The 72,089-nt window shown below is 35.5% G+C and overlaps 2 protein-coding genes across 4 annotated transcripts; one reads left to right on the top strand and one right to left on the bottom strand.

The window, feature by feature from the left end:
- The first annotated feature begins 18,585 nt into the window (after nucleotides 1-18,585).
- Nucleotides 18,586-21,232, top strand: LOC105045278 (uncharacterized). Its single transcript, XM_073257808.1, has 2 exons — nucleotides 18,586-20,899; nucleotides 21,031-21,232. The coding sequence occupies exon 1, from the start codon at nucleotides 18,657-18,659 to the stop codon at nucleotides 20,454-20,456; it is 1,800 nt and encodes a 599-aa protein (XP_073113909.1). The 5' UTR covers nucleotides 18,586-18,656; the 3' UTR covers nucleotides 20,457-20,899; nucleotides 21,031-21,232.
- A 5,375-nt stretch (nucleotides 21,233-26,607) lies between these two features.
- On the bottom strand, nucleotides 26,608-42,934 carry LOC105045277 (uncharacterized). 3 transcript variants are annotated; one of them, XM_010923506.2, is made up of 7 exons: nucleotides 42,723-42,934; nucleotides 42,509-42,541; nucleotides 42,328-42,381; nucleotides 42,190-42,243; nucleotides 28,035-28,088; nucleotides 27,872-27,943; nucleotides 26,608-27,056 (listed from the first exon to the last, which is right to left on the bottom strand). In XM_010923506.2, the coding sequence occupies exons 1-7, from the start codon at nucleotides 42,786-42,788 to the stop codon at nucleotides 26,952-26,954; spliced, it is 438 nt and encodes a 145-aa protein (XP_010921808.1). In that variant the 5' UTR covers nucleotides 42,789-42,934; the 3' UTR covers nucleotides 26,608-26,951. The 3 variants fall into 3 exon arrangements, with proteins under 3 accessions (XP_010921808.1, XP_010921807.1, XP_019705970.1); XM_010923505.3 differs by having other exon boundaries at nucleotides 42,509-42,544; nucleotides 42,723-42,931; XM_019850411.3 differs by lacking the exon at nucleotides 42,509-42,541 and having other exon boundaries at nucleotides 42,723-42,933.
- Between the last annotated feature and the right edge of the window lie 29,155 nt (nucleotides 42,935-72,089).

Consider the following 72,089-nt stretch of genomic DNA (forward strand, 5'->3'; position numbering starts at 1 on the left):
GTTTCAATGATATTTTGATAGAGATCAAAATATATTTCACTACTAGACAGAATAGAATCTATGGAGACACACACAAAAAAAGATCCTGACTGATCGAGTTGTTGAATAGCAATTTTGAATCACAAAAAGATCCAATTATCAATGTAATTGATGATTAGACTAACATGCAAAAGTTACATGAAGGACTTGCTAAGAGTTAGTAAGTTATAGGAGGACTAATTTATAAATATTGTTAATTATTTGATTTGATCAAATATAGGTTAAATTAAATCAGATCTAATATAATTAGATTTGATTTAATTTGGGTTTCCTAGTCTAAATAGGATTTAGACTTAATTGCTAATTGGGTTTGACTCAATTTAGATTCGAATTGGATTCGAATCACAGTAGAATTAAGATAGAAAACTAGAGTCCCATTAGACTGGGACTCTCTTCCCTTATCCACCTCTATATGGGACACCCAATCTATTTTTTACCATGGAGAAAAGAGGCATTAAAAGGGTTGGTGCACAAAATAACTGAGGCGGCACCAAGAGTCCTTCTCTTGGTGGACTCCTAACTAACTCCTAACCTAACCCTAATTGTTAGGGATAAAAGGGGGCACCTCTTATGAGATTGCACGGTGAGAAAAGAGAGTCTTTGGGATGTGTAAAGAAGAGAAAAAAATGGGGACGGCATGCAAGGTGGTGTGGCGCACAAAAGAAGGATGAAAGGATGGGGTGCTAAGGCAGCTAGGGGCCTCCTCCTTTCTTTCTTACAACTAAAGGTTGGTTGTTAAGATCTCATCTTCTCTCTCCCTTTTGTCCAAAAGTTGGACATGGCTTTCTTTCTCCTTCTCCATAAATATTCGAGAGTTAGATATGATTTTTCGTCCATGATCAGTCTAAGAGTTGGATGGAAAAAAAAAGAAAAGAGATGGGATCTTTTATTCTTCTTTTCTTTAGATCTTCTTCTTTCTCTTGAGAAGAGAAAGAGAAAAGAAATCATATTAGATCTGATTTCTTGATCCTCCTATGGATCTCTTTGATTCTCTTGAGAAGAGAATCAAAAGAGATCAAAGATTCAACAATCCAAGGAGTGATCTCTGTAAGGGAGCTAGCATCACGATGAGATCGAAATCTCCTGATCAGATCAACTTCGTATGGATATCTGTAGAAGTCGGACACTTGTGCAGCTTCATAAGAATCTTGAAGATATCCATAGATCATCAGATCGTGGATTTAATGGACCATGAAGATATTCATGGATCATCGAATTACGGTGAAGATCTATCCGCATAAAGGTAAAAATCAGATTTTTATTTTGTCTTGTATCTTAATCTTGTACATATGATGATGTCTGGATTATGTTGAGATATGATCTTTATATGCATGCTTGATTAGGTTAGATTTAATTACAGATTTATTTTAACATTGTTCTGACATAAGCTTGTCTTGACATAATGACAGTCGTTATGTTATATGGTTGTCCTAGAATGATATTGAAAATTTTTTGAAATTTTCTTTCACCGCGTGTTTAAAATTTTTGAAATCTCTACATGCATATTGGATCATCATGTAATAATGTTTTCTAACAGTTATAGATGCCTTATCTGGCATACCACAATCGAACGGGTATAATTGCCTTTCCGAACCTGCGGACTATCTTGGGTTGGCCTCCTCTTCATCTTTTTGACGAGGAGATCATATCAACCTCAAGCAACCTCAAAGATTTTTGTCCTCGGTCAAGACCAAGGTGATGCAGCCATATCATCAACCCAATACGTCTCCCTCCCAAATCAAGATTTTAATAGCTCTGTCATTTTATTATATTGACACCTAGAGTTATCATAACTCACTATAACATATATAGAATAATTTTGAATCTAGCTTTTGAGCAGATTTTGCAACTTAATACAGCGATCTATATTTATCATTATTAACAGTTATAATTAATGGACAATATTGTAATAAAGGTTTTATTTGGAAAATCATTTTTATGTTGATTGTTTTTTATATTTTATATTCATTAATATGTTAATATAATAAATAATTGATGTTGCTTTCCTTCTGTATTTTAGCTATTAGAGTAAAGTAACAATTAAATATGATATGTTTAATCCCTCAAACATTACAGGAAGTCCCAAATTGCTTGCTCGTTTATCTCAGCTGGTTGGCATTGCTTTTCCCTGGGACAGTACCTTATCTCTTAAAAAAAAGAAAAAAAGGCAAAAACACTAATTATTGTAAAACCTCTAAAAAATGCAACAGATCTCCTTGCTACACCTATGTAATGTGTATTATCTTTTATTTTTCTAATTTTGCGGTCAACTCCACTTTTTTTTTTTCTTTTTCCAAATCAACCTTTTCTTGGAGGCAGATAAATAATTGCACTACGTCACGACTCGAGGAGAGAACAAACCATGCATCTCTTCTTCTTTTTTTCCCCCCCAAATAATAAAGTCTTCTATGGTTGGCCTTGCTCTTCTGGTCAAGCTCTACTTTTGCAGCTGGACTTTTTTCTCAAGTTAATGTGAGAATATGGTTATATCCTCACTAAAATAAAAAACTAATTTCCACTGGTTAAAGTTTTGGTATATATCTGTGTAAAGTAGGTAAATTGGACTTGGCCCTGTAATTCTGAAGCTTTAAACCTTCCGAATATAATGAGGCTTATATGTCTCTTACAGCTCAAATTTTGCTTATAAAGCCGCAATAAAAGCATACTATCTGGTGCACCAAATTCTGATCATCCAATGTAAATTAAAGTATCTTGTATACTAGCAAGTAACCCATACTATACAGCGGACTCTACTTAAATGATAATAAAAAATAATTAATAAAATATAATAATAAAAAATAATATATTTTTTTAAAAAAAATTATCTTAATTTTATTTCTCCTCTCTAAAAACATACTTATTCTATACAAAGTAGTTGGAACTTAACAATTGTATAATAAACAGCAAGTATAAGATCCGGAGTATCATCCTTATATAGAACTTTATTTTTGGTTTTGAAATTTATTTTTTCTGCAAACTCAAAACTATAAAAATTGTAACATAAAACATAATAAAAAGTTAATAATTAAAAAATAATAATAAAATTCACAGTCTTACTTGCTGAGTGTGATCGATGACTTCACTATGAGATAGCTTATGTCCATCTTGGCTTGCAATACGGAACACTATAAATAATATTATAGAAGAATTTTTTGAAAAAAAAAATTTAGCTTAGCCATGAATACCAGAAAATCAATAATAAATATGCCTACATAAGAAAACTTCTATGAGTTTGTTAAATAAAATATTAGAGAACTAAGCTTGCTATATTTATTGAATTATTCATTTATTTTTTTCAAAAAATCTGTAATTATAAATTGTAATGATGAAAATCTTTGAATGGCATTGAATTAGAGGAAGAACAAGCGAACTGAAATAAGTAATGCCTTAGCTAGTAATTAATATATCTCTAATAAAGAATGGAGCTACGACAGTGGTTCTAAACTGTTGCCGTATTCCAAAAAGTCACTGTCATAGCTTACGACAGTGGTTCCACAATCGCTATCACTGTGATCGTCGCCATAGGTCTATGACAGCAGTTATTGCAGCGGTTGTTACAACCGCTAACATATGTAAAGTATAGCAGTCGTTATTCAACCGCTGCTATAGAAACTATAGCAGTAGTTTTTCAATCGCTGCAATAGATCGGCCACAGTAGTGATTGGAGCTATAGCAACAGTTCTCCAATCGCTGCTATAGTTGATCTATAGCAGCGGTTCTCCAACCATTGCTATATCATCTATTGCAGTGGTTAGGAAACTACTGCCATATGTCAAATTACGACAGCGATTATACAGCTGCTGTCGCTGCTATATCATCTATAGCAGCGATTAGGAAATCGCTGCCATATGTCAAACTGCGACCGCAGTTGTACAATCGTTGCTATAGATGTACGGCAGCGGTTTATCAACCGTTACCATAGATTATGGTAGTGCTTGGCACAGAATTATGGTAGCGATTATACAACCGTTGTCATAGCCTGTTGACCAGTAACTGACTAACCAATAACGTATATTTATCATTTTTTATCTGATAGACGTAATTCAATATATAATTACTCAAACTAAAACTTGTAAGAATCAAAAATTTTACATAAAACTCAATAATAAGTATAATATTTCTCAAATACTCAAATTATATTATAATATATCTCAAATATATATCAAAAATCAGTCAAATTAAAATCCTCCTCTTCAAGCATCTCATCATCATCGGGAGGAGCTGAAGTAGGACTGGAAGGGGCTGTAGCAGGATCAGGAGGGGTTGTAGCAGGAGCTGGAGGGGCTGGAGCTAAATAGCTTGCCAACATATCCTGAAATCTCAAAAAATCAGCTCCAAAAGTAGCGGAGAGCTATGTCACCATAGCGGATATGATACTCTATAGCTGGTCTGCACGCTTCTGAGTCTGATATGCATGCTCTTCAGCTTGAGATGTGCGCTCCTAAGCCTGAGCTGCTTGCATCAAGACCTCGTCAAGCTGCTCTCAGCTGACGACCCTGAAAGCGTGTGAGGAGATGCTCACATCAGACCAGTAACTAGTCGACATATGTCCGGGCCTACAACAAAACCTCCCAGAGTGCTTAGGTCTCAGGACTTGAGATAGATAGTCATAGGGGCCAAACCACTCCGGACCCTCGCTCCTAAGCACATTTAACTACTCCTGCAATTGCAAATTCAAATAAAATCTCAGAAAATCACATATATTGTTAAAGTGAAATGAGTGCATCATAAAAAATGCTATAACATGCAGTTATTACTTACAAAAATCCTTCCGACCGCGGTGTTCATTGGCTTGCCCTTCTTGTCTATACGGCTCGAATGGAAGATGGCACTATGGCTGGGCATCACCCCCTCTCTCGTCAGCTACAACAGTCAATCATGCAACTTGTTAGAAACACACAAAAACCACAATTCAATAACTTATAAGCTAAAAGGTCATAATTCATTACCTGTCTATGCATATGACTAGCCATAGATTCACGGCCAAGAGTATGCGTGTACTCCTGAGCACCCCGATTCTCATGGTTCTGACGAGATACAGCCTAAAAGGTATTTAAATCATATAAGTTAAAATCAAATACAATTATCACTGTAATGAAAAAATGCACATGTTATAAATTAAATCTAAAACACCTAGCTCCTCCAATGCCTGACCATCCCCTTCCACATGCTCAGGGGACAGTCCTGGATCTAAGAAACAAGGTCCTCCTCTGTGTCCCTATAGTGATCTAGCACCTTTAGTGGAGATTGATCTTGTAGTTTCGGTACAACTCTCCAATCTTCTGCAGTTGAACATCTCGAGCCCTCTTATAATCTGGGAGATCATGCCTCCTCTGCATAAAGTTATCAAAAGTCAGTTATAAAATTATTCTAATCAAATATAGTGTAAACATATCACATGCATATATATAAGATATATTTATCCAAACCTCCTCCCACATCCGATGCTTGACACCAACATCCATCAATCGTCAGTCTATGGGTAGTACGAAAATGATGTCGGACCATCTCACAAGCACATCGAAAAAAAAATGCATCTCCTGCGTGGTCTCCCCTACTGGCCTCCCCTCCGCATCGTACTCCACTATAATCTGATTCTGGCGGTTCCACACATGTGGCATGCATGTGGGACTGTGAAAGATCCTACTAGATGATATACCTATAATGAAAATACATTATGAATATATAAGAGTGTATAATAACTATATAAAAAATAAATAATTAAATAATTAACATAATAAAAATCTATTCTCACTGGGATCATGTGATATGGATGCCGATGGAGCCTCATCGATGGGTGGAGTATGTACCGGAGACGTAGATGCCAGTGGAGGCTCAGATGTGCTGGTGGGAGAAGTATTTGCCTGAGAAGATGAAGCAGAAGCTGATGCAGAGGTGGATGGAGTATGCTCAGGCAGCAGCTCAGATGTGGAGCTCCACGTAGCCTGCCAGGGGACGTGGATGAAAGCTAGATGATGTTTTGGTGCCATTGTGACCTGCAATATTAATGAACATTAACAAATATAATATGTTGTTGAATAATAGAATTAGTAGAGCACCAATAAATAAACATCAATATGTATACAAGGATGTTGAACTCATTGCCTACTGGCATCTATAATATGGACATCATCATCGCTCCTGACAAATGTATCTGGGATCTCGACAATATCAAGTAAGTTTTGTCCTAGAGAAATACTTTGTATGTATGATCCAACATCGTCATCAACCCCGGTATTATCAAAGATATGCCTAGACACCATCCTCACAACAACACCCCATTGAGGCTCTAAGGGATCACTAACGTAGAAGACTTGACTAGCTTGGGAGGCAAGTATATACGGTTCTTCAGTGCGGAGATGGCGTTGCATGTTGATAAAAGTAAAACCATACTCATCAACCTTCATCCTTGATTGAGATAAGATGTCAAACCAATTGCATTTGACCAACACAACCCTTCTTTTAGAATAGTAGTCCAAGATGACTATCTTCTTCACAATTCCATAATAGTTTAGATCCTCCGTACGAGACTGTGAATTCTTTGAGCTAGCATAACACCAAGTGGTGGAGCTCAACATCACGCCACTATTTTGTGTTATCATGTTTACATCTCGACTGTAAATATTGAACCTGTAGCTGTTAATGACGAGCTATTTGTACTCATATACGGTACGATTAGATTCCATTAAAAGAGCACGTACTTCATGACTCACATCACCGAGTGGTAATCTCCACACCTTAAAAGATGACATCTAGTTAGTAAACATGTTTAAATAGGGTGTACAAGATAGGAATATGTACTCGCTTACATGATCTTTGAATCACTCAGAAATTTTTTGCTATGTATTTTTTCTTTTTTTCGCATACTTAGAGCACTGTATTTTACTCTTATGATCTCTTTGTGTTTGCTACATAAGGAATAAATTTAGGTGTAATGAGGTATTTTCTTCTAAGAAATGAGAAATAAATAAAGCTAAGTGACTCACCTTATGTACGGCTCAATGACATCATAATTGAAAAATACATAGCGATGCATCTTATCCCTTTCCTCAAGACTTAAATCAGTAAGGCGACGTGAAGTGAAAAGTCCATCTGACTGTGGAATAGACTCAAATATAGGCTCAATTGGCTCATATTGATCATCGTGATTCCTTATTGGTCGATTACGACGTCTCTCGAGCTTGTTTAAGTATATGGTATAAAAATCCATATACTCTTAACCCAAATAATCTTCTGCTATGGATTCTTCCAGATGATTCATATTCCTTATATAAGATTTTAGCATTTGAATATTTCTTTCAGTGGGATACATCCATCGATAGAACACTAGGCCTCCAAGTGCAACTTTCCTACAAGATGCACGGTGAGATGCATCATAACTGTGAAAAATAATGGTGAAAATATCTTCTCCAAATCACATAATATAGTCACCATCCTTGTCTTCATTTTCTTTACGTCTTTCTTAAGTAATTTCTTCACACAAATATCTCTATAAAAATTATAAAGACGAATAATAGCCATTCTCACATTTTTTGACAACACATGGCAAATAACTATTAGGATCAACTCCTGTATCAATACATGGTAATCATGAGTCTTCAATCCACCAAGTCTCACATCTTTACTCTTCACATATTTTGATATGTTGCTTGAGTACCCATCTGGGACCTTTATGTTCTCCAACATATGAAGAAATGTAGACCGTTTGGAGGTATTCATAACATAGCATGCATGAAGGAGCCTCCACTGTTCTCCCGTTACCGACTTTGGGTGGAGTGATTTTCTAGTACCCCATTCTTTCAAGTCAAGCCAAAAATTTAAGTCATCCTCAGTTTTATCCTTGATGTTCAAGATCATTGCGAATAGGAGCTTGCATACGTTCTTTTCAATGTGCATGATATCTAAGTAGTGATGCAATAAGTTTGTCTCCCCATGTGGCAAGTTATGACATCTAAGCAGTGGCGCAATAAGTTTGTCTCTCAATATCTCAAGTCAAAGAATATGCTTTTTTACTTCCAATTAAAGTGTATGTCATCTGCCTTTGATCAATGCTTCTTCTTCTTACCACCAATCGAATCATCTTTTCTAAATCAATACTGAGACCATCCAACTCTCTCAACATCTCACTCCCAGACATCCGACTAGGTGCCTCACCTTCTTCAACAGTGCCATCGAAGGAGCGTGCATCCCTTCTGTATGGATGGTTTCAATAAAAAAAGCATCAATGCCCCATAAAGTTAAAGCTCCTTTGATATATCAACCTTTAAGATTGGATGTGTTTTTCACAAATCGGGCACGCTAGCTCACCGTTCATGCTCCAATCCGATATTAGGGCATAAGCTAGAAAGTTATTTATTGTCCATATAAGCGCTGTGTATATGAGAATAACTTATTCATCAAAGCATCAAAAGTTGGAACATCTTGAATGCTTCACAACTATTTCAGCTCAGTAATAAGAAGTCGCAAATGGACATCAATATCATTCTCTACCTCCATCGATCCAAGATGAGCATTGTCATGAAAGCGAAGGATTTTTTCATACACATCCATAGTGGGAGGTTGTAAACATGAGTAAACATTGGCCATACACTGTGGTTGGTATTTATGTGCTTGAACGGGTTGAAATCATTGCATGATAAGTTCAACCTCATATCACATATCTCTTGTGTGAAGTCGGGATGTATTTAATTAAACTTTTATCATGCCTCTTTATTGGCTGGATACCTCAATGCATCATCTTTTATTCGCTTCTCTTTATGCCATCTCATGTCTTTCGATGTCCTTGCCGACATAAATAACTTTTGTAGTCTCTATCAAAAAAAAGTGCCACATCAACTTTTGAGGAATATGGGTCGATGTGCTATCTTTATTCTATTTTTATCTTGATACATTATACCTCATGCACTCATTTTGGTTGGCATCCCCCTCTCAATAAAGCATGTAATCATTAGGGCATGTATGTATCTTGTTGTAAGTAAAGTCTAAATGTTTAATAATCTTCGATGCCTCATAATTATTTTTCAAAATTTATGCATTATCCAAAACAATATTTTCTAAAAACTCTAGTATATAGTTCACTTCATTATTACTGAACCCATTGGAGCATTTCGCATGATACAATCGGATTAAGAACTCAAGCTTCACTATCTTTCACACTCGAGATACAATGGAATGTTAGCATCCTCCATTAACTTGCGGACCTCCTCCACATCCTCATATTTGTCATTACACCAACCATGGGATCAAATATGGACGTAGATGCATCGTTATTATAGCCAATAAATGGAAAGATATCATGAACCATTTGTTTCACTCTCCCATCATGTTGATCATCTCCTTGCGGCCTACACTCATCATGTTGATCTCAACAAATTTCATAGCCGGATTTAAAGTTATAAATAGTGAGATGATTATCTACATCTTGACGAGATAGCCAAAATCCACCCATACACTTCTTACAGGGACATTGGATAAGTTCATGATCTCCGAATTTCTCTATAGTAAAATCAAGAAACTTTTCAAGTCCAGCCTCATACTTTGACAAGAGCCTACTCAACTTCATCCATCTGTTATCCATTATAAAAATAGTAATACTATAATTAAATCATATTTGAAAACGAGACACAATACAATAACATCAAGATAATTTAATAGTAATGGCTCATAATTTGCACACGCATACCAATGCTTAGAGTTCATAACATCATTACATAGACAAACATAATATGTTATTTTAATTATGATAAGTTGAGAAGGACTAACCAAATATTGCATGCATTATAAATAAATATTTGAAAGAATAAAAATATATTAAATATTATTTTTAGATATATAATAAATACATCTTATCATCAACTAATAGGTAAAATTAGATCCTATCCCATTCAAAAGTTGCATTAATCTTATAAATTAATTACATTAATCAAATGATATGTAATAGGGACTGAAAAAATTTTTGATAGTATTTCTTCTTAGTTCTCCCCATACGATTGAAGATGTGTTAGAAGAACTAAAAGAAAATGATGTCCGAATTTTCTCTTGAACTCTTAACATACCATAAATTTACTATAATTATCTATACAATTAATTATAATTTTGAAACTTTTCAAATTGGATAGTCAATTAATCAACATACATAATTCTTCCATCCATATAAAAATATATAAATATACGGATATCATAAAATATATATTAATTAAAAGATGGATCTATGGCTCTATGCAATATAAAAAAATAAGAAATTAAAAAAAATAAAGAAAATAAAAATAAAAAGGAGGCTCAGATTCATCATTTAATCATGCATTATAATGTTACTTTCGATATCCACTACAACTAAACCAAATCGACAGCAAATGGTTGCCCACAACCGACATGGCCCAGAATCCGACGACATGGCCCACAGTCGCCAGCACCGCCTAGAACCAACCGATGGGGGTTCTCTTTAAATATTATTATGAAATGTTATAAATATAATCATAAAAATAATATGAAATGAAATGAAAAAAAAAAAAGAAAAGTCATACTTGCGAAGCTGCAGGGAAGGGGGTCGCATAGAGTTACGAGGATCATCGATAGTGGTGCTAGAGGAAGGGGGTGGCGGTGGGGTGGGGTACGGGCCAAAGGGGGTCGGGGTCGAGGGAGGTGGGGCACGGGGCCAAAGGGGGCCGGTGGTAGTTCTAGAGGGAAGGGACCGAAGTCGAGGGAGGCAGGGCCGAAGGGGGCCGAGGGAGGCAGGGTCGAGGGAGGTGAGGCATAGGGCCAAAGCGGGTCGGGGCCAAAGGGGGCCAACGACGGTGCTAGAGGGAGGGGGCGATGGTGGACCGGGCTGACAGTGGGGTGGATAGGGTTTGGGTAGAGAGGAGAGAGAGAGAGAAGAAAAATGAAACATTAACGTGCGAAATGAAGAAGAGAGGATGCGAGGGGAAAAAAATCCCGAATATATGGCAGTAGTTTTTAAAAACCACTGTCATAGGTCTATAGCAGCGGTTATCAACCACTGCGATAGACCAACTGCTGCAATAGACCTGTGGCAGAGTTTTAAAAATTGCTGCAATAAACCTATAGCAGCAGTACTATGCAACTACTGCTATAGAGCCTAAATATAAATTTTTTTCATATTTTTTTTAAATATGATATAATTTTAAAATTTAAAATTTATCTTCATCATTCATTATCTAAATAATTATCATTAGAGTATCGTGATAAAAAATCACCTCAATCTGATATCTCTAGCTATGTCGATCAATAAAATTTAATATCGATGGTTACGAATAATTGCACGATATTTTTATAGATAGAGATCGTCGATGGATTCAAAAATTTAAAATGATGATCTTGATGATATTTATAGCATACTATCAAAATTTTACTTCAATCGGATATCCTTATCATGATCAACTTAGCATGGGATGATTTCAATCGTTAAATAAAAAAAATGAGTGATCAAAAGATCAAACGACGTCCGATTATAAGATAATTTTTTAGATAAATAATTTTTTTCTACTACTTTAATTATTTATATGGTGGTGATCGTAAAATTCAAACCATGTGTATATGAACGATTCAAAAATATGTCTCTTGAAACTCATTCTTAAAGTTCTTAAGTAATTATACTTATACTTTTATAAGATCTGTTTCACATAGATGGTTCATATAGATATAGTTTAGATTTTATGATCATCATCATACAAATAATTAAAATAGTAGCAAAGATCATTTATCTAAAAAATTATTTTATAATCAGATGCTGTTTGGTATTTTGGTCACTTATTTTTTATTTAATGATCGAAATCATCCCGTGCTAAATTGATCATAATAATGATATCCGATTGAAGTAAAATTTTGATAGTGTGTTATAAATATCATCAAGATTATCATTGTAAGTTTTTAAACTCATCAATAGTCTTTATCTATTAGATCATCATGCAGTCATTCGTGAACGTCAAAATCAAATTTTATTGATCGACATAGCTAGGACTATTGGATTGAGATGATCTTTCGTAACGACACTCTAACAATAATTATTTAGATAATAAATGATGAAGATAGACTTTAAATTTCAAAATTATATCATATTCAGAGAAAAATATGAAAAAATTTATATGTATATAGCAATAGTTACGTAACTACTGCCATGTATAGTATAGCAATGATTATACATAACCACAATCATAGGTCTATCTATGGTAGCAATTAATCAATCGCTGTCATATCTTAAATCATGACAGCGATTATACATAATCGCTGCCATAGGTCAAACATATAGCAGTGGTTATGTGTAACCGCTGCCATATCTTAAACCTATGACAGTGGTTATATATAACCACTGCTACATGTAACCTGTGGCAGCGATTATCGATAATCGCTACTATAGTTCAAATCTATGACAGTGGTTTTCGAATTGCTGTAGTAGTAAACGCTGCCATAGGCTCTTATTATAGTAGCAACTATGTCTCTCTTTCAACTGCCATGCAAGGCTTTGGATAGCATCATGATAAACTATAAATCATCATGTCATCAACAATGAATATATGACCAAAGCTTAAATATATAAGTCAAGATAATACATGTGTTATGTATTAACTTGGTACATCCAATATCATAACTAAGTAATTAAAATTTAAATTCAGATTATAACCAATAATACAAATCTCAGTCATGCCATAGCATTCCAAAAGATAATAGCCTGTTATTTCTTCTCATTGTTTCAGGACTAGATAAGTGTTGATGACCAACACATCCAAGAAAAAAATACTGAAAGTTATTCATTTATCACTAAAAGGGCATGAGGTTTGTTTCCGATTAGGTAAAAAGATACAACATTTAAAGAGATGAAATTGTAACTCAAAATACTACAGTATTTTGATGTTATTAAGAAAGATCTACAAAGTAGGGATATTCAGATGGTGTCAAAGCCACCTTAACTTGAGTGGGCATTCGGATTAAAGGCTTTAAGGTTTTTAAAATTGCCACTTTTCAGATATTGTATGCTTATAGTTCTAGAATATATAATCATACAATACCATTGTTTGTTCCATCTTTGAAGAAAATAGAAGCTAATGCATAATTATTAGAAAAAAAAAGCTAAGAATAAGATAATGTGAGAATTAATCAATGTCAAGATCTACTAAATGATATTGAAAAACAAATCACAACCTCATATTATTAAACATAATCATAGCCTTCTATTTATTTTATTTTATTTTATTTAAAAAGAATAAATATAAAAGCTTCTAAAATATGTATATAATTGGAGGATAAGAGGATTTGAACTCTAAATCTTTGATTGGCCTAACCACAATCTTATTCAATAAATTGATTGATAATATATTAATACCTTTTAAACTCTTATATACTGTTACCCATACAGACTCCTAGCCATCGTCTAAAATTCTCTATTCGACCGCTCCAGGCCTTCCACTTGATTGAGACACTTGAGAATGAAAAAAAAAAAGGAAGTATGGGAAACATGAAAAATTAGCAAAAACAAAAGAAAGGTGAAAAAATTGAAAGATAAGTCCTTTTCCTACATAGATTTATCTTTTTTTTTTTGCTTCTTTTTCTTTTCATTTCTTCCTCTATTTTGGAGATCTGCTGGAAGGAGAGCACCTGAGGGAGATCGGAGGGGCTTGTCCAATTTCAATTAGGGTTTTCTCTTAAGCATATGGGATTTATTCAGCAGCTCCAAGCCTCCCACCTGACTGAGACACCTGAAAAATGGGGAAAAAAATAAAGGAAGCATCAGGGAAAACATAGGAGAAAGGTGAAAAAATTAAAAGGTAAGACCTTTTCCCATATAGATTGATCATTTTTTTTCTTCTTTTTTGTTTCATTTCTTCCTCTTTTTTGGAGATCTATGGGAAGGAGAGCACCCAATGGAGATTGAAGGGGTTTCTTTAGTTTCGATTGGTGTTTTTTCTCAAGCATATGAGATTTGAGAAGGTCGGTGTCTCTTTTTCAGAGTTCTATGAGAAAGAAAGCACATGAAAGAGATTGGAGGGAGAAGGCCGATGCTGGTGATGATGGGAAGGCGATGGCAGAGATCGACGGAAGGTGATGGTGAAGAGAGCGGGAAGGAGGTGGGTGTCCGTGGTGGAGAGTTGAGCTTGAACTTGAGGGAGATCAGAGAGAAGACTAAAGCCAGTGATGATGGAGAGGAACATGATGGTCGAGACTGACGGGAGGTGTTGGTAAGGAGAGCAGGAAGGAGGTTGGTACTTTTTTTTTAGAGATCTGTGGAAAGAAAAAGACTTGAGGGAGATTGAAGGAGGAAGGCCGATGTTGGGATGATGGGGAGGGAAGCGATGATGGAGACTGGGGGGAGGTGGTGGTGAGAACAGTCAGGAGAAGGTGGATGTTTGTAAGGGTTTGAGAATGTTCGATGCACTAGGAGAGATTTGGAGGGCTCAAGAAGCTTCAAAAGAAAAAAAAAACTTGTGGAAAGAAAAACCTCCATGGAGAGTCTGGAGCTCAACACTTGTCGAGTTGAGAGGCCACTAACTTTCCTTTTAATATATTGTATAGATTTGTTAGGGTCAGTAATTTACTTCATGCCATTAAGTATCCAACTTGATCTGAGCTTAACAGGATGGATTTTATCCAACTCATTTATCCTCTATTTGGTATGGAAGATGGATTGGAGGAAGGATGGATAGAGAAATAATGTATTTGGTAAAATATGGAAGGATCAATATAAATAATTTTTTTCTTTGTATGATATGGGAGGAATGAAAGAGAGGATGGATGGTATTTATATGACATTTTTATTAAACTACCTTAGACAAAAAAATTATTATTATCAATTTATAATACTTATTTATACTAAAAAAATAGAATAATATTTGAACTTGTAAACTTTATAATTTATAATTATATAAAAATTATATTAAATAAATTAATTATATATAAATTAATTTATTAATTGATATTAGTTATATAAATAACTAGTTAATTTATAATTTAATTTAAATAGTTATTTAATTTTAAATAAATAGTTAGCTAAAAATAGTAAATATAAATGAAAATAGAAGATAATTCTAATTATTTACTTACAATTATGATTATATGTTAAAATTAAAATAATTAAAATTTAAAATTTAAAAATATATGATTAATAGTATAGATAAAATAAATATATATAAATAAAATGAATAAAAAATGAAGCAATGTTATATTTTTGTAGAAAAAAATAGTGAGGGATAATATTGTCAATCCAAAAATCTATCCACCACATACTTTATTCATTCTTTCTTGCATTCTTTCAAATTGAGAGGATACAAATTAGTAGGTCAGGGTGAAAAATAATCTCTCCTTTTCATCCATACTCTATAACTTTTTGATTCAAACGATGGATCAAAATTATCTATCCTTCCAACTTCATTCATTCTTCCTCTAATGACTTCAATTAGACATAGGGTTAGAGTCAGTGGTAGGTATAAAGTGTGATTTCAAAACTCAAAGTGGATTTGAAATAAGTAGAGTACTGATAAAATTCATTTTGGATATATATAACTCTACTAATCCTTTCCTCACATTTTGCTCTATTCATTTCGTTTGTTCATTTATGACTCTCGTTGTCCAATTGCTCTCTCTTTCCAACCAAACATAGCCATAATATCACACCCACTCTCTTCCCTAAGCCGATTGGATGCTAGTTCGTTCGCCACTCTCTGTCTACACTCAAGCTTCTATCCACCAACTTGGTATTAATTCGATCTTTTATTTTTTTTAATTTTGTTTTGCCTTCTATATTATGATTGTATATTCTTGCTTCAGTTCTCATCAAACTTTTTAACATGGTTATGGATTTTTGCTGCAAATTTTATGGATATGAACTACTTCAATTTGTTCTTTTATCAATTTTTGAAAATTTAGTTTGATATATTTTATGTCTTAGACTTTTATTTATTTAATATTATATAAAGTTTTTAGATTTGTTTTTATATTTTTTTTTATTTGCATGATTTATGTGCAAAAAAATTTATTTTGCAACTATATCTGTCTCTACCCATCCAACTCTCTCCGTCTAACTCTATTTGATTTGACCCGCTTTACCTAGAGATAGGTATGGGGTAAGCATGCATACATGATTTCTATTTACAAATTGAGTATGGATAATGACCTATCTGATCTATATCTTGCTAGTTGCCATTCATATTATTTGTATCTCACTGTATCATGACTATTCATCAAACCACATGCCATGTTATTAACCCAAAATGGAATAATAAAAATAACAATTATAGTTCATCATGTCCGTGTGTTAACAAATAACAACAATTCTTCATATTTTTTTTGGTTCCATCATGTGGATATAAGGCTGCAAATAGGTCGACCGACCCATGAGCCGATCAAGTCCAACCCATTTAGACTTGATCTAACCCACTTAAAAGTCTCTATGGGATCGAATTAGATTTTAAAATTTGATCTATTCTATTTTTGGGATCGGATTTGAATTTATTGAATTATGATCCGACCCGATCTATTTGATTTCTAAGTTAATTTTGGATCTTCTACTCTATGACCAATCTAACCTGATCTGGAATCCGTTTGAGATTCTAAATCATGATTTAAGACTTGAATGAACAATATTTTTAACATAAAAATATTTTTTAAAAATATTTTTATATTTAATTTATTTTAAGAGTAATATTATTTATTATCTATTTTGTGTGGTTAATAGTAGTTGGTTATATGATAATTAAAATATAATTAGTTATATTTGATCCAAATTCGATTCGGATCCGATCTGAATCTGAATTTTTTGGATTGGAGCCAAGTAATACATGAATCCTATCTGATCTAAATGACTTGTTAGATTAGAAATTTATTCATGGATCCAATCCACCCAACTCGATCTTTTATTAGATTAGGTTCGGATCCAACATTAAATTTTGATCAAGTAATAAATCAGATTGGGATCACTCATGACTTGATCCAATCCAATCCATTTACATTTTTAAAAATACAATGAAATTATACCAATCACATGAAATGACAAATTATCTAAAACCATTTTAATCCCTATTAAAATACTTTAATTACTATTATTTTAAATCATGAAGAATAATAACCTATTCCACTTACCATGTAACCCCAATTCTGATAATATATTATGCGTGAGATGTATCAGATGGTTAGGGCTGGAATTGGATCGGACTAGGCCGGGCCATACCCCTATCCGAGCTCGATCCAGAAAAATTTTTCGAGTTTTGAGCCGGGCTTAGGCCCGATTATTTTGAAAAAAAATAGACCCGAACTCAGGCCCGAGCCCGCCCTTATCACCTTCCACTTCTTCGACATCGCTTCCTCCTCTGTCTCCTCGACCTCCTCTCCCGCCTCCTTGATCTCGCGATCGATGCCATCGGAGCTCCCACCTCTTCGACACCACCAATCCTGATGATGTCCAGCCTCTCGGCCTCCTCCCCCATCTCTCTGGCCTCGCGATCGATGCTGCTGGAGCTCCCACATCTCCGACATCGTCGATCCCAACGATGCCCAGCCTCTCGAGTCTCGACCTCCTCCTCTGCCTCGACCTCACGATCGATGCCATTGGAGCTCCTACCTCTCCGACATCGCCGACCTCAATGATGCCCAATTTCTTGGCTTTTTCCCCCACCTCTCCAACCTCACGATCGATGCCGTTGGAGCTCCCACCTCTCCAACATCGCCAACCCCAACGATGCCCATCCTCTCGACCTCCTCCCTCGCCTCCTCGACCTCGCGATCGATGCCACTGGAGCTCTCACTTGCTATTGTTGGAGAGCCCACCTATACCCACCCTCTCCAAGCCTACCGATCAGCCGTGCTGCTCCTCTGCCAGCCATCGCAAGTTCACCTTGATTGCCGCCACCACCACCATATATTTCGCCTGGATCTCCATTGACAGTGCAGGAGTAGGAGGTGGTGGTTGCAGTGGCGGTCGTGATGGCCATGGACCAAATGGCCAGGAGCTCCAAGCTTGGGCTTTGTTTGTTTGTTTGTTTGTTTGTTTTTTGGTAAGAAAATTTCGGGGGAAATTGAGGTGAAGTAAAACACCGGATCGGAAGGCTTAGGTTTGGATCTAATTAACTAAGCCAATTAGCATTAATTAATTAAGATCGGGCTAACTGAAGTTGGATAATCAGGCTAAATCAATTTTAGTAGGAGATTGGGCTTAGGTCGGATATTCGAACTGAAGTTCAGGCTCGGATTTGGACCGAATCAGGACCAGGCCAAAGATATGCCGAATCCGACCCGAAAGATAAACGGATCTTATATTTAGATCCAAACTCAATCTGAATTATTTCAAACCTAACCCATAGCCCGGCCCAAAGTCGGTCCGGTCTGATAGACCTCGGACTGGCTCAAATCTAGTTTCAGTCCTAGACGGTCCACGATCTCCAACTCCATATTTTTTTGTACCGTCCATATCAAACGGTTAACATCAGATGAAATTTTTGCTCTAATATTTTTAATTATTTATTTAAATATATTATATAGTTTTTTTAAAAATACAAAATTATAATTATATCATGCACGCCACACTCTCGAACCGGTACTCTACACTGACGTGCTTCCATTCTTCTTCCCTCCCTCCGTTTTCAGGCACTCGTCCTCTCTCCTTCCACCCCGGAGTCATGCTGGCAAGACGCCTTCTAAAGAAACAAACCCTTCATCTCTCCGGAGCTCCTCCCAGTTCCCCACTTCCATCTCTCTCCACCCCCAAAACCCACATCCCAAACCCCAATACCCTCCTCCCCAGCCGTCACCTCGCCACCGAGTCCGAGGCCGGCGTCGGCTCCGCCCCCCTCCCCTCCCACCTCCAAACCCAACTGACCAAATTCTGCGGCCTCATCAGGAGTAAACGATATGCGGCCGCCAAATCCCTCCTCAAATCCTTCGCCACCGCCGAAGACCTCGTCCATCCATTCTCCTCCGTGGCCTCCTCGATTCAATATTCGTGCGAGAAGGCCAAAATTTCCTCCGCCATGGTGCTCGACATGCTCTTCAGGGTCTACGCGGACGCTGGTGTGACCGATGGAGCTCTCGAGGCTTTCGAGCTCATTCTCGAAAGGTTCGGCCGGGTCGATGGGAGGTCCTGCAGCGTCTACCTCCAGGCGCTCCGGAAGTCCGGCCAGATGGACTCGGCTCTCGATTTCTTCCGCCGAATGGTTGAATTGGATGGCGTTGATGTCTCGGCCTACTCGACAGCAATTGTGGTTGATGGATTGTGCAAAAATGGGGACTTTAGGACTGCCAGGGAACTGGTCGACGAAATGTCTCAAAGGGGGATGGAGCCGAATATCTTATCTTATAATGCTTTGATCGAAGCTTATGCGAAAGAAGGAGATTTTGATTCGGTGAATGAGATACTTGGTTTTGCCGATAGGAGAGGCATTGCTCGTAGTGTTGGGACGTATACTGTTCTCATTGATGCCTACTCCACTCGTGGACATATGGACAAAGCTGAGAAGGCCTTTGAGGAAATGAATCAAAGAGGGCTGAGTGGGGATATCTATGTATACACTTCGTTGATCAACGGGAACTGTAGGGCTGGAAATATGAAGCAGGCATGTGCACTGTTTGATGAATGTGTTGAGAGGGGCCTCAAGCCCAATGACCGGACCTATGGGGCGCTGATTAATGGGTTTTGCAAGCTTGGGCAATTGAATGCTGCGGAGATACTGATGGATGAAATGCAGCAAAAGGGAATTGATATTAATCATATCATATTCAATATGATGATTGATGGGTATTGCAGGAAAGGAATGGTGGATAAAGCTCTCAACTTCAAGGCTATCATGGAGAAGAAAGGAATCGAGCTTGATGTGTATACTTATAACACGATTGCTTGCGGGTTGTGCAGGGTGAACAAAAACAGTGAAGCCAAGGAGCTTCTCCATGTCATGGTTGAAAGAGGGGTCGCTCCAAACACTGTGAGCTACACGACTTTGATTGACATACATTGCAAGGAAGGAGATATGGTCGAAGCAAGAAGGATATTTCGAGAGATGGGGTGCAAAGTGGCAAGCCCTAGTGTTGTTAGTTACAATGTGATGATCGATGGGTATTGCAAGAAGGGTAGCATTAGGGAGGCTGAGAGGCTTAGGAAGGAGATGGAGAAGAAAGGGATGTTGGCAGATGTATACACGTATACATCACTGATTCACGGACATTGTGTTACTGGGAAGGTACAGGTTGCAGTGAAGTTGTTCGAGGAGATGAAAGAGATGGGTGTGGTGGCAAATGTAGTGACTTATACTGCACTAATCTCAGGATTGTCCAAGGAAGGGAGATCAGATGAGGCATTTAGGTTGTATGAGGAGATGATAGAGGCAGGACTAACACCAGATGATTCAGTCTATGCATCTCTTGTGGGTAGTCTTCATACAACAAAAGAGAGCGAAACATTCGGCTTGAGAAGAGTAACTTCATAGGGTTATACAAGTGGACCATGATGATAAGCAGAAACCTCATGGTAACAAGCAAAATTTTCTTTAGGGATGATATTAGTCGCCCCTGATCTGCTCATCCGTGAACCAGCTTATGATATGGAAGTTCATCTCTCCTTCCAAGATAATGGACATGGACTTGAACTTCTTGATTGGTTTCTAGATACATGCACTTGGTCCAGATTAAGCACCATGATAAAGCTTCATGATCTTAAAACTCCTGAATTAAAAGGTTCTATAGACGGATTGTTTATTCTTAAGCTTTATAAAAATGGTAGCCTAAGAGATTCAAGCCATACAAAGTTCAGAGGTAGATTTTGTTGAGAAGATTTTCATGGTGGTCATGGTTGAACTTGTTTCACCAGATAGCAGGGCAAAGCAAATTTTTTTTCTACCGGGAATTTAGAAGCAGTACACAGTGCAAAAACGTAAGCTTTTAAACCCATTATCCATATATATCCTGGTGGTTATTTTTGGCTGAATATATATATTTTTTTATTAGAAGGTCTCCTAATATGCCTGTGTTTTATTTTAATGTGCTTGTTCTGTTTACTGACAGAATGATATAGCATCTGGCTTGTATCTTGAATGACTGCTTCAGAGTTTGTAGGTGTCTTTTTTCCTTTTTTTTTTTGTCTCAATATTACTGACAAATCTATTTACTTGAGATATCATTCAGCAAAGTGCTAACTAACTTCTGGAGTGCTGTATCATTTAACTATTCCAGAATCCTAATACGGATTCTTCTTTAGTGACTTAAAGTTTTCATGTTTTCTTGAATAATTTATTGAGTGTTTCCTTATAATCCATTGATTCTCGGAGGCTGCACTGTTCAAAGAAGAGATGCATTGGTTCAAATCAATGCAATAGTCAGAGACCTCTGCCTAACCTGTGGGTGTATCAAAATCTGAAAGATGTAGCAAGCTCATACGTGGATTGGATTCATCTGACATCTTGGCCAGGGTGGATCTCACTGTCACGAGAGACCAATCTGTCATCGGTCTTGCCTCAGTACTTCCTATCTAAGAAATATAAAGATTGAATTGATTGCTTTAATAAGGAGGCAAACATACTTTCACCCATTTGTAAAGCACAAAGGTCATAGCTAATCCAGCAAATGCTCTTTATATTAGTTGTATTGTGGCATTCTTTAAGCTATCAACCATTTAGGTTGTCAGGTTCTAGAAAAGATATAGGTAAGTATGTGATCTCCTTTATGAAAATGCTCCCAATAACAGATACTTTTTAAGAAAAAAATTGCTATCGATATGTCCATCTAATCTCTTGGTGAGTGGAACACTAGCTTAGTGGATGTCCTCTTTGCAGGCTGCAAGTTTCAAGCCAAGTTCCGGAATAGTTGTTTCTTGGGTCATCCTACCCTTGCTGCTTTACCAAATCTGTGGTTTTACGAGGAAGCTTTGCAGTTGGCAACCATGAAATAAATATTAGACTCCATAAAGCGGCTTTATGCACCTCATTCTGGCGGCTGTGACATTGACGCTCGCTACTGATATCATGAAAATGTGCTATGCCATCGGTTCCCACATAAGCCATTCAGCTAGGAATGGCCATTCAGTTTTTCCGGTTCAAACTAAATTGAAATTTTAAAAAATCAAATTTTTGAATTTATATTTTATAAAACTAAAAATCGAATCGAAGTAGTCTAAAATCGAACAAATCAAATCGAAATAATTTTGGTTCGATTGGGTTCAGTAATTCGGTTTTGGGTTTTTCCGTGTTGGACTTTTGATTTTGATTTGGGCTTATTAAACCTTCACAGTGATGGATCGATCGTGGAACAGTATGGAGAAGGTGAGGCAGCAGCGATGGTGGAAGAGAGGGAAGCAATGGGTGATACAGTGGGTGTCGAGGAGGAGGACGTTGACAGCGATAATGGAGAGATGCTGGAAGAGGAGGGTAGGCTGCAGAGGGGTTGGCGGTGTTCGATAGTTCATCGTCCAAAGGCTGGAGGTGTTCGATGGTATTGAGAAGCGCCAAAGACTAGAGGAGGAGGACGAAGGTGAGATGGAGGTGGAAGGGAGGGAGGCGACAGGTGAGACAGCGGGTGCCAAGGAGGAGGAGGAGATCGACGGTGGTGATGGAGAGACATTGGAAGAGGAGGGCAGACTATAGAGGAGGTGGTGGCGTCTGATGGTCCACCATCTAGGGGCTGGAGGCCAGAGGCATCTGATGGTATTGAAGAGTGTCGGGGATTAGAGGAGGGTGAAGGCGAGGCGGCGGCAAAAGGGAGGGAGGCGACGGGTGAGGCAGTAGGCACGAAGGAGGAGGAGGTCGGCGGCAATGATGGAGAGGGGCTGGAAGAAGAGGGCAGGCCGCAGATGGCATAGAGGCATTCGATGATCCGAGTACTAGACTACCAGTGGGCAAGGAGATTATCAAATCTAGAAGAAAATATTGCATACCAGCATCGCCACACAAGGTCCAAGTGAATCGAGGTCTTGGACAAATCTCGGAGCATATACATAGTGGATAGTGGATTGTTGGGAGTAATTTAGAATGGATTGATAATGTATGAAGATTCAAGCCCATTATGATCCATCGGATCCATATCAGCACCTCTCAAGCGGCCTAATTATTGTGGTTTGTCCGATCTTTGATCGATAAATATCTGTCTCGACTCTTGATCGGAGGTTATTCTGTCCGATCTCTCGTCAGCATGTTCTTGACCTGACTTCTGATTTAAAAGAGCTTGTCGGATTGTATATCTTAAGCAGTACAGTCGCATGATTGATTATGACTCGTTCGATCCTTTGTTGGCATATGTTTGATCCAACTATTAATCGAAAAATCAGTTGATCGATCTCCAGTCGCATCCGATCCCTACATAGCTTGCATATCGGAACAATTTCTGATCAGCATAACAACTGCGGATCGGCTAGTCTTCCGGATCAATCCATCTAACTGAGCTTTGGTTGGAAAATTATTAGTCCCAACTCTTAGTCGGTACACTACACTCTCTGATCTCTTCTCGAAAGCAGATTGATCGGGCTCAGATTCAAAAGGCAGACGCCAACTGTCCATAACTGTGAATACTATCTGGGTGTAAGCGTCTGATCCTAAAAATCTTTCAGATGTAACCATCTGATCTTGAGAATCACAACTAAATAACCGTACCAGATTCGATCAGCCTGTCTACCAAAAATGATTACACAGCCATCTCTTTTATAAATACTCAAATTCTGAGGATCTAGATAAGTAATCCATCTTAGAGAGTTAAAATTCTGCTTCTCTATTTGCACATTTTGACTTGAGTGATGGAGGATCCTCGTGGGAGCATAATCCTCCGACCCATATTTTTTTGCAGGTTGCTCCAGTGCTATGCCTCCTTGTCTTCCGATGTCAACCAGAAACAAACCACAACATGGACAATTGGGAATTGGTGAAATACGAGGGCTAACAGAGCATGATATCTACCATGGGATTTGGCATGGTCCAACTAGACCTAATCCAAATAATACTTAAACAAAATCTAAATATTAAATTGAAGAAGATTAGATAATTTTGATTTTTGATTAACTAAATTATCAAATTAAATACCGAAGTTCGAACTGATTAAAAAACTTCGATTCGATTTTAAACTGAAATCAAAATTTTCAAAAAAAAAAATTGAATCAAATACCAAAATAATTAACAATTTGGTTTAGTTTTCGATTAACCAAACTATTTGCATGCCCCTACTCATAGTCTCTTTGTGTATGACTGCAAGAAAAAAATAAAAATGCATTTTTTGGAAGAGAAATTCACTTATAAGCATAGCACAGTATAATGCACACCAAGATATTGTCATGCCCGAAGAAACTGAAGTGTTGCCATTATTAATAGTATTGATCAAAGGTACATGAAGGGGCCCTGCTAGCTTGACTTCTTACAACTATTTCTCTTCTCGAGTAATTTTTTGTGCACTGCATGCGGTGCAATAAAATTGATGTAGAGCGCATCGTCCAATTACGTTGGCGCACGTAGTGTAATTAATGATGGAACAGATATTTAATGTCGCTCAATTTTTTTATCTAATTTTCAATGACAAAAATATCTTTTTCTCTATAAAATAAAAAAAATAATTTTATTATTTTCTGATACTTTGTATGATTTTTTATGAATATATATGAAATCCTGAACAATATATATGACTTCCTATGCCTTTATAACATTCTGAATAATATATATAACTTCTTGATGTCTTGTATTACTTGTTGTGAATATATATGACATTCTAAATAATATATATGATTTTCTATGAATATATATATGATATTTTGAATAATATATATGGTTTCTTAATGTCTTATATAACTTCCTATGAATATATATAACATCCTGGATAATATATATGACTTTCTATAAATATATATAACTTTCTAATATCTTATATGACTTTTTATAATATATATGACATGCTAAACAATATATATAACTTCCTGATATCTTATATGACTTTCTATGAATATATATAATATTCTGAATGATATATATAATTTTTTGATGCTTTATATGACTTTCTGTTGGTTATAATAACCAACAAAATACTATGTAAAGATATAGAAAATTATATATATTGTTCAGAATATCATTTATATTCACATGAAGTTATAGATATTATTCATGATGTCACATATATTGATATGAAGTTATATAAAATATTAAGAAGACATTCAGGATGTCATATATATTCACAAAAATCATATATCTATATTATTTAGGATATCATATATATTTATAGAAAATCATATAAGATATTAGAAAGTCATATATATTATTTAGGATATCATATATATTCACAAGAAACCATATATATTATTCAAGATATCATATATATTCACAGAAAGTCATACAAGATATCACAAAATCATATATATTATTGAGAATATCATAAAGACACAAAAAGTCATATATATTATTCAAGATGTCATATATATTCACAGAAAGTCATACAAAGCATCAGAAAATAATGATACTTTTTTTTTTTTATTCTATGAAGAAAAAGATATTTTCGTCATTGAAAATTAAAAAAAAAATGGAACGGCATTAATGTCTATTCTATCATTAATTACATTACATGATCCAATGTAATCGGATGATGCACTCCACATCAATTTTATTATACCGCACATGATATATTCTCTTCCCTATTATAACAAAGTCGTCACAAAATTATATATCCTCTTCAGGAGTCTATGTTGTCATAAATCTCCTAATGACTGCAGCTTGACAAAGGCATTAATGTACCTGTGAAGCATATCCTGAAAAGAATAGATATTATTGGCTCAGAATATGTTGCTTTCATTCATAGCAGCAGTGTAAAAAAAAAAAAAAAAAAAGCTACTAGGTGATTTCTCCAAGCCGCTTCTAATTGAATCTCACTTCTCATCATTGCTGGGGCTTTTTAGTGGCTGCAATGGTTGTTCAATACCATGGAAGAAGCCACCTAATTGCTATCAAAAATGATCCACCAACAATACCGCCATCTCATTCAAACACGAGTATCACAAATAACAAGCCATAATAAACCAACAATCGTAATAGACATATTCCTGCATGGTACGTCTTTCTTTCATTTTTTCTCTTGAAAATAACAGCAATTTACCACTAAAAAAGTCTGATAAATGATGCAAGAAGAACGAATACTAAACACTAAATCATTTCTTGCCATTGTTCCAATATAGAGCCTCATTCAAAAGGAGGGAGGCAACCACCAGGTTGCAGATCACTTTTGTACGTAGCCATGCTAACTGAGGCCCGAAGGCTTGGATAATGATAATAATGACACTTCTGGAATAACATAACTCGTTATATGATCAGCCTGAGAAAAGAAAACAGTTTTCTATACATTGTTCAGAAAAGTACATAATGTCCTGTTACCACTAGCGGGCCAAAATATGCACATGACTGTAGGAAAATGCCTTCTCACCCCCAAAAAGGTATAGGAAAATACATCTCTAATGAACAACAGACTCAGCATATACTGACATATTCCTCAACTTCAGAGAAACGCAAGGCATAACCATCTGTCGATTGAGAACAGTAGGTTATATTATTATAACACAATATTTGATCAATACTTTGCAGCTGTGATAACAAGGAATGATCCATTAGCACAGTCAATGTGATGCAAAAATAATATGAAAGATGCTCAATGCATTGCACGAACAATTCCACAGCTTCCAAGATTTACATTGACACATGCTTATACCTGCCATTAACAGTTAAGAGTTACAAAGAGTAAAGAGTAGCTATGATGAGGCTTCAGAACGTGATGGGAGACGGTGCAACCAAGATGAATCTAGTAAAAGGTCAACCATAATTGTTGGCCTTTCACCATATTAAAATACAAGTATTGTAATAAATTTGTCTATGACTGTATTCAATGCATCACTCAAGTTCCTAATAGCATCTCTCAGTGGTGCAGCTGGCCATACACAAAGCAGCATCTGTATTACTTGCAAGAAAACCATTTATTTATTAATCGAGTTGAGAGTTGCCTGAGGAACGAGCTTCTGGTTTCTCCAAGCCATCCTCCACCTCGAGATTTTTTTGTTCTTCGGTTTGCTCAGGTGCATCTTGAATCTGCCATGTAGACCATGCCTCTTATTTCTAATGAAAAAGGGGAAAGAAAAAAAGAGATACAGACACAAAACTCACCCAATCCATGAATAGATACATAATAATAACTCAAAGTTCATGTTTCACTTTTGTATGTTTGTGAGGGTGCAGCAGTTGCACCGAAGGAGTTGAAGTGGCAAAGTTACTCCCCCATCATACATCTAATACTGACTGAAATCATCTAGGCAGCAAAATAACTAGCATAATTCTACACTTTGATGCAGCAATCAGCTCATTTTATAAATGAAACGATTAAAAATTACAAATTTCACCAAAAGGAATAGTAAGTCAAACTTTTTAAGTCATCAAATGACCACTGGTTACCCCCCTTTTTCCAGACTGATACGTTTGTGATAATACAAACTTGTATGTAGGCTGTTTTATTGCAAGTGAAAGATTTTACTGAAACACACATCAATCAAATCATATGTACAAGAATAATAAAAAATTACAAATTTCACAAAAGAGAGTTTCAAAGTGTAATTATTTGAAGACATCAAACCACCTAGATTTCCCAAGGGGAACAGGTCAGTATGGAACTAGCAAATGATTGTATAACGTATTTCAGTATGGGACTAACAAGTGATTATACGATGTACTTTTGGGTGAAAACAACAGCCTCAAAGCTGATCATATCACAGTTGACATCAAATTTCGGAAAAACAGGAAGTCTGTATGTTCTCAAACCTTTAGCTGTAATTTCAAAATGACTCCACAAAATGAAGCATCATGTAAGATTTTAAGTTTGAACACCACAAAAGAAAGGGCACAACGCTTACCACTAAGTTTTTAAGGCCCAGTGTGACATCATCTTGCTGCATTTGAAGAGTGGTCCTCAGTTCCGTAAATTCCTGAAATCAGCAGTATTAAAAAATGAGTTTGGACCCACTCATGCACACATTAAAAAAAGAAGAAGAAAGATAAAGGATTCAATCAACTTACCGATCTCAGCTGCCCAAGTTCAGTATTCAGCGCCTTTTTGAGATCTGAAAGCTCCTGCATGTATTATCACAACTAAAATCAGATGAAAACATAACTAAGGAAATCAGCACTGACTAAAAATGAACAAAAGAGGGTAGGCTGCCTGACAGAATAGGCATGCTAAATAGATATTACAAATAGCGACCGCTCTTACAAAGATCACAAGCAAAAAAGACACCTACAATGACAATATATTGACCTATATAAAGTATATCCCATAATTCTGACACCACATATATCCAAAAAATAATCTTATAGATAAACTCTGAAAGCCAAGGAAGACGGGACCATCCCAAACTGCCTAGTTTAAGGTGTACCAAACTGTATTAGGAGCAGACCAGTATGGTTCCATCCCCTCGATTTGAGAAATGTGGGGAGGAGAGGGGGGGGAGGGAGGACAGAGAGAGAGGGGGAGAGGGAGGGGTGAGAGAAGCGAGAGACAGAGGGGCCATGGAGGAGCGCTGGAACCCTTAGGTTCCCTTGTTTCAAACAACATAGGGGCTGGGACCTTTTTTATTTTTCCACGCTTCGAATTGAAGTCAACAAGGTTCCGATGATCCTCCATGGTCCTCGTCCATCTCTTTTAGTTTCTCTCTCTCCCCTCTCCCTCCTCCATCGCAAGCTCTTTTTGTTGGCATGCACTAGAACGGCAAGTCACAGTACTATACCATACTATACTGCTGGCCAACTGATATTAGTGCTAGTACCGGTACCAGATCACCTTACCGAAAGCTCTTGATTATGTGAACATTCATTATATAAAAGGCTAAGCAATGAAGCATCAATCCTATGCACGCTAGTTAGAAAACTTTATGTTAGCAACATGCAGTACAAGTGCAAAAGAATTACAGGCACACCAGCTATCACAAATGTGGAACTATGTTTATTCACTGGACCAACTTGCAAATTAGTCCTACCTACAAGATTCAAATGCCCCTATCATTTGCATTGCCAGCTAAAACGATATATAGGAATATTTTAGGCCCTGACGCCATAAATGCATGACTACTGATGAATACTTAATTTAAATCGCTAGAGATACTAAATATTGTAATAATTAATATTATTTTATTGAAATTTGATGCTCTCTGGTCTATTTTGCAGATAATTGAGAGTTTGGGTTCATATAACTCAAATTAGACTCAAATTGGATCAGATTTGAGTGAATCAGGCAACCAGCTCCTATTCTAGTGGGAACACGACTTAAACATCAACGGAGGAGAATCAATATGAAGATCCAAGGATCCTTATTCACACTTCTACCTCTCTTTTCATGAAACTCTAGCCTCTCCACTCTATAAATAGAACCCTAAGGTCTCCATCTTTTTCAATCAAGACAACCCTAAGTTCTTTTCAAGCTTCTCTCTTTCTCTCTGCCTCTTCTTCTTCTCCATAAGTCTAGGAGAGGTACTAACCCTAGCACGACACCATATTCCTCCATAGATCTCTTTTCCACATCCCATCAAATCTAAGAGAGGTCCTAATCCTAGTGCCGCTATCTTTTCTCTTCTACATACCCGCTTCCATCAACCTTTCTTCCTTAGAGTTCCTAAACCAAGCCTTCCAGCCATCCCGCCGCTGTCTGCACGGAGGAAGACGAAGGATTCAAGGAGACACATCCACCATCAGGCGCAGCAAGAAGATCAACTTGGTTTAGTTATCTTGTATCGCAATTTTATTTTTTTCTTTATGTATGCTTCTTTATTTGATTAATAAAATATAATTTTATTATAATTTTCATGCTTCTTTCTTAGTTTCTTACAATCTATTATTCTTTTCTTTTGTGTTTTCGAAATAATCAACTAAGATCCCTGCGGATACGATCCCGACTCACCCTATCTACATAGTAGTGAGTAGGATTAATTTTGATGTACTACGACACGCATCAAATTTTGACGCTGTTGCCGGGGATTGGCGTGATTGTTTTGAAAAAAAAAATCAAAAAAAATCTGCAAAATAACAAAAAAAAATATTTTATTGCTTTCTAGATTTTTATTTCTTATTTTAGATTGCTTGACTACCTTATATGCTTTACTGCTTTATATTTTAGTTGATTATTTCCTTCTCTTGTACTCTTGCTTTCCATACTTTGCTGATTAGTAGTTTGCCTTTTATTTAAATTACGTAGTTACCTTTTATTCTTAACTGTGAGATTACTTTATTTGCATAGTGAGTAGTTATTTTATTTATTATTACCCATTATTCTTAGTGATTTACTGCTTTTCATAGCTTAGAATAATTTATTGTCCTAAAAGTAGATTTGATTTGTTGCTTTATTTGTAGGCTACCTACTTGTCTTTTAATCTTAGCATTATTTACTTTCTATTTAATTAGATTTACTAGATCTTCTCATACCTAATTAACTTAATTTAAAACTTACCTCTTATTCCTTCTTACTTAAAGATAACATAATATAAAAAGAATACAAAGACACCACATAACACTTGACTAATATAAATAAACCAATTAAATCTTAAAAGCTACTTAACATGTTTGGACGCTTTTTCTTTTTGCATTACATATTTTCATAAAAAATCTTAAAGGCAAAACCCTAATCAACATAAGATGGAGATTTCATCACCCTTCCTTGGCCCACAAACCACCATCTTGCAATTGCATTGATCTAAACCTCTAATTTAAAATCGATTAGACATTGACCCCTAAGGATCCTCGAGCTCAGTAGGACAAGGAATCCTAAAAGTTAGACCGGATTCAGGTTAGTCAATTTAACTGGTGTCTAAAAAAGTGGTTCAGAGATTACGTCCCAAAGGAAAGTGGTTCATTAATTGATTCTGTTCGCTTATCTGGCCAACGTGGTTGGTGTCTAAGAAAAATAACGGGGGGACCCCCACCAACCTTATACTTATCTGGCCAATTGAGCAGCTAGTCTGCTACTTGGAGTGCTTGAAGGTGACCTTGACAGTTAGGCTATCTAAATCTAGGATAACCCATAGATAGGATTGATTGAACCATTTGATTGTTAACTAAAAACATCAAATCTAATTAATTCTTCTCTATCTTCTTAGTATTAGAACTCCTTAAGTTCTCTTCTTTAGAACTCTTTTCTCCTCTTTTTCTCATCTTCTTTTTCAAAAAAAAAAAATATTGAAATTAAAACTCAAATGAGATCTTTTGGGTGCATGCTAGGACGTCGATCATTACAACCTGATTTACACCCATTAGATCTAGAGCTAGAAAGAACGATTCGAACAAACCAAATCAAAATCATGGATCTAAAACAAGAAACTGACCTACCACGACAATTGAGGGAGTATTTTAATCCCTCATCTTACATCTACTCGCCATGTATCCAGCCTCCTCCTGTGGAAGCGACACAATACGAAATCAAGTCTAGCATTATTCAAATGCTACCATCATTCTATGGACTGACGAATGAGGATCCGTATAAACACTTGGACGAATTTCTTGAGATATGCTCCACAGTAAAAATCCAAAACTTCAACGATGATGCTCTCAGGTTGAAACTGTTCCCTTTTTCACTTAAGGATAAAGCCAAGCATTGGTTAAACTCCCTAGATTCCATAACCATTTCAACTTGGAACCATCGTCAAAGAGAGTTCCTTAAGAAATACTTTTCAATTGAAAAAGCAAATCAAATTAGAAAAGCCATCACTAATTTTTCTCAATTGGATGGTGAACTTTTTCGTGAGATATGAGAAAGGTTAAGAGATCTTATTCGTAAATGCCCCTACCACGCTGTCCCCAAATGGCAACTTGTTCAATGTTTCTACGATAGTCTATCGGAGAAACACCGACAAATGATCGATGCATCGTGTGGTGGGACATTCATGTTAAAGAGTGAGGATGAGGCTTAGCAGCTCTTTGAAACACTTAGTGAGAACTCCTTGCATCACATGTCTAACCTAGTCCAAAAATGTTTGTGCATTGTGTGTAAGTCCGACTCATTTTATTAGTGAATGCCCAACCGCACCTCAATTTTCTGAGTTTGTACACGAGCAGATCCAGCAAGCTCAAACCCAACAAGCTCGTAGATCAGGAAATGATCCATATTCGAATACTTATAACCCCGACTGGAGAAACTACCCAAATTTTTTCGAAAGACCACAGCCAGTGGTTGGCCCTGCTGTACCTAGACCTAACTATCAGGACCCGACATATAGGCATGGACCATACCACCAGTTCCAAAATGCTCCTCAACCGTCTACCACTGGTCACAGCTCAACTTTTGAAGAGATTCTAAAAGCGCTAGAACGATTAGAAGTCAACACCCAAACCCTTAACTCCCACATGAAATCCATTGCTAAGCTAGAGACCCAAATAGATCAACTAGCAACCGCAGTCAGTAGGAGGAGGAAAATTACCTAACCAATCTGAGAGCAATTCGAGAGGGCAATTCATGGTTGAGAGCTCCAATACTCCGATACCTTTTCTGAACACGCCAAATCAATCATGACTCTCAAAAGTGAGAAGGTCATTGAACACACGAGTAAAACCAATGAGACTGACCCTAGACCTCTGACCAAGCCCGAATCATCCAAAAACAAGGACCCAAAAGTAGAGAATGGACAAACTGCACCGGAATCACCTTACTTGCCTAAAGCCCCATATTCGAGTGCCCTAAAAGCCCCTACTCCTGCGAATAAGAAGGGAGGAAGACTCGATGAGATGTTAGAATTATTTAAGCAAATCCAAATTAATCTCCTCCTTCTAGACGCAATCAAACAGATCTCACCTTACGCAAAATTTTTGAAGAAATTGTGCACTCAGAAACGTAAATCTCGATCACAACTTCCGAAGAAAATATGCCTCACCGAACAAGCTAGCTCTGTATTCCAGCAAACTACCTCTCCAAGCTTAAAGATCCAGGTACCCCTACCATTTCTTGCATTATAGGAGACTTTCACATCGAACAAGCTCTCCTGGATCTAAAGGCCAGTGTGAACCTTTTACCTAGCTCGATTTATGAACTTTTTGGGTTTCAAGAACTGAAACCCACGCCGGTCACTTTACAGTTAGCTGATAGATCAATTAAGACATCAAGTGGGATGATCGAAGATGTTTTGGTCAAGGTAGATGAGTTCTATTTTTCAGTTGATTTTCTAGTCCTTGACATGGAACTGAGTGGCAATCAAAGACAAATTTTCATTATCTTAGGCAGACCCTTCCTAGCTACGGCAAATGCGTGCATCAATTGTAAGACAGAAGTCATGGATGTATCGTTTAGGAATAAGAAACTGAGACTGAATGTGTTCAGTACATCCCAGAGACCAGTTGATAGTTGCTTCGAGATAGATACATTCGAGGACATCATAGAGGAAGCAACATTAACGATTTTTGCACATGATTCTCGAGACACCCACTTGACGCACTTTGGAGTGGATAACTGTGATATAGAGAGAGATAGCGAAAAAGTAAATATTCTAGTTGATACATCGAATGCTGAAACTACTCCCTCTTGGACAATCAAGTACGAGCCATTGCCCGTATTAGCCAATACACCCACAGTTCCGTCATTAGAATCACCACCTGCACTAGAATTGAAGCCACTTCCAGCCGCACTCAAGTATGCATTCCTAAGACATAATGACACCCTCCCAGTGATCATTGCATCAGACTTGATCCCGGATCAGGAAGCACAATTGATTGGTATTCTGAAGAAAACAAAGAAGCTATTGGCTGGTCCATTACTGATCTAAAAAGAATTGACCCCTCCATCTGTATGCACCACATTCATTGCAAGACAGATGCCAAACCCCATCGAGACATGCAGAGGAGACTGAACCCAAACATGCGGGTAGTGAAGAAAGAGGTGGTAAAATAGTTAGATGCTGGAATCATCTACCCCATATCTGATAGTAAATGGGTCAGTCCTACCCAAGTAGTACCTAAAAAATCAGGTATTACTGTAGTGGAGAATGAAGGTGAATTGTTTCCCACTTGCACACCATCTAGCTGGCGAGTATGCATTGACTATAGAAAACTAGACGCTGTTACTAGGAAGGACCATTTTCCATTACCCTTCGTCGACCAAATCCTAGAACGGCTAGCGGATCAACATTTTTTCTATTTTCTAGATGGTTATTCAGGGTACAATCAGATACTTGTATTTTCGGATGACCAAGAGAAAACCACTTTCACTTGCCCTTATGGTACTTTCGTTTTTCGGTGTATGCCGTTCGGGCTCTGCAATGCACCCGCTACATTTCAACTATGCATTTTGACCATTTTCTCAGATATGCTAGATAAATATCTCGAAATATTTATGGATGATTTCTCCGTATTTAGAATCATTTTTGAGGATTATCTTCATAATCTCTCCAAAGTCCTTAAGCGCTGCACGGAGATAAATTTGGTTTTAAATTAAAAAAAAGTCATTTCATGGTTCGAGAAGGAATCGTATTGGGACATATTGTTTCTGAAAGGAGGATTGAGATAGACAAAGCCAAAATCGAGATCATTTCAAAACTACCACCTCCCACTTCGATTCGACAAATACGATCCTTCCTAGATCACGCTGGATTTTACAAACGCTTCATTAAAGATTTTAGCAAAATATCAAGATCTTTGTGCAATCTGCTAGCTAAGGACACGCCATTTGTCTTTAATGAAGAATGTCTACAAGTCTTTCACACGTTACGAACAGCTCTGACAACAGCACCCATAATAAAACCTCCTGATTGGTCCTTTCCATTTAAAATCATGTGTGACGCTTCTGATTTCGCAACAGGGACCATCTTAGGTCAAAGAATCAATAAGAAGCTACATGTGATCTATTACGCTATCAAAACTCTATCCGATGTCTAATTGAACTACACCATGACAGAAAAAGAGCTACTAGCGGTGGTAATCGCCCTTGATAAATTTCGTTCATATTTGTTAGGATCTAAGGTTCTAGCATATTCTGATCACGCGGCTCTGAAACATCTGCTCTCAAAGAAAGATAATAAGCCACGATTGATCAGATGAATCCTTCTGCTTCAAGAATTGATCTAAAATATGGTCACTGATCACATTTCTAGAATCTTAGTTGATCATACGATGAATACAGATGCAGTTAAAGAGAAATTCTCTGACGAACAATTTTTTACAACTTTCTCTGATCAAATCCCATGGTTTGCCAACATCGTTAACTATTTGGCAACAGAGCAAGTTTCTCTCCATTGGACAAAATAGGAGAAGGATCAATTCTTCTCACAAGTCAAATATTATTATTGGGAGGAATCCGAATTGTTCAAACATTGTCCTGACCAAGTGATTTGACGCTGTCTCTAAGAGTGAGTATCAAAATATACTTATCTTTTGTCACTCTCATACATGCAGGGGATATTTCAGTGGAAAGAGAACGGCCGCGAAAGTGTTACAAAGTGGATTTTACTGGCCGACATTGTTTAAGGATGCATATAAATTTTGCCTTGAGTGCTTGCGCTGTCAGCAAACGGAGAACATTTCTAGAAAAAATATGATGCCCTATCTCCCATTTTAGTCATAGAAGTTTTTGATGTTTGGAGAATTGATTTTATGGACCCCTTTCCTCCATTCTATGGATACGAATATATTTTCGTTGCGGTAGATTACGTATCAAAATGGATTGAGGCAATGGCAATCAGGACGAATGATCACAAGGTGGTAATCAAATTCATCCAACAGAACATCTTAAGTCGATTCGATTGCCCAAGGGTCATTATTAGTGACGGAGGTGCACACTTCACGAATAGGCACACTTTGAAATATTTAATCATGATTTAAAGAACACCAAGATAAGTTATCAAATCATAAAAAATTACATACTTGACGATTTGCACTGGATTTTAGTTTAACTCTTAAAGATTAAATACTCTTAGTTAAAACTTAATTATAGAGCCTTTATCTAGTTTCCCCCCGTGAATTCACTTGATTCGTTTTGAGCAAATGTGCATACTTTACATGTTTTGATCATCAATTTATAATAATTAATTGATATTAATAAATCATTTTTGATATCAAAAGAGAATTTATTAATGAATACTCATATTTTATTTTGATTGATCAATATCAAAAAATAAATTTGAAAATTCTCCTCTTAAAGCTATCATACAAAATATTTCAAAGAAGCTATCATTTTATCTTTAAAGCTAAATATTTTTAAAAAAATTTAGTTTTAATCAATTGGTATAGATAGCTTACCTTTGACCTTATATCTCATTGATTTACCTTTTAGCAAAAATAGAAGGATGTCTTTGTCTCAAATCTAATTTTATAAAGCTATATTCTTGATATTACATTATTTGAGACAAATCCAAGAAGTTTATACTTTTTCTGAACTTAATGGATTGATACCTCTTAAAGAAAAGAAAGAGATATCTTTAGAAAAGTAAAACATATCTTGTGCTTGGCTTTTGATGCTTTGAATCCTTAATATTGAAAAGCTCTATTAAATCTTCAAAGCTCAAAGCAATCTTCTGACTTTTTTGGAAAAAGAGTAGTGTTATAGAGTTTATCTTATTCAAAAGTTAATAATTCAACAAGTTGAAACATATTTTCTAAAACTAGCCAAACTTGAATTGAATTTGATATAAATCTTTGATTCATTTAAAAAGGAGGAAAGTTTCTAAATCTATATTATTTCAAAAATGAAGAAAGAAATTCAATTTAAAGTTGCTGCTAACCTTTAAAAGGTGGAAACAAATTATGAAATCTGAATGTAAAAATTAAATTCCAGTTAAAGTTTTTAAAAAAAGGAAAGAAAATATTATTATTGACCCTAAAGAAAAAATCCTTGTCAATCATTAAGTGAAATGGTGTTAATAAAAGAAACTACTTCTAAACCTAATAAAAAAAATATTTTATTATATAAATTTGTTTGAGCAATCATGTTATTTTTATTTCATGTTGTTTTTATCTGACTTACTTTGAAGCAGACATTATTTGAGTATGATAATAGAAATCATTATAAATCTTAAAAAGAAAACTATTGATGAATATTCGAATCATGCTTGTCTTGATTTATTTGATTTATTTGAACATTTCAATGATTTCATTTATTTGATTTGTTTTATACTTTACATGCATTGAGTTTCAAGCTGAAATTTGAAAAATATCTCGCTTCATTGATTTATTTTTCAAAAATAAATTTAATATATATATATATATATTTATATTTATATATCATAAATCTTCAAGTGTTATCTTCTAGTGGTATCTTCATTGGTTGGAGGCTATGATCCTTTTGCTTATATGAACATTCATATTATTTGACTTGTTTTGAAAAAATTATTATAGATCTTAAAAGATAAATTATTGAAGAACATTCATATTTTACATGCTTTGATTATCATCTATTATTTTGAGAATCATCGCTTTCACTGCTTTTACTTCGATTAATTATTTTTAAGAGATGAATTTGAGAAATGCTCTTTTTGAATCTTTTGAAATTGGTATGAAATTGAACTTCTCAAGTAAGTTGTTATTTACTTAAGCTAAACACAATTGATATCATACTTCTTATAATTAGTATCAAGTAGTCTAATTTTTGTCATGAATTCCATCGCATTATCTTTTGGCAAAAAAAAAATGCTATATCTCAAATCTGAATTTTCATGGCTATATTCTTGCTATTGTTTGGGACAAATTCTTATGATATGTTTTTGAATAATCTATTTTAATATCAAAAAGGGAGAAAAGCATTTTCAAGACTATATTATTCAAAATTTTGAATTAAGAAGTATGTTTGCATCTATATTTTTGAAAAAAAGGAAGAAATCTTGATTTGAATTTCTAAGTTAAACCCACATTGTATTTTTGCAAAAGGAGGAGAAAACATTTAAGAAGAAAATGTGTTCTTAAAAGACTATTTGATTGAAAATGTCTTGACATGTAAAACAAAGGGGGAGAAAAATGTTAAGCTTAAATATGCACAATTTGAAAGAGAAAGGGGGAGAGACACAAGGACATTAACTTTCTAGCATTTGTTATGAAAAATAGAGGGAGAAAAGTTGAAAAGTAATCTAGCCTTGGTTGAAAATTCAATTTGTGTTGAGAAAATTGAATTTGATCTTAAATTCTTGATTTGAGCCTTCTTATGCCATTAATTTGAGCTTTGATTTTCATATTGAGCTTTCATGTGCTTATTCTATTTGATTTACTTGATTTAATTGCTAAATCATTTTTGACAATTAATTGGAGTTAAACTGAATTTGAAACTTTTTTTACTCCAAACAAATTGATTTTGATACATGCTTCCAACTTTGAAACTTAAGATACTGAATCTTTTCTTGTGCCAACCTTATAAATTTGATTTGCATGATCATTCTTGAAAATTACTAGGAGTTAAATTGAATTGGAAACACATTCTTACCCCAGAAATGTATTTCTAAATCCAAATTTGAAACTCATTTGAAAATATGAACATAACACAATTTTTGATATGCACAGAAAAATCTTTGTAAAATTATTTTTACTCTGATACATTCCCGATACATATCTTTTTTGAATTTAAATGATGAATTTTTATAAAGAAAAGGAAAGAATGAATTTTGAGGTAAATCCCATACTTGATTTCACTGTTCAAATCTTTTGGAAAGCTCTATTCTCTTTACAAGTTCAAAGTAATCACTTATTTGATTAAAAATCTGATTATAAAGTCAACTTCATTCAAAAAGGAGGATAGCAATTTTGAATTCTGAATTCAAGCTAATTTTAAGAAGGAAGAAATGTTTTAAACTTATTTTGAATCAAAGACAACTTTCAAAAAGAGAGATGATTTATTTAAATTGATTTTCTGAATTTGATACATCTCTCATCATATTGATTTTGATGATTTTCTTAGCTCCTTCCCATAAGCTTTTTGATGCTGTCAAAAAGGAGGAAAAGTATGTTGAGTATATGCTTGAAGGATTGATACTCAAAAAATTTAAAGTTTTGATGCTTGAAACCTTGATACTCATTGATTTGAATTGAAACATTATTTTGATATGAGTATATACAATAATATGTAATAATATACTTGAAGGCTCATTAAAAATCTCTGTATTTTCATGTTTAAGGTATTACTTCATGATACATTATTTCAACTTTTTAAAATACATTATTTGTTTCTTTAGCATATACTCAAAGTTTTGCCATCATTAAAAAAGAAAAGATTGTTGACCCTATGATTTATTTGATGATCGCCAAACTTTGAGTATATTATGTATCTACTCATGTGTTTCAAGAATGATTGTAGGTCTTTCCAGGTATTAAAAATGAAAAAATTTCATGGAAAAAAACCTCCACAAAATCACTAAGTCAAGATCTTCAAAGAAGGATTTTCAAATTTAGACTTAGTGGAGTTTGGAGAAAATGAAACAAGGATGGCTCTTTATGAAAAAAATGACATTGGAGGATGAAAATATTATTTGGAAACATTAGGGATAAGAAAATTTAAGTTTGGAAGGTCAAACAATGAAGAAAAATAAAGTTGAAAAGTTTGAAGCCGACTCCGGAAGAAATCGAGCCGACTTTGGCACGAAACGGGATTGAAACTTTGGCTTGACATGTAGCCGAACTGGCTCGAAATGGATCCGAGCTGGTTCTCTTAAAAGGATAGAAAACTACATTTTCAAGATGCTTGTTCGAGCCAGCTCGACTGCACGGAGACAGCAATAACGGCTAGTTTTCTGCACTTTTTCAACGGCTAGTTTTCGTGTCTAACGGCTATTCCAAGCTCTCCAATGGCCAAAACACATTCTCAAATCATTTGAAAAGTGAGATTAAGAGGATTGAAAAGAGAAAACAATCAAATTTATGAGAAACATTGAATACCTTTGAAAAGAGAAAAAAAGAGAGAAAGTAGTGCACTGTTTTGAGAGCTTTCAAAGTGTGATCTTCTCCAATATCTTCTTCATTCTCTTAAGCATCAAGAAGAGAAGTTGAAGCTTCATTTGAGCAATACATCAACAACTTCTTCGAACATCAAAAGAGTTCTATTTTCTGTTTTTCTTTTGTGCTAAAATTTTTGTTTTTTATATTTTATTTTCTTTACAAGTTTTTTTAGGAGAAAGAAATTTAGGGTTAGGTCTATCCAAGTCCGAAATTGGACGAGTGTAAGATTTGGCTAGTGAGCCCGAAAAACCATCTAGGTTGTTGATGAGTCCGAAAAACTCACGGTGTAAAGATTTTGATTGGTTGACCTAGGTTAAAACCAATTGGATTTGTTTGTGAGCCCAAAAAAACAAACACACTATAATCAAGGATGGATTATAGTGAAAATCACAAAAAAGCTTGGAGAGTGGACGTAGGAGTGGGTTGCTCCGAACCACTATAAATTTTGTGTGTGTGTTGTGCTATCTTGCCTACATTCATGCTTTACTTATTTGCTTTAAATCCTTGCTTTACATTTATACATTGCTTTTGCTATTTTACTACCACTGCAATACTATTGCATATACCTCACAATCACTAAGTTAAGTTAATTTGAAGCACATATTTGCTTAGTGTTTAATTTGGTTAAAATTTTTTAAAGAACCCAATTCACCCCATCCTCTTGGGTTGCTACTTCTGGGCAACAGAATCTATTGATGACTATTGCATCAACATTCATAGTCTATAAAATTAGAATTCAAACTGCTTAGAAGTTTCATTTATGAAAGAAAAAGTTGAGAATTTTGGACACTAATCTCCTGCTATATGCCAAAATTGTTGGATGAACTAAAGAAGAGAATTATTAGGACATACCAACCTCTCCTTACAACTACTAATTACACCTCTTCCTTTTCAAAACTATTTTCATGATCCACCCTCTGATTTGCATCTACCAAGAATTACCATCTAAACCTTTAGACTTAGGTCTCTAACCTGTTCCATGCTAACCTATAAAATCCAAACCTTTCCCCAAAATATCTCTTATTGAAACTTAGATTATATTTCCTCCTTTTCTCAGCAATGCATTGGGAACTCTTTGGAAAATCTTAGTTTCATGTCACCTTTCAACAAACAAATCAGCCTAGAGCTGGTCTACAGTTCTGCTCCTCTCTTTTGTGCTGTTTGGCATACTGTGGTCAAGAACCTTCCTTGGCACAGCAGGAAAGCACCAATATTTTCTATGTCACCAAGATCATGATTCTTATCAAGACATTTTTCCACTAATCATAACACCAAACCACCCCAAAAATCCTTTCTCCAAGCAGCAGTGTTCCCCTTTTATTCTTCAGCATTGTTCCAAAAGGCAGTCATATGGGACAACTTCATCTGGGCTAGGCATGGGTGGTCCCCCTACTACATGGGACCTAGATCTACCCAAGCAGCTAGACCAAATATAGGCACCTGGGCTGCCTAGAGCATCCTAGGCAAGCACTTCATTAGAATTGGGAAAATAGCGATGATTTTCATTCTCCCAATCTTCTTCTTCCTCCTTAGCAACATGGTTGTACCTACCAATAGCTACAAGTTACCATGAGAACATAGGAGCGGCAAAGGGAAGAAAAGCATAGTACTATCTACATAAGTTATCCACCTAGGTGACCACATGATGCTTAGGCATTCATAACAACTACCTCCTAAAATTCCAATATCCAGCTTTTCAACTCAAAATGCCTCATCTACATGCACTTAAACTTAGAAGAATTAGGATTTTAAACTTCTATGAACAACATTTAGCAGAAATATGATCAAAATCAGGATCAAAATACCCTTTTCATGTTCCAATAGTGAGTTTACCAATCCCAAATCACGTAGAACTAATAGATCAATGTCAGGATGCCACTAGATCAACTAAACTCTATCGCATAGAAAGACAGATCCGTAAAATCCATAATACCTGTACTCAGTTAAATCCATTCTTCTCGCCTCAAGAACAAAATGGATGAAATGCAAATGTACTCCACATACCCAGGCCCCTATCTGACAATCTGACTAAAACATCTGACAACGTATCCCAACTCCTTTGTATGCACCAGCAAAAAATCATGTATTATCAGTGTTTTATTAAGTACGGAGTAAAAAAAAAAAAAAAACTGAGTTAGGATGTTTTTCACACAAATTAAACCTAAAATAGTTTAACAGAATGTCAGTATATTTTTTTCCAGACGTAACAGCAATAAAATTTAGAACTAAAAACGCTTTTTTGGAAACCAGAACGATATTTTTTAATCTTCTCGACTAATAGTAAGAAAAAACTCACATCTTTGTAAAGCTTAACTTGTGTGTCCAACTTTGACCTCCAGTTTTGCAAGTCCTGCAGCAATGCATACCCTATTAGCTGAACAGCTTCGCTGTTAACCTAACCCTAACCATAAGAAGAGAAGGGAGAGAAACCAACTTGTTTCAGCCCTTGAAGTTTGAGCAACAACTCCGACTGCGATTCATTCAATTCCTGGCCAGAAACCATATCAAATTAATAACCCACTGAAAGAAGCGCAATTGTTTAACAACATCCATATAAAACACCAACAGAAAGACACAAATTACTCCAAACACATGAAATTGTGTTTCCATCTCACCGTGATCCGATCCCCTAGTGGTTGAAACTGGACCTTCTTCAGAGACCACAAGCAACAGATCCACAGACCTAATTAGCTACCATAGAACATCTCATACCAGACTAAAATCCAAACAGAGATGAAAGATAGATCTGAAAGAACTCTAATTCCAGAATTATTCCAACAAATCGAATCCTTTCAAGTGGATCAAAGCTACCAGATTTTTGAAGCTTACAGGGGGCGAGGGTAGAGGAACCACAGCCGGCGGCGAAGGAGCTGGATCCAGATCGGCATCCGCCATTAGAGCTCGTCCTCCAGGGTTTTTTCTTTTGTTCCTCCTCTCTTTACCGTACCCAGTCTTGATCTTTCTTGCGAGCGGCAAGAGAGAGAGTGACAGGAGATGAAAGTGGAAGAGTGAAGTAAGAGGTCCGCCTTTGTCGCTGTTTAATTTAGGGCCTTTGCTGGCATGTAGTCCTGGTGTAATTTTATAATAGATAATCGGATTATACTGTGATAATATTTGATATATTATATAGATAATATTATTATAATCATATAATTATAAAAAAATATAATTATCTAATAAAATTATAAAAAATTTTATATTGCATAGGTATGTGTAGTAATATTATTATAAATTATAAAAAATCCTATATTACAATATTTGGTATACAATTTAATTATATGAATATAAATTAATTTTTTCAAAGTATCCCTCCTTGCTTATTAATTATTGTCTATTTTCTATAGGAACAATTTAATTTTAAAACTAACTATTTTTTGTGATATCACTATTATATTTTCTTTTCTATTTTCATCAATTAAGGCTATCTATAATTTATTGTGATTTATTTTGATGGAGATATTTTAGTTCTAAAATTTTTTTGTTGTAAGATTGCAGGATTGTAAGATTATATATAATCACATAGCCATCTCTTTCTAGACAATCAGATTATCTCTTTTTGAAGTAATGCTGCATTACATGTAATGCAGTATTATCTGTGAAAGAAACAAAACAAACAGTATAATCTGATTACCTATTACAAAATTATATATAATGCAGCATTACCTATTTATTTTATTACTTTCAGAGATAATGCTGTATTACATATAATACAACATTATCTCAAAAAGAGGTAATTTAATTGTCTAGGATAAAACTGTCAATTTGAGTTGTAAATAAACAAGTAATGCTGCATTACATATAATACAACATTATCTCAAAAAGAGGTAATCTAATTATCTAGGATAAAACTGCCAATTTGAGTTGGGCCCGTCGGATTGGCCTGTCCTGCCATGTAAATAAGGCGGATTGGGTTCATATTTTAGCAATCCGTTTAAAAATGAGTCAAATGACCCGTTCTGTTTGGATCGACGGATCGAGACGGGTCGAGACGGGATGACCCACCTCTTTTTATTTATAAATATATCAAAATTAATTAATTATTATTTTATTACTTATTGATCTATCAAAATCAGAAAGAACAACCCTCGATCCCAAAATTCTTCATTGACTCAATCGGATGTCAACGGGAAAGAAAAGGACAGAAGGTGCCGCCGCTCCAGCCTCCAGGTGCTCCTCATTGACTCCCAGTCTCCCACTCCCGATTCCAAATTCCCAATTCCCAACCCCAAAGGCCCAAACCTAAAATAAATCATCGATTCACCTTTACACCTTATGGTCCTTTCCCCTTACCCTTATCCTCTTTCAACGAGAAAGAGAGGAGAGACCATTAGGCCGCCGCTACCGCATCCGGATGCCGTCGGTCATTGCCTAATTTCCATCACCCATGGTGAGTCTCTTGACTCTCTTCTCTTTATTTTTTTTTTGGCACAACCCCAGCAGCCGGCGAGATCCTCCATGCTCCCCGGTACCCACATCGCAGCCCTGGGCCCCCCTCCCCCCTCTCCCAGAGAGCGCATCCCGACCCCCCGCGAGCTCCTCCATGCTCCCCGATGCCCGCATCGCGACCTCCAACCCCCTTCCTCCCTCCCTCCCCCTCGACGCCTGCATCTCAGGCCCCCGTAAGCTCCTCCACGCTCCCTGGTGCTCGTATCCTGGCCCCTCTCCTCCCTCACTCCTTAGTGAGCTCCTCCTCCCCGGTGCCGTGGTCCCATCCCCCCATGCTTCCCCCTCCCCCTTGCTCCCTAGCGAGCTCCTCCACCTCGACACCTGCACCCCAATTCCCTGCGAGGCCGTAACTTCCCTTGCAGCCGCATGCACCTTGCCTTGACGCCCACACCCCACCCCAGTCCCCACCCTCTGTGCCCCTTCCCCATGACGCACCCCCCAATGGCCGCCACGCTCACATCCCCCTACCCCCTCCCCCAGTCCCCGACAGCGGCGAGCTCCTCTGCCCTCGCTCCCTCCCAACCTCTCCACCTGACACACCCACGAGTCTGCCCCACGCCCCCGCCCCTCCACTTGGGCGTCCCCATGCCTAGCGATGCCATCCGCAGTTACTTAACAACCCGATTTTTTGTATTATTTTTTTATGCATATAACTATTTGAATCTCTTATTTATGCTTTTTTTTGTATGATTGTTGTCTCAATTGATTTTTTATTTTTTGTTGATTGAATAATTGGTAGATTATCAGCTTGTTTCTCTATTATGTGGGCGTGTGGCTGATTACTTGCATCATGACTAGATCTATGAGTACAATGAATCAAGTTGTAAATGTGGATGGTGATGAAGTGCTTGAAGAATCTAAATTAGATAGTAAAAGTGAAACTAAACCTGGAGTTGAGACATCAAATAAGAGGATAAGGAAATATTCTGATGTTTGAAATTATTTCACAAAAATGAAAAAATGCAAAGATGGTGTAGAAAGGGCAGTTTATAATGGATGTGAAAGATAGTATAAATACGATGGAAAAAAATATGGATCCTCTTCTATGACCCGTCATCTTCCAAAATATCCTATGAGAAAGTTTCATGATATAGGGCAAATGATAATTGGTGCTGACAGAAAACAAAGATCTAAAAAAATAGATCAAAAAGTTTCTCATGAATTGTGTGCATCTGCCATTATTCAACATGATTTACCCTTTTCATTTGTTGAGTATCCTGGGATTAGGGCTTGGGTGAAGTATATCAATTCTGATGTTGTTCCTATTTTTAGAAACACTATTTGTAGTGATATTTAAAAATTTATTTGAGAGAGAAAGAGAAGTTGAAACAACTCTTAGCTAAGATTCTCAATAGAGTTTGCTTGACTTTTGATGTGTAGACTGCATGCACTAGTGAAGGTTATATTACTCTGACTGCTCATTATGTTGATGATGGTTGAAAATTGAATAATAAAATTCTGAATTTTACTCATATGCCTCCTCCACACTTGGGGGTTGAATTAGCTGCAAAGTTGTATGAATTTTTGAAGGATTGAAAAATTGAGAACAAGATTTTTTCTCTGACTCTAGATAATGCCTCTAGTAATAATAATATATAAGATAATTTGAAAGAGTAGCTTTGTTTGAATGATAGTTTATTGTATAGTGGTCAGTTTTTTCATGTACAATGTTGTGCTTACATTCTTAACCTCATTGTTCAAGAAGGGTTGAAAGTAGCCAATAATGCTTTGATTAAGATTAGAAAATCAGTCAAGTATATGAAGGGTTCAAAGAGTAGGATGCAAAAATTTGATGAATATATTAAGCAGGTTGGTGATATTGATACTTTTATTGGCTTACGTTTGGATGTGTCTACTTATTGAAATTCTACATATTTGATGTTGGAGAGTGCAATCAAATTCAAAAAAGCTTTTACTTCTCTCCAATTGGTTGATAAGAACTATAAATTTTGCTCTACATCCCTTAAGTGGACAAGAGGAGAAAAAATATGTGAGTTCCTAGAGCCATTTTATGAGACCACCAACTTGATTTTCGGTTCTTCTTATCTTACCTCCAATCTTTATTTCATGTAAGTTTGGAAGATTGAGTACTTGTTGTTGGAAAATGAGTGGAATGAAGATATGGTGATAAGTGGAATGTGCAAGAGGATGAAAGGCAAATTTGATAAATATTGGAGTCAATATAGTGTTGCACTTGCATTTGAGGCTATTCTTGACCCACGCATTAAGCTTACAATATTGGAGTACTTTTACTCAAAGATTGATGCAAGTAAAGCAAAAGATATAATGAAGGAGGTGAGGACAAAGTTGAACAAGCTTTTTGAGTAATATGCCAATTTCACAAATGCACCAAGTAGTTCTTCCCAATCTTCATCCATATCACATGTATATATGCTAATGTCAAGTGGAGGATTAATTGGAAACAAAGGCAAAAAAAATCTTGATGTGTCTTATCTTGTGCTCTTTTTTATATTTTTTTTTCATATTCACATTTGTTTTATTAGTTATATATCTAACTTGTGTTTGTAATTGATGTAGAAAATTAAAATATTTGAGAGCCAAACTATTACAAATGTTGGAAAATCCTAATTGAATCTTTATTTGGAGAAGCCGAAATTTGAGTTTGGATTCTATGAAGAATTGGATATATTGTACTATTGGAAGAGTCATAAGCATCAATTTCCAATTCTTTTAATAATGGCATGCGATGTTTTTGCTTTTTTCATTACTACTGTTACATCAGAATCAGCCTTTTCCATTGGTGCTCGAGTGCTCAACAAATATAGAAGTAGCATGCTTTCGAAGAAAGTGCAGATTCTTCTTTGTACTCGCAATTGGCTGCATGGTTTCATTCCTAATGGTAAGCTTGTCTTGTGCTTTAGATGTTACTTGGTTTTTGCTCCCTGCTATTTTTTTTTGGCAGCCGATTTCTTATTTTTGGCTTGTGGTACTTGTAAATAAAGATGATGATTTAGTTATGAAAGTGAAAACATCTCTTTCAAAGGAGGATTCTAATGTTATTGAAGAGATAATTAATGAAAAAGAGAAAGAGGATGAAGAATTGAATGATGAGGACTACAATGATGATATGGAGGATAATTTTTTGGGACTTTGATTTACCTCTAAATTAGTTTAAAAATTAAAACTTAAAGTCTTTTAATTTGGATTGTATTAAGTATTTAGTTTAAGTTTGACAATTTCATTTTATGACTCTAAGAATTGAGATGTGACACTTTGATAGGTTGATTTGAGCTTAAATTGAATATGAAATTTAATTTATATTATTGTTTATAGATTTTTTTTTAAATTTTGGCGGTTGGCCCGTTTAAACCGCGGTCTATGGCGGGTCGGCCCGTTTAACCCGCGGTCTATAGCGGGTCGGGTCAGGTTGGGATTTTTCCAACCCGTCAGTTAAATGAGCCAGCCTGTCCCGTCCCATTTAGAGATGGGTTAGGGTGGGTCGAGGTGGGCTGGCCTGTTTTGATAGCTCTAGTTTAGGGAGAGATAGCTATGTGATTACATGTAATCTTACAATCCTGCAATCTTATAACAAGATAACTTCAAGATCAAAATATCTTCATTAAAATAATTCAAAATAAATAATGGGTAGTCCCAATTAGTGAAAATAGAAAAGAAAACATAATGAGTGATGTCATGAAAAATGATTGGTCTCAAAATTAAGTTGTCCCTCTATAAAATAGATAATAATCAATAAGCAAAGATGGAAGTACTTTGAAAAAATTAGCTTATATTCTATGTAATCTAAATTGTATACAAATACTGTAATGTAGGATTCTTTATAATTTTACAATAAAATTACTGCACATACCAAACACTGCAATATAGGATTCTCTGTATTTTTATCAGATAATCATATTTTCTCTCCAATCATATTACCATAGCAATATTACCTATGTAATGCACCAAACGCTACCTTAGGACTGTTCTTTTGTAGGTAAAAGATTTACTTGAGAATCTATATTTTTTTGGATAAATATTTTTCAGATAATATTAAGATAGAAAAATAATTTATCTATGTTCTTTTATACATAGAAAAGTGACTTCAAAATTTATTATCCATATTCTTTTATATTACTATTTTTCTGAATAAGTTGGTAAAATTTATCCATATTTTTCATGATATCCTTTATGCTTTTTAGATTTGACTAAGTTATTAAGTATTGAATGACGGAGATATTGAAAATAAAGATGGATATTTTAGGTACAGTATTAAATATCTACTTTACTGGCTGATGAAAAAATGATTTAGATACTCTCTGGATGGATAAATTTTTTTCTATTTTATGGATAAATGCTGTTCATAGTAAAGTAACTTATCCATCTTGAAAAATATGAGAACATGGGTAAGTTGGTCAATGAAAAAATTGATCAATTTTTTCATAATATTGACTTATAAAAGAATGATCCCTTAAGTTGGACAAGCCCAATAAGTCTAATAAATGAATAATTAGGATTGATAAGGCCCTTTTTTTTTTCTTCTTCTTCTTCTTCTTTTGGTAGCAGACTGATAAGGCTTTTGGGTTTATAAATAAGGCTAAGTCTAACCAATTGATTTTAATTTGATTCAACTTGAGAATAAATTTATTTATAAATAAATTATTTGATCTGCGAAAATGAGCGTAGATTTTTTTTTTTTTTGAATAATGAGAGAGGAAATCTCTACATAGGGAATGTCCCTTGCAACGACAATAATGAATTGGACTAGAACAAGATGAAAATCCTCACAAACTTGTAGACCTTGACCAAAGCATATTGAAAATGAGGACATGATCCAACTGCACTCTTGCACTTATTGTTATAAATAAAATAAATATAAATATGGATAGATAATTATACAATCTATATCCTAATATTCTATTCTATTTGTAATCTTATTTAATCTTATATAATGCCGATGAATTTTTAAAAAATATAAATAATTATATTAACATACTATTAATTTCATCTATCATTTATTTAATAATATCTATGATTCTGTCATGATAAAATTTAATTATCTGATCTATATCCATATTTATATTCATATTTTTTGATATCTGATTTGTATCCATACTACATATAAATTTTTATATCAAACTCATATATATATATATATATATATATATATATATATATATATATATATATAAAATAAAAATATGAATATATCAATTTTGATCTCATCAAATAGGCAGTCAAGATGGCATTTGGAAGATATGGTCTCTACTTCAACTCATATATATATATATATATATATATATTATATATATATTATATATATATTTTATATATATATATATATATATATTTTAAATATATACCATAAGATTTTATGAAGATGACATGACTTGATAGGACACAAGCAATGAAAAAATAGGACCTGTAATATAGCACCTACATTTATCACCATATTTTATTGGATATCTGGAAGCTAGGGAGCCATGTGTCTGGTCCCATACTATCATCAGACCAACCAACCCTGGTTAGTCATGAAATGACCAAGAAGACGGTAGATCCATGGTGAACTGCAGCTTTTCTGGCCTACTCCACTTCTTTCACTTATGAGACATGATACCTGCCATTATTCCTTTCCTAGAGGTTACAAGGGAGGTTTGGCCTCCCAATATGTCAAAACGAAGAAAAAAGTTGTCCAACAAATAAGAACATGAAATAGTTTTAGGGACAAAGAGGAAGAATAAGGTGTTTAAGTTAGTCAGAAAGCCAATGGTCTGATTGACTTAGGATTGACTTGGCAGTATTAGACTTAGGCTAGGCTGAGTTCATAGCACCACTGCAGTTTGAACGTATTGCAAGGCCAAGACTGTACTACGATTTTAAGCAGGCAGCCTTGCTATGTTCACAAGCACATGCTAGTTTACTTGATGATATTACGTTCATAGGGCCTGCTGGCCAATTCACAAGGCACATGGCCAACACATGCCTTATCTAATGGGAATGCCTACTTTAGTACAAGCATAAGCATAAACTAGGAGAAATTTCTTTTTTTTTACGTTGTGTGCACCAACATGGCCAATCACATCATCTTGTTCTTATGAGATAATTATTGAGATAAACCCATAATAAATGAGGCCTACAGGAATGAGTTGATGTGATTGGCATGGTGTAAAGCTATGTGGTGCACACAATGTACGGTAGTTTCTCGTAAACTAGATACTAAAACTTAGCTTTATCTTAGAGATAGGCAATCATGAAAAAATAAAAAATTTATGGACAAGAAGTACTCCATGTTTAATGGAAACTCTACTATATTACTGCAACGCATTACGTAGCACTGGCAAGCACAAACAAGCTAACCACTTTAATGCACAATTTCGCTTGCCTACCTGCCTAACCTTTGATCTGGTTTCATTTAAATATTTTATAAGCTTCTTGGGTCATAAGCTAATTCCATCTTATTATTTACTTTAACAGCATAATGATAAGCTTTCTCTAGCTAATCTTACACTTAACTTCGGAAAGAAGCAACCTTTAGTTCATGCTTTAAGGTTGGCCTAGAAAAGTACACAAGAATGAAAAGATCCATACAGATTTATAACTAGGGACATATAGGGGAATGATTCATTGTCTGTCCATAAAGAGATTAAATTATTTAAATCAGGAATAAGGCATCATCATTAGCTACTAATGATGAGGCTGGAGGTTATATTTATGGTGGAATTTTCAAGTGAGTCGAGCATCTTCTGAAAGGGGAAGAGTCCTAATTTTGGAAGGAACAAGTACCCCTTCTTTACAATGTGGGGATTATAAAATGGTTTAGTGGCAATGCAAATAAAATAGAGAGTGGATGCCCTTTTCATCAAGAAACGTCTGCGCTACTTTCCCCTTTGTTATCTCTTCTAGTCTTGTCTCCTTTGGCAAGCACCACTAGTTAGTAGAAAGGTCTAATTAGGGGTAGTGCCCTAATGCTAGCCAAACAAGATCAAAGTAATCAATGATAATTATTGAGGAATGGGCATGGAGAAGGTCAATTATTAAATAGTTAAATATATTATTGTGCCTTTAGAACTAAATAACTAAAAGATGTTTAGTTGAGAAGAGTTGGACTTTATAATGGAAATGAGAATAAGTGACTTTCATTCAAGTTATTTGATTAGGAAGAGTCCCATTCCTATTCCAATTTCAAAGGGAATGCAAATGCCCCAATCTCCTTAAACCCAATTCTCCTAAACCCAATTCCTACTTTTTCCAGGTATGCAAACTCCATTCCATTTTGTTTATGGCCATTCCGATTCTCCTTTTCAATCTATTCTAATTCTAATTCCGACCGAAAAGCAAATGTATCGTAAGTACATTTTTTATGTCATGTTACTTCTCATTGATTAAAGCCTAATTAGACCCTACATATATGCATTCCAATTCTATACCAAACCCTAGGCATGATTGTTAATTAATTTGTATACTATAACTTTACTCAATTTGACCCATCTAACTTGCTCTGCTTAACTTTATTCGTCTTGCTCCATTATGAGATTCTACTCACCCTACCTCAATGCAATTATAGGATGAGTACACGTAATTGGTTATCTGATCCATACTTGATATTGCCATCCCGGAAAAGATGAGCGCTGGCTTGTCAATGATGAAAAGAGGCCACCATGAGAATCTACTCATGTGGGAAAAAAATGAAACTTAGATGTTCCAACCTCTAATAATGCTTGTCTTTGTTAAATAGTTTAATATATTATTATGCCTTAAGAAGAATAAAGCCCTCAATATAATCTAGGTTCAATATCTTAAGGGCATATTTGGTTGGAGAAAGTTAGACTCTAAATAGAAATGGAAAGGAGTAGCTTTCATTCTAGCTATTTGGTTAAGAAGAGTCCCACTCCTATTCTAATTTTGGAGAGAATGCGAATGCCTCAATCCCTCAAAACCCAACCTCCTAAAATCAATCCCTACATTTTCATAGTATTCCAACTCTATTACAATTTCATTTTATGGCTGTTCCAATTCCCATCCCAATTTATTCCAATTCCAATTCTAGCCATGAAGCAAATACCTCCTAAATGCATTTCTTATTTCATACTACTTCTTATTGATTAAAGTCTAATCAGACTCTACATATATGCATGCTAATTCTATACTAAAATCCTAGGCATGACTCTTAATTAAATTGTGTATAAATTTTGTCTTAGAACCTATTATTACTACTACTACTACTATTGTGGTGGAACAGAAACTCCTTTTATTAGGAGAGCTTTGACCATTATGGCAATACTCTATTCATATTTTTTGAGAAATATGATGGGTTCTTGCATATTGGTCTTGTCACTTGATCTAACTGCACTTTTTACCATACCACATTCATTCTATAATTAAATTCAAACACTCTTTAGGTTGGTGAAGGTCTGCCTTCGGTGTCATCTTGAGATAAAAGGAAACATCAAAAATAACCTCGTTATACATGATCCATTTGTTTAAGAATTTACTTTAACATCTATGCAAGATTCTAGCTTTATAACCATCAATGACTAAAGGCTTGACAAAGTCTCATTATAAGTTAAGTACTAGAAATAATAAGGGATGATAATTTATTTTAAAAAAAATTATAGCAACATCCCTTAAACTTTAAACCCATTTATACTTAGACTCCCAAAGAAAAAAGTTTCAAATAAATTTCAAAACTTTTAAAACATTACAAAGCGTCCCTACCCTTTGTCTCCGTTAGACTATATTATTGTTAGATGTATGTCCTAGAAGCTAATATGGCTGACACATTATAATTAATCTAGGACATAATTTTATACTTAATATATTGATATGATCAATAAAACGATAAGTTTATATTTCATTCAAGTGTGATGTGTCCTTGAATCGTCCATGAAATTAGCTTTCGATATATATTCTCAAAGAGTTGAGAATTAGAGACATATATTTAATTTCTAAATACTTCTGATTATAGGATCATCATAAGGATGGTGATCGATCCGAATAGACTGGCACACAGATCGTTTCCTTCGGGATAGACGATTCTCTAGTCTATAGTATAGAGATATTGGACGATGAGTGCGAGTAGTTGTTAGAAAATAATTAGTATTGAGCGTATAGATCACTTGAAGTTCTATTCATTCGTCAGTGATTGTCTCGATGTTGTAGTTATGTAACTAGTCCTTTGATCTAAGATGGTACTACTGCTCGCAGTGAGGCTGCTGGAGTTTGATTAACACATAAACATAAGTCTCAATGAGTCCCTGTAATGGATGTTGGTGACAATTGGTCTACTCTAGGAGTAGAATGCGTATCAAAATGAGATCTATCGATCTTAATAGAGAGTAGTCCTATAAGATTTGAGAGGCTAAATCTGAGAGTTTGTGGCCACAGCAGTATGATTAATGAAATTTTTTTTTATAGAAATCATAGTTGGACTTGAGCTATTCGAATCTATCATATGACTGATGTGGAGGTTTGACGATTTATCCATGACCTACCATCTAGTCGGGACTCATGATACAGGGACTGAATCACACATTAACTATACCTAGAGATTTATTTCAGTTCTACTGGATTCCACTATATACTGCTAGATGTTACTGATGGATTGTGAGAGCTCACTAGGATTATTCTGTATCGACAATCCTTGATGAGTTAGAATAAATTGATCCGATCTATTGAAAAGAGTTTCAATGATACTTTGATAGAGATCATTGTATATCTCACTACCAGATAGAATTGAACTTATGAGGTCACACAACAAAGAGATTAGGTCTGAAATTAGTAATTAAGCTTATGAAGTGTTAATTGGATTTAGAAAAATTCAATTGGATTCAAGGTAACTTTGCTAGTATATGGTTAGATCCAATTTTCTCTTTACATTTGGATTTCTTATTTGATAAGATAATTTAAACTTAATTATCTACTAATAACCTACATGAATTAGATTTATTGGACTCCAATTATTGAGTGTCTAAGATTTTAGATCAATTGAATTTAGAGTGCACATCTCTAATTAATTTCTTTGATAGTTATTCTTGGATGCCACTTTGATTTGATCAAGTTAGGCATATTTCATGATTAGAGGGCCTTTTGATTTCATATGGAGCATCTCTTGGGTGTACTTTGAGGTGTGTTTATGTAGGTGCAAGGTTTCCAAGAGTTGGCGCTTAAAAAGATTCCTAAAGTAAGTTGAATAACTTAAGTTATTAGAAAATCTAATGCAAGTAGGACTTATGTTATGTGATTGAATATGATCAATCCTTATGCCTATTTAAAATGATCTCCCCTAAAATTCCTAGGCAATCTAAACTAACACCCCATGCCTCTCTTAGAAACCCCCACACCCTCTCTTCCTCTCCCTTTCTCTCCTCCCTTGGACGTCCACACGTCCTCCCTACTTGGGGCATCCCTTCTTCATCACGCCCAAGGGCTGTTGGGCGTCTACTTGTTGTTGGTTCTTGATGTTTGGTAGCAGCACAAAGCAAGAGAGAAAAATAAAAAAAGAAGAGAAGAAGAAGATCAAGGAAAGAGATCAAGAGTTGATCGCGATCCAGACTTCGTTCAGATTCAGCAGGCTGAATTTTCTTAAAGAAGAAAATTCAACTTGAAGAGGACTGTTCCAAGCTGGTCTTGAGTGGATACCCATAGAGACCGGATACTTGTGTGGCTAGAAAAAAAATCTCTTCTCCTTCAGATTCAGATTTGAAGAAAGAGATTGCAAATATGTATGCGATTTGATCATAATCTGAATTTCAGCATACATACAATTTCAGCATATAAACTAGATTCTTATAATTTTATATTTTTATATATGCATGATTCAGATTAAAAATATTTTAATCTTGTATTCTACTGTGATATTTAAAAAATAAAGTTTTGAAATACATATGCATGCCCCAAACCTCAAATTCCAATAGTAGTATCAGAGCCACGGATTTATATGTTGAAAATTGACATATATATTTTGAAAAAAATTTTGAAATCTAATTTTTTCTTGATACATGAGATGTATAGATGAATCTTTGAATCTAAAATTTAATTTTAGATTTAATTTTAAAATATATAGTTGATATGTGAAAGTATGTATAGATCTGAATTTTGAACTAGAACGATTTTTAGTTCATGTTCACATGATATATAGATGCATGCATAAACCTCAAATTTTATTTGATCTGATTTATGATTCATATATGAGATATGTGATTACATATTTAGGCCATAAAATTATTTTTAATATGATCCATGATTAGTATATGAGATATATGATATCATATTGTAGATCTGAATTTTATTTAGATCTGAATTTTATATGCATATATAAGATATATGTTTGTATGTTAAATTAAAAATTATTTTCATGATTTAAAACTTACTTTACATGCAAAGAATTTAGATCTAAAATTTAATTTTAGAATTTGTGTTTGTGTATGAGGAATTTGATTATGTAAAAATCAAAAATTAGATCATGTAATAGGATTGCACCTAAGATTTTTGATTTGATTCATATGGATCTAATTCGATTAAGTAATTAATCAAATCGAGTTAAGTGTTGATTAGGGTTAGATCAATTAAGTTATATGGTCACATAATTATTGTTGATCAAATTGATTGAGTCTTATATGTAGAATCGATTAACCTAAGGATCTAATTTGACTCAATGGTTTGAGCCTGATTCACTTAAGCTAATCTGTTTGGACTAATTGACCTATTGGTGTCTAAGATAAGTAATTGAGACATAGTTATTTAATTGGTTTCGTTCGCTTATCTGATCAATTTATTAGTGTCTAAGAAAAGCAATGGGGAGACCCCACCGATCTCTACTTATCTGATCAATTTGAAAGATTGGATCTTAAATAAGGTTGCTTAACGGTTTGGTTTAGCCCATGCCAATTAGATCGGTCATATGATGATTGATTAGATGAGATCTAAACCTAAACCTCTCCATAAATATTAAGTCCATAGGTCTTCCATCGTTGTAGATGTGCGAGCATGCCATCGGTGTTGATTGTTCTCGACTGATCACAGTGGTTCAGTTGCATCGAGAACACGCAACCACTTTATTAGCAAAGAGTTGCTCTAGGATAAAGATGGGGTTTGGCCCAATAACTGTTAGATGAGGGATCTAATGATGATCTTGCACTTGCTTGTGAATGGTGGGTGGGGCTTAACGAAGGAGTATGGGTAATAACTATTAGGTGAGCCTACATGACTTAGAGACCAAGTTGCTGCAACATGCTTGGAGAAGTATCTGGGCAAAGAGTTATCCGCACATCGGTGTGCATGTTACCAATAACTATTAGGTGAGGTGCATGATATCGATGGGACCGTAGCACCCACTAAGAAATTTTTATCGCGTTAGGATTTTCATTTTTTCCTTGGAGAGTGTAAGGATCTAAAAAACCAATAGAGTCATTGTTTGCATCTTAAAGTCTCTAGAAGCACATATAATACTAAATATAAAAATCTAACTTGAATATTTACTCTCGCAGTTAAACAATATCAGCCTTAAATCCTTTAGTCCGCATCCTTGAAACTAATCATTTGACCGATACAAATTACAAAGACTGGCTCAGAAATTTCAAGATTGTCATGATCTCAAAAAAACTAGATCATGTACTCGATCAAAAATCATAGTGCTACAAACCATCCTACTACGAGCAAAGGGTTGCTTATGAAAAGTGGATAGATGAGGACAGTCGGATCAAGTGCTATATACTGGCTTCTATGTCAAACAAGTTGCAAAATCAGTATGAGCATATGCCCACTGTCAGAGCTACGATCACTTACCTGCAAGAGTTGTATAGTGAGCAGAGCCATACAGCATGCTTCGAGGTATCCAAAAGACTCTTCAATCTGAAGATATGCGAAGGACAGTCTGTTCATGAGCACTGTATGACAGTGATCAAAGACATTGAGGAGCTTGGGAAGCTCGAGCTTGATATGCAAAAGGAATTATAGTTGGATTTGATTCTTCAATCCCTTACAAGTTCATATAGTTAATTTATTGTAAATTTTCATATGAACAAACTCGATTGTATTATTCTCGAATTAGTTAACATGTTAGTCACTACGGAAGGAACCTTGAAGAGTTCAAGGGGCACTGTTTTCGCTGTGGAGCAGACTTCTTCCAAAAAAAGGTCTACTGAAAGGAAGAAGATTAAATTAGCTAAGAAGCAGAAGAAGGAGAACAGGCCAAAAAAGAAAGTTCTTAAGAAGGCCGAAGTAAAGAAAAAGTGTTTCCACTGTGATGCTGAAGGTTATTGGTGGAGGAACTATCCACTCTATCTGAAGAGCCTAAAAATCAAAATGGGTGACAAACCTTCTGAAGGTATGCTCATAATTGAATCTAACTTTACGATTTTTTCTACTTCTAGTTGGATATTAAATTCTGGTTCGAGTACTTATATATGTACCTCAATGCAGGGTCTAATAGAAAATAAGAGGTTGAAGAAAGGTGACATGATCCTTCGGATCGACAATGGAACAAAAATTACTGCACAAGCTGTTGGTACTTATCTTTTTTGATTACCGTCTGATTTTAGATTAGATTTAAAAGACTGTTATTATATTCCTATAGCTAGTCGAAATTTAATTTTCGTGTCTGTGCTAGCACAGAAAGATTTTGAAATTAATTTTAATAAAAATTTTTATTTATTTATTTATGAAATAAATTGGTTGTACGAGATCTTTTAATTGACAGTCTTTATCACTTGCATGTTGATGCGAATGTGAACTGAAATGAGCAAATAGTGAGTGCCGTAGATCAAAAGAGATCCAAAGACGATATTAACCAGAAGTACTTATGGCACCATAAACTAGGCCATATTGGAGAGGACAGAATAAACAAAATAAAAAAGGATGGGATCCTTGACTCTCTTAACCCAGAGTCGTATCCAGCTTGCAAATCTTGTCTTCGAGAAAAGATGACCAAGTTATCTTTTGTAGGACATGAAAAAAGGGCCACTGAGTTACTTGTCCTGGTATACATCGATGTGTGTGGGCCATTTGATGTGCAGATCAGGAGTGGTTACGCCTACTTTATTACCTTTATCAATGATCTGTCTCGATATGGGTATGTGTATCTGATGAAACATAAGTCTAAAGCCTTTGAAAAGTTCAAAGAATTCAGACAAGAAGTAGAAAAGCAAATAGAAAAATTCATTAAGGTTCTTCGATCTGATCAAGGAGGTGAATACTTTAGTCAAAAATTTTGGATATCTGAAGGATAACGGCATAGTCTCTCAATGAATTTCTTCGAAATATCTCAGGTCAATGGGATATCCGAAAGGAGAAACAGGTCCCTATTGGATATGGTCAGGTCCATGATGAGCTTCACTGATCTACCCTTATATCTTTGGAGATAGCCTTATTAACTGAATTCACCTGTTGAATAGAGTTCCATCAAAGTCCATTCCTACCACACCATATGAGATATGGTTCGGTAAGAAGTCAAGTCTAGATTATCTTAAGACTTGAGGATGTCCGGCCTATGTCAAGAGACAGATGACAGATAAGTTAGAGGATAGATCTATTATAGCTCATTTTATAGAGCATCCTAAAAAATTTATAGGATACTACTTCTACTTTCTACATGATCATAATGTGATTGTGAGTCAGAACGTCATATTTCTGAAAAAATAGTTTATCCAAGATGGTGGCAGTGGGAGGTTAGTTGAGTTTGAAGAGAAAGTCTCTAAAGAGTAAAGAGCTATAGATCCTCAGGAATCCATTATTCATGAGCCAGTAGATGACATTTCTCTACAACCTCATAGATCTAGTAGGGTCTCCTACCTCCTGAAAGGTACATGGATATGTTTACGGAGGAAGTAAAGAAAATATTCCTTATGGGAGATAGGGGTCATGGTGATGATCCTAATACCTTTGACGATGTGATATCTGATATCGATTTCAAAAAATGGTTAGATACTATGAAGTCAGAAATTGACTCGAAGTATGGACCTTAGTGGATCCACCTGAGGATATTGTACCCATTGGGTGTAAATAGATTTAAAAAAGAAAATAGATGTCGATGGTAAGATAGAGACCTATAAAGCTAGATTTGTGGCTAAAAGTTATAGTCAATGTGAGGGCATTGACTATCACGAAATCTTCTCACCCGTAGTCATATTAAAATTTATCCATACTCTGCTTGTTATTGTAGCTTATTATGATTATGAAATCTGACAGATTGATGTAAAAACTGCTTCCCTAAATGGATATCTTGAGGAAGATATCTATATAGAGCAGCTTTTGGGTTTCACATCTAGTGATGATGATCATAGAGTCTGTAAGCTGCAAAGGTCCATATATGGATTAAAGCAAGCTTCTCGGAGTTGGAATCATCATTTTGATGAGGCGATCAAATCATTTGATTTCATCAAAAACGAAGAGGATTCATGTGTATACAAAAAGATCAGTGGGAGCGCAATAACATTCCTCATATTGTACGTAGATAATATTCTCCTCATTGAAAATGATATTCCCATGCTGACCATAGTCAAAAGATGGTTGTCCAAGAAATTCTTCATGAAAAATCTAGGGGAAGCATCCTATATTCTTAAAATAAAGGTCTATAGGGATAGACCTAAACGGATACTAGGCCTATCATAAAAGCTGTACATAGAGAAGGTGTTGAAGAGGTTCAGCATGAAAAATTCTAAAAGAAATTTTTACCTCTTAGGCATGGTATTAATCTTAAGACGATGTATCTAACCATATCTGAGGAAGTGTAGCGCATGAGTAAACCTCGACCATAGGAAGCCTCATGTATGTCATGCTGTGTATTCATCCTGATATTGTCTTTGCTGTGAGTGTCACGAGTAGGTATCATTCGAATCCAAGTGAGGAGTACTGGATAGCTGTGAAGAACATCCTTAAGTACTTAAGAATGACTAAGGATCTGTTTTTGATCTTTAGAGGAGACTCTGAGTTGCGAGTTTAGGGGTATACTGACTCAGACTTTATGTCTGATCCTGATAATAGAAAGTCTACGTCAAGATATGTATTCATTTGCAATGGTGGTGCAGTCAGCTGGAAGAGTTTCAAGCAACCAATCATAGCGGATTCAATCATAGAGATTGAGTATATTGTTGCTTTGGATGCTATAAAGAAAGGCTTCTGGTTCAAAAAGTTCATCGCGGAACTTGAAATTATGACATCGAATGCCATACCACTCTACTGTGACAACAATGGAGCCATAGCACTTGTTAAGGAGCCGAGATCTCATCAGAAATCAAAGTACATCGAGCGACGGTATCATATCATACGCGACTACCTCGAAAAAAAATATGTTGAGGTATGAAGAGTAGACTCCACGGACAACGTGGTAGACCCACATGACAGACCCGCTGACAAAGCAATTGAGCGAACCAAAAATAGAAGTCCATCTTGAGAATATGGGATTTAGATTTGTGGCCAATTGGCTTTAGTCCAAATGGAAGATTGTTAGATATATGTCCTAGAAGTCAATATGACTGACATATTGTAATTAATCTAAAATATAATTTTGTATTTAATATATTGATATGATCAATAAAAGAGCAAGTTTATATTTCATTCAAATATGATGTGTCCTTGAATCGTCCATGGAATTAGCTTTCGATACATATTCTAAAAAATTGAGAATTAGAGATATATATTTAATTCCTAAATACTTCCGATCATAGGATCATCATGAGGATGGTAATCGATTCGGATAGACTGGCACACAGATCGCTTCCTTCGGGATAGATGGGTCTTTAGTCTACAGTGTAGATACATTGGGTGACGAGTATGGATAGTTGTTAGAAAATAACTAGTACTGAGTGTGACCATACGAGAGTTTATTTGAATTTTTATTTATTCATCAGTGATTGTCTCGATGCTGTAGTTGTATGACTAGTCTTTGATCTGAGATGGCACTACTGCTCATAGTGAGGCTGCTGGAATTTGATTGACACATAAGCATAGGTCTCAATGAGTCTTTGTAATGGATGTTGGTGACAGTTGGTCCACTGTAGGAGTAAGTTGTGCATCAAGATGGGATCTATCGATCTTGATAGAGAGGAATAGTCCTATGAGATTTGAGAGGCTAAGTCTGAGAGTCTGTGGCCATAGCAATGTGATTAATGAAAAAAAAATTGCATAGAAATCATAATTGGACTTGAGCTAATCAAATTTATCATATGACTGATATTGAGGTTTGACGATTTATCCATGACCTGCCATCTAGTCGGAACTCACGATAGAGAGATTGAATCACACGTTAACTATACCTAGAGGTTCATTTCGATTCTACTAGATTGCTACTACATACTGCTAGGTGTCACTAATGAATTGTGAGAGTTCACTAGGATTGTTCTGAATCGACAATTCTTGATGAGTTAGAGTGAAATTATTCTGACCTATTGAAAAGAGTTTCAATGATACTTTGATAGAGATCATTGTATATCTCACATTAGATAGAATTGAACCTATGAGATCACACAATAAAGGGATTAGGTTTAGAATTAGTAATTGAGCTTACAAATTATCAATTGGGTTTAGAGAAATCCGATTGGGTTCAAGATAACCTTGCTAGCAAATGGTTGGACCCAATTTTTTTTTTATGTTTGATTTTTTATTTGATAAGATAATTCAAACTTAATTATATGTTAATAATTACATGAATTAGATTCATTGGACTCCAATTGTTGGGTGTCTAAGGTTTTGGATCAATTGAATTTAGGGTGCAAGTCCCTAATTAATTTTTTTGATAGTTATTCTTGGGCGCCACTTTGATTTGATCAAGTTAGGCGTGTCCCATGATTAGAGGGCCTTTTGATTTCATATGGGGCATCTCTTGGGTGCACTTTGGAGTGTGTTTATGTGGGTGCAAAGACTTCAAGAGTTGGCGCCTAAGAGGATTCTAAAGTAAGTTGAATAACCTAAGTTATTAAAAAACTTAATGTAAGTAGGACTTGTATTATGTGATTGAATATGATTCAATCCTTATGCCTATTTAAAGAAATCTCCCCTAAGGTCCCTAGGCAATCCAAACCAGCACCCCACACCTCTCTTAGAACCCCCCACGCCCTCTCTTCCTCTCCTTTTCTCTCCTCCCTTGGATGTCCACATGTCCTCCCTACTTGGGGCGTCCCTTCTTCATCACGCCCAAAGGCTGTTGGGCATCCACTTGTTGCTGGTTTCTTGTGTTTGGTAGTAGCACAAAGCAAGAGAGAAAGGCAAGAGAAGAAGAGAAGAAGAAAATCAAGAAAAGAGATCAAGAGTTGATCGCGATCCAAACTTCATTCAGATTCAGCTAGCTGAATTTTTTTAGAGAAGAAAATTCAACTTTAAGAGGACTGTTCCAAGCTGATCCTGAGTGGATATCCATAGAGGTCGGATATTTGTATGGCTAGAAAAAATTTTTCTCTTTCAGATCCAGATTTGAAGAAAGAGATTACGAAATAGGTATGCAATTTGATCACAATCTGAATTTCAGTATATGTACAATTTCAGTATATGAACTAGATCCTTATGATTTTATATTTTTATACATGCATAATTCAGATTAAAAATATTTTAATCTTGTATTTCGCTGCGGTGTTTAGAAATAAAATTTTGAAACACACATGCATGCCCCAAACCTCAAATTCCAACAATTATGACGTGACGTTACCTGAGAGATTAAATCTTATGAAATATCAGAAGTGCCCTTCCTAGAGTTTCTTGATTTTGGCATAAAGTGGAGTGGAGGAAAAGAAGAGTCAGGTAACTCTCATGTGACCATCATCTTTCTTTTTTTTGGCCATATTCTCTGTTCCTCATTTATTATATAGAAGTAGAAAATAAGAGGGAGGAGGAGAAAGGAGCATAGGTCAGGCGAAAAAAAGAGAAACTATACAGGAGATAGAAAAGAGAGTATAATTCAAAGGGATAGAGAGAAATCTGGACCATAGTCGCTTTGACCATTAGTAGCTGTGCCTCCATCCAATGCTTTAGCCAAAATACTATGGTGTATTGTGATTGTCAGTGGAGGGCATCCATGAATACCTCATGGACCATGGCTAATCCTAGCCGAAGGTTCTTTGACTGTTCTATTTTTAAGATGAGCCTCCTAGTTTTTTTCTTAAATTTTTCATCATCCATAGTTCATCCATTTCTTCAATTTCTTAATACAGAAAAGAAAAGGATGCAGATTTTTCTGTGATATGATCCCCCACCATTACCACATACAAGAGACATGATGAACAAATTGATCCAAAAAAATAAGAACCTAGAGGCTGAGCTCTATATTTGCAGAGGAAGAAAAAATTATTTGACATGGTGTTTGCTTGCTTCATAGGTATTAGTGTTGTGTTGGCATTGAAGTGGAGTGCTAGGATGAGGATCTGAAGTAGTTTATTTCATAGATGTAGCTATCAAGTGAGAAATAAACTCTAATATTTTGAAACTTTTGGGATCCCGATGTTCTTTTTGATAACTTTCGAAGGCTTAATGTCTGTAATTAAAACTTTTAGAATTTTTATGTAATGTCTTATTAAGTCATGAATGGACATATTTAATGCTTAATACCTTAAATATCCTGATATATATTTTTTTATGGTCAATAACAACATCGGATAATATATTTGAATAGATATTATAATAGTGAATAATTTATCCATGCAATAGGAAAAATATACATATGCATACAAGCACAATATCAAGTGTTCATCTGTATCCATCCATACACAATCATACAATTATGCATGTAATAGAAAAAATATACATATCCATACAATCACAAATTTTAAGTATTCACCTGTACACATTCATATATATTTACATAAATATCATTTCCGCCTACAATCTATACAATCACTTGTATATATTCATATACATTCATACACTTATTATTTTTGCTTGTAGTCTATACAAACATTTATACTCATTAAACACTTCATAGTTCCTGCTAATAATCCATATAATCATCTGTACACATTCATACACATTCACATGATTATTATTTCTGTCTATAGTCTATACAATCACTGTTGCTCCTTGGATTGATTTTGATGATTATAAAGTATTTGAAGGGGTTACTAATGATTTTCGCTTGAAAAAGACTTATTACATTTCAGAGGCAAAATCGTAATTTTACCAAACCCTGATTTGAAAGCATCAAGTGCTAGAACAAAAGATTTGTGATCAATTGGAAAAAATTTTATAGTTTTTGGACATGCATTTTGAAAGATATTCATGATTAAAATTTGAGTCAACCCCATGAGTCGACTCATGGCACAAAGAGCTGATTGGCACGTAGAATTTTTTGGCTGGCACAGTCTGTGAGTCGACCCCATGGGTCGACCTCCAGGCATGAGTCGACCCCATGAGTCGACCTCTGCTATTTTTAGGCCAAAATTATAGAACCATTATTTTTTGCTATTTTTCACAAAGGTCGACCCCATGAGTCGACCCATGAGCATGAGTCGACCCCTGTGACGGAAAAATTCCGCAATGACTAGTTTTTAACCTATTTTAAGTATATTTAATGCTCATTTAATGTGGTCTAACGGCTCTATTTCAGCCCAGATTACTCTCCACTATTCCTTAAAGTTATAAAAGAGACAAAAAGGTGGGAATAAACAAGAAGGAAGATTTTTGAAAAGAGGATTTCAAGCATACTTTTCAGCCCTAAGCAAGAGCCACTCAAAGCATTCAAGAAGCTTTTAATTCAAGTTCACCAACTCCTCAAGTGCTCATTCAATCTCCAACCACCTTAGGAAATCGGAAAGAGCTTTCTTCTATTTGAGTAAAGTGTATTTAAAGCCTCATTCGCTCATTAAAGGAGCTTCTTTTGTATTTTTATGCTATTAATTGTAATACTCCTTTTGAGTTATTATTTTTATTTTGGAAGGGTTTCAAAACAAGAGAAGGTTGATCCGAACCTTGAATCGGATTGTATTGGGTTGGCTTGTATCCGAGAAACAAGTGGACTAGCTTAGGATAGCTAGAGCCAGAGTTTTCGACGAGTGTATTCAGGTTGAATACAAGTTAGTAGATTGAAATTTTTAAGTAGGAGCTTGGGGAGTGGATGTAGGTGCAAGGTTGGCACCGAACCACTATAAATCCTCTTGTTTGTGTTGCGCCTAATTGCTCTTCTTTAGAACTTCTTTATTCTCTTGCCTTCTTGCATTTAACCATTAGCCTTGAATCAATTATACTCTCCTTATTTATCTAGCTATTGTTAAACAATTTTCATAACGTATAAGTTAAGTTTAAAATTTTTAAAAACCCAATTCACCCCCCCTCTTGGGTTGCATAGCTGGACAACAAGTGGTATCAGAGCCCGGTGCTCTAGCCCTACTTTGATCTAACCAATCAAGGAGCTAAAGATCTATGGCAACTCAAGTTGGCACTTCTCTAGCCGAGGGGCAGTCCACTAACTGACCTCCACTTTTCAATGGGTCCAACTATACCTATTGGAAAGCTCGGATGAAAATCTTCATTTAAGCACTCGACTATGATATGTGGAGTATCATAGTAAACGGCCCTCACACACCCACTAAAATTATTGATGGTGTGGAATCAGCCAAACCCGAAAAAGAGTGGGATGAGGTTGATAAGAAAATGACCCAACTTAATGCTAAAGCTATGAATGTTTTGTATTATGCTCTTGATGCTAATGAATTTAATCACATTTCAACTTGCTTGTCTGCTAAAGAAATATGGAATAGATTAGAAGTAACTCATGAAGGAACTAATCAAGTAAAGGAGTCCAAAATTAACATGCTCATGTATAAATATGAACTTTTTAAAATGGAGCATGATGAATCCATAACTGAAATATTTACTCATTTTACTGATATTATAAATGATTTAAAGAGTCTTGGTAAGTCCTATTCTAACAGTGAGCTTGTAAGAAAGATTCTCAGGTCCTTACCAAGAACTTGGGAAGCCAAAATGATCGCTATCCAAGAAGCCAAAGATCTGAACATCCTACCTTTGGAAGAGCTTCTTGGATCACTGATGACACATGAGCTGAGCATGAAACAACATCAAGAGGAAGAAGTCAAAAAGAAGAGAACAATCGCCCTCAAATCTACAGCTCAACTAGATGAAGAAACTGATGACACCGAAAATGAAAAGCAGGATGAAGAGATGGCACTCATTACCAGAAGGTTCAAGAAGTTTTTGAGGAAAAGGAAACAAGGAATGAGGAAGAGGCTACTCACAAAAGGGGAACATAGCAAAGAAAAAGATAAAGACCAGCCCCTTATCTGCTATGAATGCAAGAAACCGGGACACTTCAAGTCTGAATGTCCACAACTGAAGAAGGATCCCAAGAAGTACAAGAAGAAGGCCATGATGGCTACTTGGAGTGGAAGTGAACTCATGAAGCTATGATGGCCATGATGGCCATGAATGGGTATGATGGCTACTTTGAAGAACTTCATGAAGCTTTTTATGATTTAATTGATGAACTAAAGAAACTAGGGATAAAGAACAAAGATCTAAAATCAAAAAATCAATCTTTACTGAAACAAAATGAGAACATTTCAATTAAAAATCTACCATGTTTCAAAAAATCAAAATTTAAAGAATGAAATTACCAAGCTAAAATCAATAGTTGAAAAATTACCTTGAGTTCTAATAAACTTAATATATTCTTGAAAACAAAAGGCCGTATATGATAAGGCTGGACTTGGCTATAACCCCTTGAAGAAATAAAAGTATCTAAAAAATATCTATGTAAATTCTTCAAATAACAAGTTTTCTAATATTACTTGCTTCAAATGTGGTAGAGTAGGACACAAGTCATACACTTGCTTCTTTAACAAATCTGTAAACTCAAATGTAAAAAAAATATGGGTTCCAAAAGAAACCATTATGACTAACCAAAAAGGATCCAAGAAAGCTTGGGTACCTAAAGCAAAAACTTGACTCTTGCCTGCAGGTGTGTCTAGCATCCCAAGGAGCAAACAGGAAATGGTATCTTGATAGCGGATGCTCGAGACACATGACTGGTGATGAATCTCAATTCATCACACTTGATGCTAAGAATGGAGGGATGGTCACCTTTGGAGATAATGGTAAAGGAAAGATCATCGGTATAGGTAACATTGGTATCACTCCCTCCAAGTACATTGAAAATATTTTGTTAGTAGATGGTTTAAAGCATAATTTACTAAGCATTAGTCAATTTTGTGATAAAAGATATAAGGTTATTTTTGAATCTTCTGTTTGTATTGTAACTAGTCCTATTAATGAAGGCATTAAATTTGTTGGACATAGACATGGTAATGTTTATATGGTAGATTTGAATGATCTATCCAAGATAAACATGCAATGCCTAGTATCCTTGAATGCCAAGATTAATGAGACTAGTTGGCTTTGGCATCGTAGGCTTGCACATATTAGCATGCATTCACTTTCAAAACTCATTAAAAAGGAATTGGTTCTTGGTTTGCCAAAATTGAACTTTGAAAAGGATAGAATCTGTGATGCATGCCAACTAGGTAAATAAACAAGAGTTTCATTCAAATCTAAGAATATTATTTCAACTTCTAGACCATTAGAGCTATTGCACATGGATTTATTTAGACCTACTAGAACTACTAGTGGGAGAAAAATGATATGATTTTGTAATTATTGATGATTTCTCTTGTTTTACATGGATTTTCTTTTTGGCACACAAAGATGAAACTTTTCAAGTTTTTCTAAATTTTACCGAAAAGTCACAAATGAGAAAAAAATTTCAATTCAAAATATTCGAAGTGATCATGGAACCGAATTTGAAAATCAAGACTTTAAAAAATTTTGTGATGAAAAAGGAATAGGCCATAATTTTTCAGCACCTAGGACACCCTAACAAAATGGAGTAGTAGAAAGAAAAAATAGAACCCTTGAAGAAATGGCTCGTACTATGCTATGTGAAAGCAACCTTCCAAGATACTTTTGGGTGGAAGCTATTAACACAGCATGTTACATTTTAAATCATGCTTTAATTAGATAAATTTTAAAGAAAACCCCCTATGAGCTTTGGAAAGGAAGAAAACCTAATATTGCATATTTTTATGTTTTTGGTTGCCGATGTTTTGTATTAAACAATGGTAAAGAAAGACTTGAAAAATTTGATACAAAATTCGATGAAGCAATTTTTCTTGGTTACTCCTCTAGTAAAGCTTTTAGAGTTTTTAACAAAAGAACCTTAGTAGTAGAGGAGTCAATATATGTTGTCTTTGATGAAACTAACGATCTTCTTCAAGGAAGAATGAAGGTGTTGATGATGCAGATCCTCTTATAGAAGGGATAAAGGAGATCACTCTGAAAGATTCAACAATTCAAGATGATGAGGAACATGAAGACAAACAGGATGAGGGAGGTGAAGAACAACAAGAATAATCTCAAGTACAAATGACCTACCTAAAGAATGGAGGTATGTTCACAATCACCCTAAGGAACTAATTATTGGTGATCCTACACATGGGGTAAGAACTCGTTCTTCACTTAAAGATGCATTCAATCATTTTGCTTTTATCTCTCATTTTGAACCTAAAACCATTGAAGAAGCTGAAAAAGATTATAATTGATTAATGCAATGCAAGAAGAACTTAATCAATTTGAAAAAAATAATGTATGGACTTTAGTATCAAGACCTAAAAATTATTCAATAATTGGCACAAAATAGATTTTTAAGAATAAATTAGATGAACATGGAAATGTAATAAGAAATAAAGCAAGATTGGTTGCTAAAGGTTATAATCAAGAAGAAAGAATTGATTTTGATGAGACCTTTGCACCTGTTGTTAGATTAGAGGCAATTAGACTTCTACTTGCATATGCTTGCTTTATGAAATTTAAATTATTTCAAATGGATGTTAAAAGTACTTTTTAAATGGATATATTACTGAAAAGTCTATGTAGAAAACCCCTAGATTTTGAAAATCATGCTTTTTCTAATCATATTTTTAAATTAAATAAAGCTCTATATGGTTTTGAAACAAGCACCCAGGGCTTGGTATGAAAGGCTAAGCAAATTTTTACTCAATAATGATTTTTCAAGAGGTAATGTAGACACAACCCTTTTCATTAAAAGAAATCAAGATGATATATTAGTTATATAAATATATGTTGATGATATTATTTTTGGGTCTACTAATGAAACTCTTTGTCAAGATTTTGCAAAGCTCATGCAGGGGGAGTTGAGATGAGCATGATGGAGAACTTACATTCTTTTCGGACTCTAAATCAAACAAACAAAGAAAGAAATCTCCATCACCCAAAGCAAGTATACAAAGGAATTACTCAAAAGATTTGGAATGGAGAACTCCAAAGCAATTGGCACACCCATGAGCCCTTCATGTAAGCTTGACAAGGATGAAGAAGGTAAAAGTATAGACTTAAAATTTTATAGAGGTATGATTGACTCTCTACTATATTTAACTGCTAGTAGACCTAATATTATGTTTAGTGTTTGTCTTTGTGCTCGATTTCAATCAAATCCAAAAGAATCACACTTGAATGCAGTTAAAAGAATCCTTAGATATTTAAATGGTACACAACTCTATGATTATGATACTCTAAGGACTCATTAATTGATTTAATAGGATATTCAGATGCTGATTTTACTAGATGTAGATTAGATAGAAAAAGTACTAGTGGAACTTGTCAATTTTTTGGAGTTAACCTAATCTCCTGGTTTAGCAAGAAATAAAATTCGATAGCACTGTCTACGGCCGAGGCCGAATACATTGCAGCCGAAGTTGTTGTGCTCAAATCTTGTGGATTAAGCAATAATTCATAAATTTTGGTATCAAACTTAATGAAACTCTCATAAGATGTGATAATACTAGTGCTATAAATCTTACTAAAAATTCAATTCAGCATTTTAGGTCTAAACATATTAAAATCAGGCATCATTTCATAAGAGAACATGTTCAAAATAAAGACATAATTTTGACTATATTTGTACTGAAAATCAACTAGCCGACATCTTTACAAAGGCCCTAAGTGAAGATAGATTTTGTGAAATTAGGAGAGAACTAGGAATCCTTGATCCATCTGCTTAAATATCTCTCTGATCCCAAGGGATCAATGTCAAAAACTCTTTGAACTCAATTCTCATCATTTCTCTTGGGCTTAAAAGCTCAAAATTATCATTCTCATAATTAATCTTTGAGTAAATATCCTTCTCCTAAAGTTTCAAATTTTTTGAAAATTGTTTCATCATTTTTCTGAATTTCTATGAGCCATGAGTCGACCCCTAGGGTCGACCCAAGGGCAAACTTGCAATTCTTGACTAAATCCCACGGGCTCTTTCTTTTTGTTGAAAACCCCTCCTTGAGCCGACCCGACCCATTATCTTCTTCCTTCCTCCAAGCCATAGGTCCCTCCTCTTCTTCTCCAAACCCAAGTTTTCCCTCAAGACTCTTCTCCCATCGCCCCTTACACCTCAAATCGACCCTTAGGAATCAAGTTCTTCCCTTTCTCCTCCCTTATTTGGAGCAGTTTAAACGTGCCCTAGATTCCACCCATCTCTTCCAAATCGGGGTATCACTCCTCCAAAAATTTCTATCCTTCCACTAGAAACTCTTCATCTCACCCTCACATTTGCTCTCCCAAGCTCCGTGCTAGTCTCGTCAGTGCAAATGGCTTCGAAAATGAAGCTTCCACAAAGGAGAAAATCGGTCCGCGGGTTGGAAGAAGGTGTGCGTCGGAAGAGACAGGCAATCGAGACCACGTCAGCTTCAATCCCTGCTCCGGATCTGCTCTAGCTACTTCTCGGTCTCTAATAAACCCCAGTAAGATTTTCTTATCTGATAGGAAGGTAGAATTTGGGAAAAACATAGATTTCAGATTTTTTGAAAAAGAAGGGTTCTCTATCGGATCAAGAATCAAGGATCAAGGTTGGAAATTCTACTGCTCACTTAAAGAAATTACCTATGTAGATTTGGTTAGGGAATTTTATCTGAACCTGAGCTATGGCAATGAAACAGTAAGATCAACTGTTAAGGGTATAGAAATCTGTCTAGATCCTGTGCTTTTGGAAGAAATTCTTCATTTACCCTGTGAGGGATACTCAAACATGAACTCCCAGTCAAGGAAGAGGGAATTAATGTGATTCTAGGAAGAACATTCTCGGAAAGCCTAAACAAGTTAGAGGCCAAGATCCTTTCCATTGAGATGAGGATACTACATCAAATGGTAACAAAGCTATTTTTTCCTAGAAGTGATAGACATGATCTCCTCTCAGGTCGAGATATCTGCATTATGTTTCATGTGATTACCCAAACCCCCCTGAACCTCCCAGCATTAATGATTGAGGCTATGAGAGAAACTCTGAATAGATCCAAGGCACATCTGCCTTTCGGTATGGCCCTCACTTTGGTATTTAGGAGGTTTGGAGTCAGCTTTGAGGGGGAGGCAGTAGCTAGGCTTTCTCACTCTGACACCATCAACCAACATACTTTGCACCGCATGGGATTTACTAAGACTGATGGTGGTTGGACTAAAGGTGTGGAAGAGAGAGCTGAGGACAGAGCTGAGGAAGAAGGACCATCCTCACCCCTCCGTGATCTCAGGGAAGCATCACCAGACATTCAGTTCATTTCGGATCATGAGGCTGGCCCATCAGAGTCTGAGAGGAGGCACACTTCAGATCAGCAGCCAGACAGCAGAGCACTTCCCTCAGAGATCAGATTAGCTAACGACCAGATATAGATGATCTCTCAGCATGTGGCTTCCTTACTATCTCGACAGTTGGGTACTTCAGCTTTTGCACAGAGATCCACATCTCACGATGTATCTGATCGACACTGATCCCTCACATCTCCACTGTCTTCCAGATGATTA

This window comes from Elaeis guineensis, chromosome 5 (assembly GCF_000442705.2).
Source record: "Elaeis guineensis isolate ETL-2024a chromosome 5, EG11, whole genome shotgun sequence".
Classification (NCBI taxonomy): Eukaryota; Viridiplantae; Streptophyta; class Magnoliopsida; order Arecales; family Arecaceae; genus Elaeis; species Elaeis guineensis.

Coding starts and splice junctions, on each gene's coding strand:
- LOC105045278 (XM_073257808.1), top strand. CDS start 18,657: ATGCTGGCAAGACGCCTTCTAAAGAAACAAACCCTTCATCTCTCCGGA.
- LOC105045277 (XM_010923505.3), bottom strand. CDS start 42,788: ATGGCGGATGCCGATCTGGATCCAGCTCCTTCGCCGCCGGCTGTGGTT. Junction 42,545..42,722: donor TTCCTCTACCCTCGCCCCCT/GTAAGCTTCAAA, acceptor TGGTCTCTGAAG/AAGGTCCAGTTTCAACCACT. Junction 27,057..27,871: donor TGGGCCTTAAAAACTTAGTG/GTAAGCGTTGTG, acceptor TCTACATGGCAG/ATTCAAGATGCACCTGAGCA.